The 69,020-nt window shown below is 38.9% G+C and overlaps 3 protein-coding genes and 1 long non-coding RNA gene across 6 annotated transcripts in view; 1 reads left to right on the top strand and 3 right to left on the bottom strand.

Annotated features, from left to right (window-relative positions):
• Positions 1-11,140, top strand: part of LOC141444629 (uncharacterized) — a 26,741-nt gene extending 15,601 nt beyond the window's left edge. For both annotated transcript variants that reach the window (XM_074110196.1, XM_074110195.1), the window contains 2 exons: positions 9,924-10,041; positions 11,003-11,140. In XM_074110196.1, the coding sequence (XP_073966297.1) occupies positions 9,924-10,041; positions 11,003-11,125 (241 nt within the window). In that variant the 3' untranslated portion in view covers positions 11,126-11,140. The remainder of the gene's footprint in view (positions 1-9,923; positions 10,042-11,002) is intronic.
• An 8,093-nt stretch (positions 11,141-19,233) lies between these two features.
• LOC141444697 (uncharacterized) lies at positions 19,234-23,889 on the bottom strand. The gene is made up of 4 exons (XM_074110286.1): positions 23,828-23,889; positions 22,481-22,687; positions 20,768-20,902; positions 19,234-20,676 (listed from the first exon to the last, which is right to left on the bottom strand). Exons 1-4 carry the CDS (start codon positions 23,841-23,843, stop codon positions 19,517-19,519), a joined length of 1,518 nt encoding a protein of 505 aa, XP_073966387.1. The 5' UTR covers positions 23,844-23,889; the 3' UTR covers positions 19,234-19,516.
• Positions 23,890-25,266: 1,377 nt separating this feature from the next.
• LOC141444552 (uncharacterized) lies at positions 25,267-31,978 on the bottom strand. Its single transcript, XR_012453179.1, has 2 exons — positions 31,890-31,978; positions 25,267-30,316 (listed from the first exon to the last, which is right to left on the bottom strand). It is a non-coding gene; the product is annotated as an uncharacterized lncRNA (long non-coding RNA).
• A 25-nt stretch (positions 31,979-32,003) lies between these two features.
• LOC141444542 (Kv channel-interacting protein 4-like) lies at positions 32,004-63,318 on the bottom strand. Of its 2 annotated transcripts, none has more exons than XM_074110108.1 (8): positions 63,253-63,318; positions 44,725-44,846; positions 42,304-42,373; positions 41,375-41,445; positions 35,185-35,313; positions 33,793-33,876; positions 32,300-32,439; positions 32,004-32,070 (listed from the first exon to the last, which is right to left on the bottom strand). In XM_074110108.1, the coding sequence occupies exons 1-7, from the start codon at positions 63,254-63,256 to the stop codon at positions 32,329-32,331; spliced, it is 591 nt and encodes a 196-aa protein (XP_073966209.1). In that variant the 5' UTR covers positions 63,257-63,318; the 3' UTR covers positions 32,004-32,070; positions 32,300-32,328. The 2 variants fall into 2 exon arrangements, with proteins under 2 accessions (XP_073966209.1, XP_073966208.1); XM_074110107.1 differs by lacking the exon at positions 63,253-63,318 and adding an exon at positions 53,521-53,585.
• Positions 63,319-69,020: the final 5,702 nt, after the last annotated feature.

Raw genomic sequence — 69,020 nt, 5'->3', positions numbered from 1 at the left:
GTGCCCGTATCGCCACCTACACCGAAACAATATGACATTTTGTCTTAATTATAAGAGCTGCGGCGAAATGAGGTGGATAATTTTTGTTTTATAATTCAGACAATGGCGGTTAAAAGGTTAAGGGAAGTATAAACTTAAGATGTAATATCAACTGACGCTCAGTGCCCTTTTAGGTTTTACACAAAAAAAACGGTTATTGCGAGTCGGACTCGCGCGCAGAGGGTTCCGTACAGATTTGTTGAGTATCTATGAATATCCAGTGTTAGCTGAGCCCCTCTCCTAAGCAAAATGTATGCAGTGTGGTGCAACTTTAAATGGTTACTTACATACACAGAGACCTTACAGATACAGAGAGAGCCTTCATACCAAATTTTAGGTTTCTAGGACAACCGTAAGTACGGAACTCTGCTTGTGAGGCCATAGGACTACTTTATTTAACCCTTTACAAGCAGAAGAGGGGTGTTATAACTTTGACGCCAATGTCTGTCTCGGTTCTGTGGCATCGTATCTTTAAACGGATGGACCGATTTCGATGCGATTTTTTTGACATGAAAGTGAGCTTCCACGCGTTTGTTTTTAGATATGTTTCATTAAAATCGGTTCAGCTGTTTTTGAGATATTGAACTTTGAAATGAAAAATACAAAAATTAAAACACTGAGATATTTTATTTACAGGTGGAACATAAACTGATGATACTCTGACACCAAGTAAAAAGGCTAAAAGCAAGAAAAAGAAAAAGGTCAAAGGTTAAATACGACGCGTCTGATGACGAGCCTCTGAAGCCTCGCAAGAAAGAACGGAACGCAAAGAAGGAAGATACGGGTACGGTCTATTTGGAAGTTTTTTTCGAATAATAATAAGTACCAGGGCGACCGAGTTTCGCTAGGGCTAAATGGAAACAATAACGTACAACTCGGAATGTACGCGCAATAATGTACGACGTGATAATCCGAAGCATTATTGCTTCCGATTAATCATGCCGTACATTATCATGGTTGCGCATTATCAAGGCGTACAAAATATTGCGCGCGCTGTAATGTACGTAGTGATAATGTACGACGTTGATAATCTGAATCCAATCGATTCAATGAACAGACATTTTTCGCCGCGGATCGAGCGAGCGCAGCGAGCGAGATCGATATAGTCGGAGCAATCCGACCCGGTCGGGTTAGGTTTTTTTTTTTAATTTCAATCACGGTAATCATAAGGCATGATAATCGGAAGACAATCGTACATTATTGGTTCCCTGCTAGTTCGGTACGGATGATAATGACGGCATGATAATTCCGTGCTCATAAGCACGGATTATCAGGCGTGCATTATTAAGCGTGCATTAACAAGTCGTACATTAACTACACCCGGGCTAAATCTGGAAAATTCGCGTTTTTCCAGACCTATCCACATCGATCGATTGTTCATCTCCGATAACTCTTGAAAGTTGACCAGTTTTTGCCGCATGGTAAATGTTTGTTACTCCGAGGTTGAACCGAAGTGTGAAGTAAATAAAAGAATTTTCTCCAATATGCTTGGAAATGTCCGCCTAACTGTCCGCAAACGTAGTACACGAAGCTCTTCCTTATAGACTGCCACGAAAAAATAAAAAAACCTGCCAAGAGCGTGTCGTACACGCCCAAAATAGGGCTCCGTAGTCATTACGAAAAAAATAGCAGTGATATACTTTACTATCATCCTGATTTTTTTTCAAATTTTTTTTCCATCCACCGGTTTAGATTTTAGAGGGGGGGGGAAGCTCGATTTTAATGAAAATTTGCACTTTTAAGTTAATATTTCGCAAAAAAATCAATGAATCGAAAAATTGTCTTAGCAAACCCCTAATGGTTTTAAAAGACCTATCCAACGATACCCCACACTATAGGGTTGGATGAGAAAAAAAGAACACCCCCACTTTACGTCTATGGAGGTACGTACGTAGGTATGGGAGGTAAAAGCACTATACTTGCCTCAGCGGAAATGATAATTCGTGGATTCGTATTTATTGACTGATTCAGCTACGCTTCGTCGTCCGTCAAACTACTCATCCACGAATTGCTTTTTTCCCGGCCTTGGCAGTAATGTACTATTTTAAACATGGTTACTTCTTGTCTCATCAGGTACAGATGGAAGCTTAGTAAAGAAACGTCGCAAGAAAGAGAAGGCTGCAGGCGTCGTCACCAACTCGAGGGTCCACAGGAATCTGGAGCAGCTGAACGTGGCCGAGGGACAGATACAAATGGTGGTGCTGAGCTGGGAGGAGGTGACCTTTGATAACTGTTTATGTGGTTGCAAGGACACGGAAAGGGAGCGGAAGAGAGGAGTGGGTGGGGGAGGGACAGGGAGGAGTGAGGGAGGGAGAAGAACATGGAGCAGCGGGATGTGGCCAGGGACATACATACAGATGGTGGTGTTTGAGTTGGGAGGTGACGTTTTTAGGTTTTTGTTAAACATGTATGATAGAGCAGTGCTGGGCTAGTGATAGGCGGTGCTAGTGTTACCCAAATTGCGGTGCTAGTGTTACCTTTCATGGCGGCGCTAGTGCTACCCTAATGGCGGTGCTAGTGTAACCCTAATAGATGCGCTAGTGTTACCCTAATGGAGGCGCTAGTTTTACCCTAATGACGGCGCTAGTCTTACCCTAATTGCGGTTCTAGTGTTACCCTAATGGCGGCGCTAGTCTTACCCTAATGGCGGCGCTAGTGTTACCCTAATTGCGGTGCTAGTGTTACCCTAATGGAGGTGCTAGATTTACCCTAATGGCGGCGCTAGTGTTACCCTAATGCTGGCGCTAGTGTAACCCTAGTAGATGCGCTAGTGTTACCCTAATGGTGGTGCTAGTGTTTACCCTAATGGCGGTGCTAGTGTTACCCTAAAGGCGGTGCTAGTGTCACCCTAATGGCAGCGCTAGGTTTACCCTAATGGCAGCGCTAGGGTTACCCTAATGGCGGCGCTAGTCTTACCTAGTGGCTCTAGTGTTACCCAATAGCAGCGTTACTGTATATTAGTTTTTATTTAATAATCTTTTTTTTTTCTAACAGGTAGAAGCAGAGCGGCAAAAGGCGCTGTCCAGCGTTGTGTTCACACGCCATGAGTACAGATGTTACGATTGCGTTCTCGGGTTCAATCACCGGTTCAAGCTGGAAAATCACATGAACAAACATTCACCGGTATATATTTAACAGTTTACTTAAATATTCTGTTACTAGAACACATACATACCCCTTTCGAACGTATGTGCGGGTTAATTATATTTGAATTTGAATTTGACATGGATTGTACACAACAAATTCCACTGTCGTAATCGTAACTCTTTTTCATACTCGGGCTGGGTTCGAAAGGGATACAAAAAAAGCTGGAGCTGAGAATCGAACCTGGGTCTTCCCGGCAGTCCGGGATATATAGTATAGTGCATAATGGTATACAGATGGCCATTGGGGCCGTAAAGTTCTCGAATGGAGACCGCGCGGCGAGCGCAGCGTAGGACGTCCACCAACGAGATAGATGACCTGGTTAAAGCCGCGTTCACGGTGGATGCAGGCCGCTGCCAACCGAAGCGACTGGAGGTCCACGGGGGAGGCCTATGTCCAACAGTGGACGTCCTACGGCTGATGTGATGCTGAGAGACAAAATTACAAATATCTGTTACATAAAATATTTATACTTAATAAAAGAAACAAGTGTTTTTTTTCTTTTAGTTATTTACTTTTTAAATGGTCTTTTTAGTGGCCAGTACCGCTAACACATATGCAACCTCAAAGTACCTTAGGTTGAGAACTTTTCACCTGCCCCTCGTTATTATTTCACATCGACTGTGCGTGCGGGTTAATCAACTTTTAAGTGTAGCTGGTTGCCATGGTAACGTCTCCTGGGTCACTTATTAAAAGTATGATTTTATGGGGTGCAAATCCACTAAAAGTTTGGAGTTGTGACAGTTTTAAGGCAATCCCTTCGTGCTCATCTCATATGCATGCTAGTAGTATACATTACAAACATTTTTCTAAGCAAGTGTATCACTGATGTCTCCTGGGCTACGGAACAGAATGACAACACCAAAAAGTTGATTGACCATGGGCAAGCAACTTATGAGATGGTTATGGACCTGAATGTCGTTAAACAGTCCGCAGGCCCGGCGGAGTGTCCCGTATGCCACGTGCGATGTCGCGACGAACACGCACTCGTCGCGCACAAGCGGCGACATCGAGTCAGGTAAGCGACATGCTTCGTTAATCTCCAAGACATCCTCCTGGATCTCTATAAAAAAATGTAAGATGACATAAAAACCGAATGTACTTTATAGAGAAGTACCTGGGCGACCGCGCTTCGCTCGAACTAAAACTCGATGACAAGCGTTTCTCCCAGAGATAAGACCGAGCTGAATCTTCTGTCGTTTGTGTTCTTTTACAAGCTTTTATTTAACTTGCAATATGTTGTGCGGGTCAAATCTTGCAACCGATTTTAACTTTTTAGTGTTGTTATTCTGTCCCCGTGACTCAGGAGACACTTGCTTAAAAAAATTTATGCAATGTATATTAAAAGCATGCTTAGGAGGTGAGCCATGAAGGAATGAGGGCTATCGCGTATGAATTCGCCGCTAGAGGCGCTAGTGTAGCGTGAGGTCTCCGAAATGTCAAATCTCATAGATTTTGGGTGAGCTACGCGGGTTTATTTATAATTAGAATAATTTTGTGAATATTTTGCAATATCTGAAATTAATTATGGCAAATATGCGTTGCGGGGCAATGAATGTCTGTGTTTTGAGACAGTTTTGTCTTTCGGAAACCTTTGTCCTCCCTTTTTTCCGAACAAAACGGGGACTATGCAACACTGTGGCATGCTCGATATTTTTATGGTACGGTTTTAAGGTGTATTAAATATGATTTTAATCTAAACTTTGTTTTCACGCCCGTAATAACAGACTTTGAAAGCCATACTTGAAAACCTCACGCAACAGTGCGCCATCTAGTGAGACAAAAAACGATAGCCCTCATTGTCTTAAAACTATCGCAAATCCTAACTTTCAGTAGATTTGTACCCGGGCCACTTTGGATGTTACTATGATAGCAGCCAGATACATTAAAAAAATGATTGAGTCTTATATAAATAAATGCTGGCTGCGATAGGGTTCTACCGAATGCGCGCTCGTCAAGGTATATACTTAGTTTTTTTAAGCATTAGAAGTAAGGTAAACAATGTTGACGAGTCTTTTTATTGAAAAACGTTTAAAAAAACAGTGAAACAAATAAAAAAAAAGATATATTATTGTTATTAGTAACTATTACTTATGAAACCAAAAGAATGTAAATGATCATATGTCCTTGCTAATTGTTACATATTTGCTGTGACTTATTTTTAAAACAGTGTTTTCATCACTTAAACTCTCAAAGTAGGTTGCATTTAACTTTAAATCCGTGTTGTAAATTCGATTTACATATTTAGGGATGTAAGTAAATTTACAAATCGAATGGTGCTCCTTTGTATTCACGAACTGTTAAACAAGGAGATTGTAATGCGTAATACTTACCTCCAAACCTCCATGCTGGCATAATGCTGCCGGCCAGGGCTGGCTGAATGTGTCAAAGCCAAAGAGCGCGAGGCCATTAAAAAAAAACGAAAGATGTTTTGGCGCGATAAATTTTCTTCCGCTCTGTTACAAATTGCGTATACATTTATAACGGTTTTTCTTTATTTCCTCGCATTTGTGATGAAAAGTAGTGTTCAACTCGAGTGTAAATGACCAATTACACCCGCGAACTATTAGCACCCTCGCTCGCTTTGCTCGCTCGTGCGTCTAAATATCTTGGGTGTAATTGATCACTTACAACCCATGTTATCAATCTACTATTTTCAACAAAAAGACACATCAAGATCGCTTACCTTCGTTCTAATGTTAAAAAACGAAATATAGTTGAAGTGTCTGTCGTGTGTTGCGACAGATGGCGGCTGCGCGGAGTGTGGGGAGGCGTCGTCCCGCGCGGCGGTGGCGGCCGACCACGCGGCGCGCGCGCACGGCGCCGCGCCCACGCACGTCTGCAAGCAGTGCGGCCTCACGCACCAGTCAGTACGGGATCTCTATACTGTAGTGTGTTGGTTGTGGCGCGCCACAGATGGCGCATACGAGGCTGGCTAATTATTTATCTACACCCATATCATAAGTCCTCTATAATGCGTTTGAAAACCGTTGGACTTTCTTGTCTGTGGTAGTAGGTAACAACAGTAACGTAATGTTCATTACAGTATCAACTATAATGAGTTTCAAATTTGGAACAGCTGTCAAAATCAACACAATTTAAATGAGCCTCCACATATCCTAGTATAAATAAATAAATAAATATCACGGGACAATTCACACCAATTGACCTAGTCCCAAAGTAAGCTGAGCAAAGCTTGTGTTATGGGTACTAAGCAACGGATAAATATAATTATATAGATAGGTATACTTAAATACATAGTAAACACCCAACACCCGAGAACAAACATTCGTATTTTTCATACAAATATCTGCCCGTCACGGGAATCGAAGCCGGACCTCAAGCTTCGTAGTCAGGTTCTCTAACCACTAGGCCATCTGGTCGTCTAAAATGTATGCATAGATAGAACATTTTCTCGATTGAAAATGTCACTATGGTATGTTTTTAAAAACATAAGTCGCACGACAATTTGATCTCGACATTAGAATAAGAACTTTACTGGTTTTTATGTCTTGAAACAAAAAAAAATTCGTGACAGAGATTTGGCTTGCCGCCATTACTTTCGTCATTTTGTTTGTTGTTTTTTTTTGCTACATGTATGTGTATTTCATTGGTTCTCTCTTCAACCTAAACGGCTGGACGGATTTTAACATATGAGGTATCTAATTCATCATAACTGTCAAAGTGACAGTATGTAATATTTCAATATGGCGTCCGTGAAATTAAATATGGCGGAGGCAATTTTGATTTGCTTAAGGCTGTGTTACCGCCAGTGATGTGCGAGGATGCATCTAACAATCTTATTTTACATGGCAGGTCTTTGGCAAAACTTCGGAATCATATGAAAAATCACGCGGAAAGGCAGAAATGTGAACTTTGCGGCAAAACATTCAGGGACAGGACCTCACTGCGCACACACTTGTTGTAAGTATATCAACCCTCGCTTTATCTTTACAATTCTTCACAACTTAAGAGTCACCCTATATAGGGATTCTCTGACCATGGGGTTTTAAACCCAAGGTTCGATTCTACACACATAACTGAGCTATTATGGTTCTGCAACTTTTTTTAAATTTGTCACTGTTAATCAACTTTTTAGTGTAGCTGGTTTCCATGGTAACGTCTCCTGGGTCACTTCTTAAAAGTATGATTTTATGGAGTACAAATACACCAAAAGTTAGGAGTTGTGACAGTTTTAAGGCAATTCCTTCATGGCTCATCTCCTAAGCATGCTAATAATATGCATTGCAAACATTTTTGTAATCAAGTGTATCACTGATGTCTCCTGGGTCACGGGGACAGAATAAGAACACAAAAAAATTGATTGACCTAATTTCAGTTTTTTTCATTCAGATTAAATGTAATTTTCAATGTATGCGATACAATACAAAATTGACAGCACATTTATAAGTTTATCTAAGAGATGTGAAATAAATGAATGAAAAATATCTAAATTCAAATTTTTTGGTAATGTTACAAAACAAAAGTAGCTCAGTTACGCGAGTAGAATCGAATCTTGAATTTAAAGCCATGGTCGGAGACACTGTATGTATATTTATAACTTTTTCGGCTGCATCCTTTGAGACACGGTGTATATTTTGTCTTCAGTATACATCGGGGCGAGAAGGAGTACTCGTGCCCGCACTGCGCCAAAAAGTTTCTCTTCAAGAAGGCTATGGAGGTGCATTTGATCACGCACTCGGCGCCGGCGCAGCTTTATTGCCTAGAAGTGAGATGGAGGGCAAACCTTGGCTTATTCTTTACCCGTTTATTTTTTATTTAGTAGTCAGTTTCAAATTTCGAAGTCTACAAAAAGTTATAATTTATAATTCAACGTAGTAAGTGTACATTTATACGAAGAATGGGGAATGTCTCAAACATTTAGAAACGCTTGTATCAATAGGAATAACCTTTCTAATTAACAGAAAAAAATATCATATTTTTAAGTAGCATCAAATAATTAAAAAAATTAAAGATTTTTCTTAACCACCAAATTACGACAGTCCGTTCGGTTACGGATTGTTCCATAGTCCAGAATAAAAAACATTCAAAAAGAATTTATGTGTCTTTGACTCGATCGTTTTGACAGGTGACACTCTTTACCGGGCCGAATAATACTGACATGGAAATACCGACCCTGTTTTTCATGTACACGCCCATAGAAACTGACATGAGCTTAATTATAGCATCAATTACCTACTGTGTTAAAAATAAAGTTGTGTTAAATACTTGTGATGTATAGATATCATTTCATAATAATGTAAATCTGTTCAAAAAAATATACCTCGTTGAGTTTCTTGCCACAGACAGAGGTTTTTCCGAACCGGTGGTAGTTTTTTTTTGACATTCATAAGTGCTTGTTTTGGCCTAAATTGAATAAAGATATTTTGACTTTGACTGAAAAATCTGTTATTTTTTTCTGTTAATTAGAAAGGTTATTCCTATCGATAAATAAAGTTTCAACCGTTTCTAAAATTTTCACCCATTCCCCATTAGGCGCTTTTGATCCGAGTCTTGGTATTTGAAACTTTTAAAAAGACAACTAGGGAAATCTTAAATTAGGTGTTAACCACTCTATTAATATAATGGGAATGGTTTACACACTGCATCTGTATTTTGATTGCAGTGCGACATGACGTTCAAAAACCGGATGTCTTACTACCAACACAAGAAGTATAACCTCAAGCACATCGACCCAGCCAAGTTGAAGTAAGTACTTAACTAAAAATATTTTTAGAAGCTTTTAAATAATTGATAGAATCAGGGGTGCCTGTCGTATCGCATAACTTTTTTGTCCTAAATATGTTTGGCATAATGTTGAATGGCATACTACTCGTTTGTCCTAATATTTTTTGCGCATAGTCATTTAAAGTCCTAAAGCAAGTTTGTCCTAATATTGATAACTCTAAAATCGAATTACCTAAAGCATAATATTCCTAACATAAAATCTTCTAAAACCCATATGTTGAAGCGAGCGAGCAAGACCTTCCGGGGCACTCCGACTCGGATAGGTTAGGTTAGAAGGCTAAGGCGGGAGCGAAGATTTTTTTTTGTCATCCCTAAACGATCCCTATTATAATATAACAATTACAATAATACACCTCAATCATTCGACAGTTGAATCTTAGCCACATCAAACGATAGGACAAATAATATTTAGGACAAACGATAATAGGAGCAACAATTTCGGACAATCAAAAATATGCGGAACCAAGTGTATGCCATACGTCATTAGGACAAAAGACGTTATGCGACACAACGATAGTACTTATAATTGCATGCCATCCGATATAGACCTATTGAATCTGGCGTTACTTTGCGGAGGTCCATATCAATGTAATTAAAAGAATTTCTTTGCTCACCCGCGACCTTACGATAGCTAAGTTTATGCAAAATATGCGTGTTCATGCAGTTCCTCCACCTCCGCACTGTGGGGGTGATTTTTTTTCTCGACCAACCCTGTAGGGTGAGGTATCGTTGGATAGGTCTTTTAACCATTAGGGGGTTGCTAAGACAAATTTTCTATTCAGTGATCTGTTTGCGAAATATTGAACTTTGAAACATACCTAAACTTGGAAGATTCCGTCCGATATTACTGCTTAACTGCTTATTACGATATTACTTGATTTTTTCGTAATGGCTACGGAACCCTATCCTGGGCGCGTCTGACACGCTCTTGACCGGTTTTTTGCTTGTAGACACTAGTTAGACATAATTTTGACAGTGACAAAACTTGTCAGGTACGAGTGTCCTCTGTGCGACAAGAAGTTCCTGAAAGCAGTTCGCTTGGAGGAGCACAATTTCGCGGTGCACCTTAAGGTCACGCCGATACGTTGCACCATGCAGGACTGCGATTTCGTGAGTACAAAGAGGCCTACATCACCATCCTAACATCCCTACCTTACCATCCTAACAGCCTTACATCACTATCCTGACTGCCCTACCTCACCTTACTAACAGCCCTACCTCACCATAGTTACAACCCTACCTCACCTTACTAACAGCCCTACCTCACCATACTTACAACCCTACCTCACCTTACTAACAGCCCTACCTCACCATACTTACAACCCTACCTCACCTTACTAACAGCCCTACCTCACCATACTTACAACCCTACCTCACCCTTGTAACAGCTCTAAGTCATCATTCTAACAGTCCTACCTTACCATTATAACAGCCCTACCTCACCATATTAACAGCCCTAACTCACCATGCTTAAAACCCTACCCACCATCCTAACTTCTTTTTTACAATGTTAGCTTGATTAAAAGTATCAATCTTCTTAAAAAGAAATATGATTCAGCAAAAAAGAAAAAAAACCCAGCCCAGCTACTGTTTGTTATATAGATAGATAGATTATTTACTGTCATCCATCACTGTTACATATTAAACACTGTTTGAAACGCCTATTAAAATACGTAGAATCACGAGAGTTGCGGGCAACCAGTGGATGCAAATGGCGAGTCGCACTGTGGCGTTCTAACGGCTTTTGCTAGGCAGTGGACGTCTTCCGGCTGATGATGAGGAATAGTAAAATTTACGGCCTAATGGCCAAGTGGTCAGAGAACCTGACTACGAAGCTTGAGGTCCCGGGTTCGATTCCCGGCCGAGGCAGATATTTGTATGAATAATACGAATGTTTGTTCTCGGGTCTTGGATGTTTAATATTTATTTAAGTATGTATTTATCTATATAAGTATGTTTATCCGTTTCCTAGTATCCATAGTACAAGCTTTGCTTAGTTTGGGACTAGCGCAATTGGTGTCAAGTGTCCCACGGTTAAAAAAAAAATAGTATGCGTGTATGTGTGTGTCAGGCGTGTTCGTCGCGGCCCGTCCTGCGCACGCACATCCGTATGATCCACCGCAACGTGCGCGCCGTCAGGAACCACGTGTGCGACACCTGCGGGAAAGCCTACACGGTAAGTATTGTGAACTAGTAGTTAATTTAGTAGTACTGGTTTGGTAGTAGTCTAGTAGTAGTAGTGTTAATTTAGAACTTGGTTATCTATTGATTTCCCGACATTCATTTGCTCGAATTTAATTTGACCGAATTTCATTTGCCCGAATGTTTCGTTTACTACAAAAGTTATTTGACATACTCTTGTTTACCCGAACATTAGATGCCATATTGATACGATTGCTATACATATTGTTTTCCATATTTTTAAGTGCAAAAATATTATTTAATGGAATATTTACGACCAGATGGCTTAGTGGTTAGAGAACCTGACTACGAAGCTCGGGTTCGATTCCCGTGTCGGGGCAGATATTTGTATGAAAATACGAATGTTTGTTCTCGGGTCTTGGGTGTTTACTATGTATTTAAGTATGTATCTATCTATATAATTATATTTATCCGTTGCTTAGTACCCATAACACAAGCTTTGCTAAGCTTACTTTGGGACTAGGTCAATTGGTGTGAATTGTCCCGTGATATTTATTTATTAAGTATTTATTTATTTTATTTACTTAAACGCCATAATGAATAGTATTTCGTTCCGAATCCATCCTTATGTATATTCAACCTTACCTAGCCTATTTGCTTCCATTCTTTTTATATTTAAGTCTGATAGGGACCTGAACGACCGTAATTAATATAGACGGAGTTCCGCGCTCCGCTGCGCGAACTATAGACAAAAACCTAACCTAACTTATGTGAGTAAAATCGGACCCTATCGCGGGCCAGACCGTGGGCTCTCCCGCTTTCTTTCCGCTGGCCGGATTAGAGGGGCTCGCGGGCCGGACTTGGCCCGCGGGCCGTAGTTTGGCGACCCCTGCTCTAAACCGACGTGCATGCATGAAACGATTAATGAATGTAGAGGAAGCGAGAGTTGTATGCCAAAATCGTAGCAAGTGGAAGGATGTAGTCTCTGCCTACCCCGTTGGGAAAGAGGCGTGATTTTATGTATGTATGTATGTATGTATGTGAACACTTAATTTTGAGTCTTAATCCGCGTTTTCACTTAGTGTTCTGAACAGCAGGGCTACTACGAAACTAGAAACTCGAAGTTCGTGTCGTGCGGTCTCTCTCTCTCTCGTATTAAATAGCGTAAGTGTCAGAGAGACCGCACGACACGAACTTCGAGTTTCGTAGTAGCCCTGCAGTTCTGAGCGAGCAATCGTTATGTTCATTCGCTAAATGGAAACAGGTGTTTGCTTTTGTGCGCGTACATCGGGAGATCAGCAAATGCTTGCTCAAAACAAATTGTTAGTTCAGACACAGTATATATACAGCGACTGCAGTACCGCGAGACCCCCTTAGAGGCCGTGTAGAGCGCGCGTCTGTGTGAGTGTGTTCGTTTCGATCTATTTGTTCGTAGCTTCCCTACTGCTTTAGCTTATATATGTCGGCGGCCGATCGTAAAATCCGCCAGATCACGAAATTCCTAGGCATATCGTAAAACGCCGCCATTTCATGATATGCCTAAACGTTGGCCAGGCATATCACGATGTGCCTGAGAAATAATACGGCAGATCGATTAGAGCAACGCATTCGTCGATATTCCTAGCTCTATACCGGGCACAATCGTAAAATAGTCGCTTTGGGCCACTGGTGGCGCTGCGTATGCAATGGCGGCCGTGACCAGCTGACCGGCCGTGTTTGTTAGCGCGTGAAAAATGTCGGCGTCGCAACAAATTGATCTTTAAACCGAAAATAGTGATTGAACACAATAGAAGTGCAAAAGAAGCTTTTGAACATCAGCTCCGTTTTTTATGTGAATCAAACGGATTCTGTGCACAATGTGAACTATATTTTGCCAGTTGCCCGTAGTTTTAAATGATAGTATTTGAGTATTACACAAGTTGACTATTTTTAATTATAAAGTGCCATTTGTTCGAAAGCGAATAGTGGTTAGTATATATTTATTTTTTTACGACGCACGAGCGAGCGAGCGCGGTAGTTACAATTGAAATTGCGGGATTTTACAAAATTCCCCTGGGATTTTACAAAATTCCCCTGAGAATTCCCAAAATTTATATCGTGGTCTTCATTAAGGTTGGGTTAAGAACAACTGCCAAGAATGGCAAGACTCTAAACCCAGTAGTTAAAATTACAAGATTTTATCCCGTGAGAATATCGGGATAAAAAGTATCCTATGTTTTAATATGGCAAATGAGCAAGTGGGTCTCCTGATGGTAAGAGATCACCACCTCCCATAAACACCTGCAACACCATGGGTATTGCAGATGCGTTGCCAACCTAGAAAAAAAAAACATCCAAATTCGTCCAGCCGTTTCAGCGTGAAGGAGTAACAAACATACTCACAAACTTTCGCAGTTATAATATTAGTAGGAAGGATTTATTATAATGTTAGCGAATGTCTTAATAGTTCTGTTTGGTTACAGGTGGGGCGGCGAGGCGGGCCCACTGCTGGGGCCAGCTGGCCCACTCTGGATGCGCCCGCGCAGCAAACCGCCTGAGCTCAGAAACACAGTATTTTCAAATACCAGAACCGTCTAGCCCTAGATTGTAACTATTTAAGAATAATTTTACTATGTAATGTATTTTTATATTAAAACTTAAAAATGGTATGTGTCTTTTTTTTTAGGGTTCCGGAGCCAAAATGGCAAAAACGGAACCCTTATAGTTTCGCCATGTCTGTCTGTCTGTCTGTCCGTCCGTCCGTCCGCGGCTTTGCTCAGGGACTATCAATGCTAGAAAGCTGTAATTTTGCACGGATATATATGTAAACTATTTTCTAATTTTTTTTGGATACCTAGACGTAACCTCCCATAGACGTAAAGTGGGAGTGTTTTTTTTTGTCATCCAACCCTAAAATCCTAAACCGGTGGGTGGAAAAATTAAAAAAAAAACAGGATGGTATTAAGTATATCAAACTTTCAAGGAAAACTATAACGGCTAAGTTTGCTTGAGAATTATTAGTAGTTTTACATTTAAATAGCAGCCTAAGGTACCTAAACTTGGAAGTATGTACCTAAACTTGGAAGATTCCGTACAAAATACGAAATCCTTAAAAATTATTACTTAATTTCTCGACACTTTCCCGGCCGGATAATACCGACCCTGTTGTTCGTGGACACGCCCATAGAAGCTCCTGTCAGTTATCCCGTCAGTCAGCCTATGGGCGTGTACACAAAAAACAGGGCCGGTATTTCCATGTCGGTGTTATTCGGGCCGGGAAAGAGTGTCACCCGGAGCTTCTATGGGTGTGTACACAAAAAACAGGGTCGGTATTTCCATGTCGGTATTATCCGGGCCGGTAAAGAGTGTCACCCCCAATAGCAATGCTGCATTAACCTTACCTCATTCAGCACAGCTCTTGGTGGAAACAGCTGAGCGGAGCGACGACAGATAAATAAAGCGTTTCTTTTGGTTTATGAAAAACAGATTTCTCGCGACACATCCTCGCACATCTCTGATGGAGACGACGCCTTATTATTTCAAAGCTACCCGTAAATTTAAATTAACAAAATAAATGAGAAAATTTAAATCAAAAATTATTTATTGCGTTATTGAGACATTTTTTTGTTATTTTTTTAATTTGCATTATTTATCTTAAATTCAGTTTCCATATTCGATTCCAGGTCATTTAACTTATATCTATTGTTAAAAGAAAACCAAAATTAAACGTAAATAATAGGTACATCTGTTGTATTTGACTTTGTTTATTGAAGTGACATACGTACATCAGATAGAATACAATGTATAGTAAAGAATAAGAAATTTAAACATTTTGATTAGCCAGTTATACAACATACTCCCCCGTAATCAAAACAAGATTATAAACATAAACCTATTCCTTTTATACAATTCTGATGCTTGATACGAGCCAATGGCTTAGTTAGTACATCAGCCCACATCTCCAAAGTATTGATATATACGACATTAACAATATTGTTAGATAATAAATCTCGTATATAATGAAATCTTGTGTCTATATGCTTGGTTCTGTTGTGGTGAACCGGATTCAATGCCAACTTCTGGGGCAGACTGTGAATCATTATAAATAGTAATAACTGTTGACATACCAGTAAGTTCACACATCAATCGCCTGAGAAATTCAGCCTCTCTACCCGCACTGGACAAACTCATATATTCCGCTTCGCTGGACGACAGGGCAATGGTGGTTTGCTTCTTACTTTCCCATGAAATGGCTCCTCCGGCCATAGAAAAATAGAATCCGGTGTATGAACGACGATCCATAGGACAATTGGCCCAATCTGCATCCGCGTAGCCAATTAGACATCCACCGTCTTTCCTGTAAGTAATGCCCAAATCGATAGTGCCTTTCAAATATTGTAATACACGTTTTGCCGCCTTCCAATGACTTTTATCATATTTAGTATTGAATTGACTCAAATATGATGTAGCAAAAGCAATGTCTGGACGAGTATTAACGGCCAGAAAATTGAGTGAGCCTATCAATTGCTGATACGGATAGGATAATGAAGATTCACTTACATTCTTCTCACTCGGCAGAAACTTTTTAGTTTCCAACGGCGTAGGAACGCTCTTACAGTCCATCATGTGAAACTTTTGTAGCAAATCACGAATGTAACTTTCTTGAGATATTTTAATCTCATTAGGTTTGTAATGTATATTTAAACCTAAGTAATAACTAAGTTTGCCAATCACTTTCAAACTAAAATGATTCCGCAAGTCAGATATGACAGTATTTAGCGTTTTATTTTCTTTGTACAAAATGACAATGTCATCGACATGGAAAGCGAGTATTATTAACTCGTTACCAAACTTTTTAGTATAAATACATGCTTCCGAAGGAGTTTGGTTAAAACCTATGCATTGTAAAATTTCGGTCAACTTTTTATACCATGCTCGTGAAGCCTGTTTGAGGCCATAAAGCGATCGTTTCAGTAAACATACTTTATCTTCTTGACCAGGTTTTATAAATCCTTCCGGCTGACTCATATATACTTCTTCCTCCAAAATTCCGTTTAAAAATGCCGTATCAACATCTAAATGGTGCATTTTCATTCCCTCTTCCGCAGCCAATGCGAACAACATGCGTAAAGAAGAATTTCGGACGACTGGAGAGAAAGTTTCCAAGTAGTCAATACCATAAACTTGATTAAATCCTTTCGCGACAAGTCTGGCTTTATATTTAATTACGTCACCATGCGCATTTTTCTTCAGCTTGTAGATCCATTTGCAAGGTATGACTTTCTTATCTGGTCTATCAACGAGAACCCAAGTTTGTTTCTCAAGCAGTGACTGATATTCATCTTGCATAGCTTGATACCATTTATCACTATCTTCTGCGTTCACAGCCTGTGTATAAGTTGTAGGTTCATCCATCAGCTGAGGGGATGAAGTTTGCATGCATACACAATTGGCAGCAGAATTAGGTTTTCTGGGTCTCAAATTGTACCTTGGTTCTACAAAATCAGTATTAGATTCAGTTTCTTCTGATGAAGATGCAATAACAGGTTGAACTGACACATTTGGAGTAACAGCGTTATGCCACTGTTCCACGACATTAATATCAGACTGAACATCTTCTGATATAATATCTACAATATCAGGTTGAATCTGTTCATTTTCGATGACAGCGCTTGTGACAGGTGTTCGACTATCTGAACTATTTGACGAGTTTACTTGCGAACTTAGCAATAGAGGCACAACTGCTGATTCAGTTAAATTATTATCAGACTTACAAGTTGTCTTTACTTTCAAATCTTGAAAATCACATTCAAAAAAAGTAACATCTCTGCTTTTCACAAGTCTTCTGGGATATCTAATATCTCTGAAATAATAACTTCTTGGATCTTCTGAATATCCAACAAAAATATGTTCGGATGCTTTCATGTCCAGTTTCTTCCGATTACATTCAGGGACATGGATGAATGCTCTGCATCCAAAAACACGCAGATGAGAAAGATTTGGTATTTTAGCATACCATTTCTCGTACGCCGTCTTCCCATTGAGAGCACGGTGAGGAGACCTATTTTTAAGATATACAGCCATCTCTGCAGCATCTTGCCAATAAGCCGGAGAAAGGGAACTATCAGAAAGCATTGATCTTACTTTCTCCAAAATTGAGCGATTTGTTCTTTCTGCAATAGAATTTTGCTGAGGACTGTAGGGAACTGTTGTTTGGTGTTGAATTCCTTCATTTTGTAAATATCTCGAAAATTCAGCATTAACATATTCTTTTCCATTATCACTCTTCAATATCTTTATCTTTGCTCCTGTTTCCCGCTCTACTTTGGACTGGAAAATACGAAACTTGTTCTTTACTTCCGCTTTTGAAGGAATAAAGAATACAAAAGTCATACGAGAAAAATCATCTATAAAAAATAAAATATACTTATTGCCTTGAAATGAAGTTTCAGGCAATGGTCCACAAATATCTGAATGAATAAGTTCCAGAACAGAAGTTGATCTTTTATGTGAAACTTTTTTAAAGGGTTTCCTATTCTGCTTACCTTCAATGCAGGGGATACATGGTTCCTTATCGACTTCTGAGTAGTCCACGCCCACTGCGTGTCCCTTCCTCAGTTGATCCATTCCGATGCGACATAAATGACCTAGTCGTCTATGCCAGAGCTTGAAGCTAGAAACATCAGAGTTAGTCTCAAAAGCAGATAATTGAGTCGTTGGGTTGACCGTACAGTCTAAAGAATACAGTCCACCACATAGAGAACCATGTAAAAATTACATCACCTGTACAAGAAAAAGCATCAGAATCATAAAAATTACAACCAGTTCTATCAAAAACTACGTTAAAACCTTTATCTACTGCCTTCTTCACTGAAATAAGATTAGAATTCAAGTTCGGTACATGAACCACATCAGTAATCTTCTTTATATCATTATTCTGACCGCAAGTGGTGATAGAAATATCTCCAATGCCTTTACTGGGCAGTACATCTCCATTTGCAATGGTTACAGTCCCAATAGACGAACTTCTCACATTATTCATCCAATCAGCTCGTGACGTCATGTGTGCTGAAGCTCCAGAATCAATAAACCATTTATCACGCTCTAATCCGTCATTGACATTCAGTGCACATAGAGAATTTTTGTGATTTACGGTTCTCTTCTTCTTGTCCTTTTTATGGGGACAATGTGGACGCTTATGTCCTGGCTCCATGCAGTCGTAACACACAATAGGTTTCTTCGGTTTGGATGTAGAAGGTTTGTTCTGGTTCATTCGTGTACGAAGAGCAGTATCTGGGTTATCTATAGCTGATTTATTCAGTTCATTCAATAATTTGGTCTTAATTAAATCCGCTGTAATGTCTATATTGGAATTTTCCAAAGCCATTACTAAAGGTGCATATTGAGGACTTAAACCTCCAAGAAGAATCGCAGCTATTGAAGCATCTTCCATAATTTTGCCAATGTCGGCTAAATCTTGCACAGTTGACATGACAGCATTTATGTACATCTCTATATTGGAATCAAAATCATCAAGACAGTACCTGTAGAGTTTCCGTTCGAGGCTTATACGTCGCCCTAAACCTTTGTCCTCGTAAGCGGACGAAAGAGAATCCCAAGCTTCCTTGGCTGTTTTGCATGACCTTACGTGAGTTATTGCCATACCATCTAAAGTGAGACATATTTTCGATAACGCCTTCTGATCGTTACGTGATTTTATCTCAGTAGGAATTTTACTATTATCAGAATATCCAATGATCGTCTCCCATAACTCTTCATGCATAAGGTACATACGCATTTTGAATTTCCATACGGAATAACCGTCTCTGTTTATGAGTGGTTTTATGGCAGAAATCGAATTATTTGCCATATTTATACGCACAGCTGTTTGATGTCACAACAAAAATAGTATGAAAATATCTTCGTGAACTATTGAAAATTTTCACAGATTTTCATAATTTATAAACGCACATACTGGAAAAAACTAGTAGATTCACTTTTTATAAAGAATATATAGTTTTTATAAGTAATACTCAGTTAAATATAGAGTTTCGTGCTGATAACGAATGTTGTATTTGACTTTGTTTATTGAAGTGACATACGTACATCAGATAGAATACAATGTATAGTAAAGAATAAGAAATTTAAACATTTTGATTAGCCAGTTATACAACAACATCAATGTCTTTGAGATATTTGTAACAAACATTGTTGTAGTGTTTTTTAATTTTAAAAAGTTTTAACAAATTACTTTTTAAGAAAAAAAGAGAGCGTGTATTGTTTAGTAGGACCATTTTTATTCGCTCGGCGATAGCTCTTTCTGATTCTGTCGTTTTTTCGTGATCTACGTCTTTTAGGAAGACGATGGCTTACAATTTCGATAGAATCATTATGATGATCAACTATAACTTTAACTGCTTCATTAGTTGGATTTTTTGAACTGAGATCATCTTTACTATCATTTTCAGTTTCTTCCCTTACTATCATCATGGCTACGATGACTGATTGTAAAATCATTATCGTCTTCTGATGATAGTTCATCAGAATGTCTTGATGATGTCTTCTGAGCTTGATCTTTTGGGTGCTGATTTTCGTCACTGTCCTCGTTTAGTATATCATAATTTTCAAAACTGTACAATCGACTATTTGAGTCTTGATAATCTTCGAGTTCTTCTGTTTGATCTGATTCATCATCATCATTTTCTTCATCATGGTTTTCCAGGTCAGAAATGTCTTCGTAAGAGTTTTCATTTTGCGAATCTTTATGTATTTTGTTATCTTTTTGCTCGGTTTTAATGTCATTACCATGATCTTGGTGACTTTGATCATCCTCTTGAGCTTTATTTTTTAATATTTTCTCGTTTTCATGGGATATTTCACCATCGATGTTATGTTGTTGATAGCTACTTCTTTCGTAAGTGTGATGTTTGTGATTATTGCCATTTTTAGGTTTTGCTTCTTCTTCACTATCGACACCATGCTCTAATTCTTCTGATTTGTCTCCACTAATACTATCTAAAGATTGCTCCAGCGTGATATTATCAATATTAACGTGGTGATTTTCATCGTCAGTTTCTTTTTCTATAGTTTCTTTTGATACATGACGGTGCTGATTGTGATGGTTGTCTTTGTGTTTGAGATCACCATCGTTATCATGGTGCACAGTATGTTTTTCATCATGGTGATCGTCATGTTTTAAAAGTTCTTCCTTTTTTGGAGCTATTCTTGGTTCGTGACTAATTCTGCTATCAAGATCATCCAAGTCGCTTTCCGTTGACTCTAAATCCTCATCACTTAATTTTAAATCTTCATCCACGTCTATACTGCTGGAACGAAATTCCGTGTCATTAGAATCCTCAATTTTGTCAATGGCGCTATCTACATGATCATCAATTTCGTCATGATTTTCAACGTCATCACTTAGGTTATCTTGAGACGTTTTTAGTTCCTGATGTTCATGTTCAGTACTTATATTTACATCTTCGTGCGGTACTTTTTCATCAGATGCTTTGCTATTGCCTCTATTTATATCGTGATGCTGTTTATGTCTTCTCTTTTCTTCTCTATCTGCCACTTCCTTTAATAGCTGGGCTATGGCTTTCTTTAATTCGATGTCTTCAGGATCTAAAAGTGAAATTAAAGTAAATGTAACATTAAAAGTGTATCTTTATGGTATAGCAAGCGACGATGCTTGCACACTAACGACAACTCATACCTTCGAGAGACACTGGATCCAGGATGCGCTCGAGTTCGGAGTCTTGTGGAGACCATTCGTGACTTTCCAGCAGGTGAGACTCCAGGTCTTTGTGTTGCTCCCGACGTCTGGACACCTTGGCTTTACCATCAGATCCTGTCGAACATTATTTGTAAATATCTCTTCTAATAATCTAAAATCCGAATAAGAGAAGAAAATCTGTTTGATGGATGTATTTTATCTCAAATTGGCAGTCGCCCACGACTCCGTCCGCATAGTCTCCTTTATCGCTATTCGGCTAGAACTATGAAATTTTCCGGGATAAAAACTATCCGTATACCGAATTACATCAAAATCGGTTTAGCAGTTTAGACGTGAAGGGGTAACAAACAATCAATCTAACTGACTTAAAAACTTTCGCATTTATAATAATAATTTTACCTTGTGGGATTGAATAAAAATATTTTGACTCTGGGCTTTAAGATGCAGGTACGAATGTTATCAGGTGACCGGCACACAAACTTTTTCGCTTTTAGGGTTTCGCCATGTCTGTCTGTCTGTCCGTCCGTCCGCGGCTTTGCTCAGGGACTATCAATGCTAGAAAGCTGTAATTTTGCACGGATATATATGTAAACTATGTAGACAATGTGGTCCCATAGACATAAAGCGGGGGTGATTTTTTTTTCTCATCCAACCCTAGTGTGGGGTATCGTTGGATAGGTCTATTAAAACCATTTGGGTTGCTAAGACGATTTTTCGATTCATTGATTTTTTTGCGAAATATTCAACTTTAAAGTGCAAATTTTCATTAAAATCGAGCGTCCCGCCCCCTCTAAAATTTAAACCGGTGGGTGGAAAAATTTGAAAAAATTCAGAATGGTAGTAAGTATATCAAACTTTCAAGGAAAACTATAACGGCTAAGTTTGCTTGAGAGTTATTAGTAGTTTAACTCTTAAATAGCAGCCTAGGGTATAAAATGTACCTAAACTTGGAAAATTCCGTGTAAAATACGAAATCCTTAGAAAAATATTACTTAATTTTTTCGTAATGGCTACGGAACCCTATTTTGGGTGTGTCCAACACGCTCTTGGCCGGGTTTTTAAAACTTATTTATGCCCATAATATCACAGCCCAGTATGAAAAAAAAATAGGACTCTACCTCGAGTCATATACTCGAGTCCTAAATTAGGTGAACTAGATTGACAACTGAAAATGTTACCAGACAGCAAAAAAAAAATACTCATAGGAATATGTCGATACAAATCTGTCAATATAAACTTGTGTAGACGCGGAATGAAAATGTTCGTCACTTTTGAACTTTATTTTTATAGCTTTAGGCCTGAAAACGACAAAAAGGATAACAACAAATAAGTAATAACGTAACGAAAATTTCACAAAACGAATAGTTCCAAGCAAGCCGATGGCAGTTAAGTCGTATGGGTGACAGTCTTTCCCGGCCCGGATAATACCGACATGGAAATACCGAGCCTGTTATGAGATATATGAAATGTCAATAAAACAAAATGGCCGATGCCGTCCTTACCGATGTTCAACATTGTTTTCGAAATCATTCAAATAAAAGATTTCGTATTGAGTTTTTTTCTAACGTCAATATTAAATGTTTTTAATGTTGATATTCATCACTGGTGTAACTGTGGCAACAGTTGTGTGTAATGAACTGTCAGGTTGGTTCGCTCATTCTGGACTCGATTATAGTTTAAATTCAACCATACCTTTCCTCCTCATGACTCTTTTCACATCCTTTCCAATCAGCAGTGCTATAGGCTCGTCTTCGGCGTCACTAACTGCGTCCAGTTTGCGTCCATTTGCTGATGCGTCCGGTACCTCCGCGTCAACTTTTGGTGCGTCCAGTGAGTGACCTGGAGCTGGGGCGGGGAGGGAGGTACTGGTGGCGATTCGGAGCGCCAGCAGAGTTAGTACTGGAAAACACGATGGTTGTGATGATGATAAAATTAGATTTGGTCCCAGTATACATCTCCATTTGTAAAAATCCCCAATGAAAGAGGAAAGTAAAATCCCCATTTCGTAGCTAGCTACCAACTCTGGCTACGAGATGGGAAAATCGCTCCCATTCTCAGCGGCACAAAATTTGGTCCACGCTACATACAAAATTACCTATTACTGCATACATTTGAGGGACACATTTTATACCCTTCAGAATACAAGATATGAAACCACAATTTCCATTTCGTAGCAAATCTGGATACGAGATGAGAAAGCACAATGAGGCTTTCACGGCGGCGAAATATCGCTAGATGGCGTTAGTGTCGTGAGACCAAAAAAGGAAGAACTTTTAAAACATGACGATCACCATGATGAAAAACATACTGTGCACCATGACGATGATGGTGATCTCAAACACAAAGACAACCATCACAATCAGCACCGTCATGTATCAAAAGAAACTATAGAAAAAGATACTGACGATGAAAATCACCACGTTAATATTGATAATATCACGCTGGAGCAATCTTTAGATAGTATTAGTGGAGACAAATCAGAAGAATTAGAGCATGGTGTCCGTTTGTCCGTTTGTCCGTTTGAAGTTAGATAGAGGTTTGCTCGTGATTGGTTAATATAACTAAATGAGCCAATCGCGAGCAAACGTCAAACGGATCTCACGATACTAACGCCATCTAGCGATATTTCACCGCAGTGAAAACCCTCATTCCCATTTGGTAGCTAGCTCAGCTACATAATCTGGATACAAGATAGGAAAACCGTTCTCGTTTGGTAATTCGTAGCTAGCTACGGTACCAAATCTGGCTACGAGATATGAGTGAAAAATTGAGCAATCACTTAAATTAAAAAAAAACATAAATCGATATCCATACTAATAATATTATAGATGCGAAAGTGTGTTTATATGTTTGTCCGTCTTTCACGTCGAAACGGAGTGACGGTTCGACGTGATTTTTGGCATAGAGATAGTTTATGGGGCAGAGAGTGACACAGGCTACTTTTTCGCGAAGGAACAGCGCGTGATAACCGAATTCCACGCGGGCGAAGCCGCGGGCAAAAGCTACCGTCTGGTACTACCTAGTGTCGGTAGATCTTACCTAGTCGCAACGCCATCTTTGAACCCAAGAACTATGGTCTCATGCGCTTATATAGCATCGTGTCAAATAAGTACTCAACGCCATGATTGAATTAGTGACGCGTTTTTAATCTTCGCTTTGATTAATTAATCAGTACGCGTATTAACATGTGATTAGTTTTGAAAAATACAATACGAATATTGAATAATTTAAAATTGGATTTTATTATTTCACGAGAATGTAGATATTAATTACATAACAATATAATTAAATACAGAATTTAATTATTTTTTATTCATTTAAAAAAAAACAGTTTAATAAGTTTTATCGAACGGAAAGAATTTCAAACTCAAAGATTAAGGGGCGGTTTCATCACCAATTGATTATGATTTTATTTGACGGAAAAATGTGATGCCGTCTCCTTCTATTCGAACAAAACAAACAGAGACAGCATCACATTTATCCGTCAAATAAATTTAATCAATGAATGGTGTAACTGGGGGCAAATATAAAGACAGAACTAAAAGAATTTCCTTGCTCACCCGCGACCTTATGATAGCTAAGCTTATGCTAAATATGCGTGTTCATGCAGTTCCTCCACCTCCACACTGTAAGAACACACTCAAATCACACAAACCCATTTATCACATCACCACCACAATACACTGACGCGTTTCGAACTCAACCGGAGCTCATCTTCAGAGCAACACAACGTACACCATACTATCAGATGTTAGACTAATAAAGAGACAGATGTTTAAGTAAAGATTTTTCAAATTCAATATCTAGCTGCCGACGGAGGAAATTGGAAATCCAAGGGCCTTAACCCAGCCGTGGAACACAGAAATTGGCTAAATAAAAATTCCCCCGGGTTTGGAATAAATCCCAACCGCTTTAGAGGCATGATATTTGACACGGGTTGTTTTTTTATATTCGACTGGATGGCAAACGAGCAAGTGGGTCTCCTGATGGTAAGAGATCACCACCGCCCATAGACACCAGCAACACCAGGGGGATTGTAGATGCGTTGCCAACCTAGAGGCCTAAGATGGGATACCTCAAGTGCCAGTAATTTCACCGGCTGTCTTACTCTCCACGCCGAAACAACAGTGCAAGCACTGCTGCTTCACGGCAGGATTAGCGAGCAAGATGGTGGTAGCAATCCGGGCGGACCTTGCACAAGGTCCTACCACCTGCAACCTGCAACCACCCACCTGCCTGCACCTGTCTGCTGATGTTCATGCAACACATTGAAGACCACGATGCAATTTTGAGAACTTTCGCGGGATTTTCGCATCAGATATTACGGAGCGACCAAGGTGATCAAAAATATCGATACATCAACTCTAATAAGTAACCTTAATAATAGAGTGTATGTGGCAATATTTTTGGCCATCTGGTGGCGACTGTACCTAAATCTAAAAGTGAATTATTAATGGGTAAAAATGAAACAACACGTATTGTCGTCTCAGAAGACAAAAATGTAATCTGGTAGTTGGAAAATTATTACACAGTAATGATATATAATAATTAACAGTATATTTCAAAATATGTAAAATAAAGCTTTAATATAGCACAGTCTTAAAAATTATATTAGCACTAAGGGGCTGTTTCACTATCCATTGATTAGTCTTAACTGACGGTTAAATGTGATGCCGTCTCTATTTGTTTTGTTCGAATAGACGGAGACGGCATCACATTTAACCGTCAGTTAACACTAATCAATGGATGGTGAAACAGCCCCTAAAAATAATATATTAATATACTCAGTACTTAGTCAAAAGAAAATTAGGGCCATTTTGAGTTACATCGGTAAAATCAAGTCAAAAATGAATTTACGTTTTTACCTAAATACATTTAATTGAATGAAAAGTATTCGTATTCTGTTATGTTGTAGTACTCATTAATTAATTTTTAGACAAAGGAATGTTTTAAAGGGGAGCGCCAAAGTTCGCATACTCTTCGCTAGACCGTAATTTTTGTCCGACTCATCGTTTGTCATAATGCTTTTTCCACTGAAACCTTAAATTTTTCTGAAAACTTTAAATGGTCATCCAATAGTAAAGTATAGGTTAGGTTTATTTTAAAACAATTCTGAGCAATTATTGGTTTCAGAGAAAAAAGAGTTATGACAAACGATTATTCTGACAAACATTACATTCGGACTTTCAATAAGCCATATGGACCCGTTTTAAAGAACTATATCAAGTACCTATAGTATTTTCGTTTTACTGATGAAATCCAAAAGGTCTCTATTTTCTTTTGAGTGGTATACGCCAAACTAACTAAAGTAGTTTACAAAATGATTAAAAAAATTATAATCTAATGATAGTATTTACTTGACTTATGATAACTACCAGTTTTACCTTCACTCATACATTGTACGTGTAACACAAACATAATTCGTATTAACACAATTTTTATGATTACAGAACTTGAAGTCCTAAACCGGATCGTGGTCATACAGGTGTGTGCTACACGTACCCTCACTCACACAAGCGTAGTCGATAGGCGATTGGTCGAACGCTTTGACATAATAGAGGTAGGGGCTCGCTCCGGTACAAGCTCGTAAATATAACCCAACAAACTTTTTATGTGTGGTTATATCTTTAATATTGTGAATTCTACAGATTAATTAGTTATTATTTATTAACGTTAAAGTTATTACGTGAAGATTATAATTCAAGCTTGACCGGGCGACTTATTCTAAATGCGACTCTTTGGCAAATATATCATTTTTTAAATTAAAAAATGACTGTGCTGTTTAATTTTAGGTGAACAAACTGACTTGTTTCTTAATGCTCAAGTTTATCAGCATCTTAATTATAGATTTGCCAATAGAGACACATTTTACAATATAATATTATAGGAATAATTTTAAGGCATTCGAAGAAAAATGTACCCTAATTGGAAGAGAAAAGGTTCAATAGATCAACGAGGAGGTAAATATTATGTAACGAGTTATATATAAGTAGTAAATAGAATTTATTAAATAGTATTGCCTTTAATGTTCCGCGCAAAGTTTTATAGACTAGTTAAATTTATATTTATCAATTTAATTAAACTAAATGAAATAACATTTAAAAAAGTACGACTTAAGCGTTGCAACTACAACTCAACCATATTTTTTAAAGGATTTAATTTATCATACCCAAAATAATTTATAACTTTTAAAGGGATGAGTTAAATTGCAATTAACAAGCATGAAAGTTGGTTTTTTTTGTATGTTTTCACCTTTTTTAACCCCCTTTGACCACTATGTGTGTCTGTCTGTGGCACCGTAGCTCTTAAACGGGTGGACTGATTTGAATGCGGTTTTTTTTCTTTGAAATCGGGTTTTTTAGCAATGGTTCTTATACATGTTTCATCAAAATCCGTTTTTGAGATATTGAACTTTGAAGTGGCAAAGTTTTCCAACTCTTTGTTGGTTAGGTTATGTCTAACACAATTCCCGGAATTGAAATTCAACTGTACCTACTTATGGTATCAAGATATTTTCGCTTACTTACTGTGATCATGGGATATGTGATCAGTAAAACATTGTGTAAATATAATTATGTATATCTATTTAGTGCTAAAGTGCAAATATCATTAACCCTTAATAAGGTAAGGTGATTTAGCGACCACTTGCATTGAGTTGGAAACTGAACCTTATTTATTTCATAATACGTCACAATTTCCGTTGTAATTATTGAAAATACGACTAGCTTTAAAATATATTTGTTGTTTGTTTTTTTTCTTATATTTTTGGTGCTTTTGATTATATGGTATAGTATACTCAAATAAATGGGGCCTTATTAAGGGCTAATTTGTGTCATTTCATTTTCAATCGGGTTTTGGCAAGAAATGGTCGTAATAGATAAATAGTTTAAAAGAATTTGATATTTGTGTCAAACGCCAATCTGGTCAAAATGGTCCAAAATTTAACGCGTCTGAGCTGTACCTACGTAAATGGGCACTGACAAAGATCATTAAATTTACCAAGGGACTACTAAAGTGCTTCATCAACTTTCACACATTACTACATGAATTTTGATGCACTTTAAAGAGTCTAGTGTATGATTTAATATCTGGAAAATTTAAATAATGTCTAAGTATCAACATCGTTTAATCAGTGTACAGCAAGTGTTGTCAGCCTCATTTTTTAAAAATTTACCGTTGTTTCTCGTGGACAGCTTTCGTTGGCCAGAGTCTATGATACCGTCTGGGAATAGTAAATGTCGCTATATTACCGCAAACTGTATGACGGGCGTGGCTTTTCACGCACGCACAGAGTTTCGTAGTATCAGGTATCCAGTTCTTGTCAAACGTGGCCCGTCGAGCAACCGTTTTATCATTAAGTAAGTATTCCCTAATCTGGAATGTGCCTCGAGGGTGTAGTTTGGGTATTCGCGTGTTGTTGTGTTTGTACAGTTAATAATTGTTTAAAATATTGTTTTATAGGTAAAGTAAAAGTACTCGCATTTGTAAAGAATGAGTTAAGAAACCTAGATTTTGTATTTTTTTTAACTGTTGGCGAACAGACCACAAAAAAATGTTAGACATAAAAAAAGTAGATTGATTGGGAGTTCGGAGTTATCGTGTCTACAACGCCATCAAAATTTTATTTTATTTTAAAACGTTTTTTACTGTTTTGTGTCCTAATCTAAAAAAACAAAGTGTTTTAACAAATGTAAAGTTATAACTATATGTATTATACATAGTAGTATTGCTTTTTGTTTATGTTCAGGTAGTTATAAACATTTTAAAATGACGTTTTAAAAACACACGAATTGTAAGTAAAATTCATACTTGGTAAGTACTCGTATGTCATAAGAAATCTATACAAAATTTCCTGCAAAGTATCGCTTATAAATTATTATGTTAAAACTTAAACATATCTATAATAATATAAATATAATAAAATATAAATATTATATTTAGTTTTATAGTATCTAACGATAATTTGTTTTAACATTTTTAAAACGTTAATTTTTTTCGACCGTCTTTGTTTCGACGAATAAATATTTTTTGATTTCTCAATGACTTTGAATATCATTATTAAATTGCTTATATTTACTAGATTAAGGGAGGAATCTAGCGTGTTAACGAGAGAAAGGTTAAATATTAACTACTGTTAAAATTTGATAAAATATGTCGAAGATATTTACAAGATTGATTTACACAAATCAAAATAGGATTGCTTGGTAACCCAGTTACGAACAAGGACTTTTCAGATTTTGTAACTAATTACTAAATATTAACTAAAAAGTATATCGCTTTTTGGTGTCAAATTAAGTAACACGGATGATAAATTTGATGTTATAAAATGCTAAGATTCATTTTAAAATGTGAATTTATTGAATTTTGGAACCATAATTTTAAGTAAATAGAAATAATTGTTACCATGCGAGCCAAATAACATTACTAATGTTATTTTGAAATTAATAACAATTTCACTATAATTTCACTAAGTTGATCATGAAAAACACAATAAGACCTCAGTTCGTAATTTAACTTTATATTAAACTTTGACCGTTTTTAGGAAAAATAATAAATGCGGCATGTATATAATTATAGTTGTCAGCAATTTCAATAGTTATGTTATTTGGCAGACGTGATAATGATATCTACTTAATCATTTCATAATTTTTGACACTACTTTCTAAGGTAAAGCCTATAGTTTTGAATAACAGTTTCGAGAAAGGGCTCAGAGTAAGTACCCTATAGCAACAATTTATCCTACAAATGCGAAAGCTTGTAAATATATTTGGGATTCAATCATATGAATGAATAACTGCACAGATTTGAATGTTTTTTTAGATCTAGACCGTAGCCGTTTTGCTTTTAGGATGTAAAATTAAATAAATGAGTGCTTATTCAATGAAAATCAGGGTTGCACGGGATCAAATAATAATCAAATAATTATTGTGATAATTATAAAGATAACTATATTGATAAAATATTGTGATAATGATCAAGATAATTATAGTGTTAAAAACCTTTATACAGATGTCTGAAAGTGCTGATAATCTGATTTGAAGTAATTTAATGTTGCTTAAATTTAGTTTAGCACACTTAGATTAAGTATTTGTGAGTTTGTGCTGGTTTGGTTTTAGCTGTTAAGATTCAAAGTGTGTGGGGTAATATTTTTATCACTATTCGGCATCACATCAACTGTGTTTCTTACCGAACACGGGCAATATGACAATTGAAATAACATTCTATTAAATATCATAATAATAACAGATTAATTATTCGACAATTATCTGATAATTATCGGATAACTATCAAAAATAATTATCCTGATAATTTCCAACCCTGTTATAAATATGATTAAGTACTAAATTTAATGACAAGGGATAGAATGACAGTTGGCTTCATTCACACAGTCATATAGCACTGATGGAGACGATGCATTTTGAACTTTGACAAGCACGTATTGAAGTCGCTTTTCACTCATCGCGACTGCGGGGTCGATTTTCTGCGTATTATCTGCCTAGCTCTGCGAGGCGCTGCTTCTGTTACCTGCTGATTAAAGAAAAATGGTAAATTTACAATAATTTACAAGATTTTATTTGACTTTCAATGTATATATCAATTAAGATTGTTTTTTTGGAATCTTTTTGTATTTTTTATTTCAATTCCAAATTTTTACTTTTACGGTCATCCCGTAAAACCGAAATTGAAAATACAAACTGAAATATAGATGCACAGAAAAAACAGAAAAATAAGACCATCACTGGGAATCGAACCCAGGTCCTCGGTAATTCGTACCGCGTGCTATACCGCTACACCACTGATGTCAACGTACCGACACGAATTTCCCTATGCACCTCATATCTCAGCTTGTGTCCCTTACTTAGTCACTTAAGCAGCGACGCTAGCGACATCTATGCCGTAAGCCCTCAAACTTTTTCGGCATTCCTTCGGAACTAACCGCTCACCCGGACAAGAGATATCGTATATATCTATGTACGGGTAGGTACAGGTCAAATCTTAGAAGTTAAATTTGACGCACTTCCAGTCGTCGAATTGACTTGCTTGCCATACATATGTAAACCTGGTGACAGTACAAATAATTTGGTCGTGACATGCTGGTGGTCCGGCCAGGATAGTCTCCGCAGGACGAAACTCCTCAACGGTTTTTTTTTATTCGACTGGATGCCAAACGAGCAAGTGGGTCTCCTGATGGTAAGAGATCACCACCGCCCATAAACATCTGCATCACCAGGGGTATTGCAGATGCGTTGCCAACCTAGAGGCCTATGAAGATGGGATACCTCAAGTGCCAGTAATTTCACCGGCTGTCTTACTCTCAACGCCGAAACACAACAGTGCAAGCAGTGCTGCTTCACGGCAGGATTAGCGAGCAAGATGGTGGCAGCAATCCGGGCGGACCTTGCACAAGGTCCTACCACCTGCACAACGACAATCAACAACAATGACATCAACTTGAAATTCGGTACGGAAATGTAGTTTGGATGACAATGCAAGTTTGTACAATGAACAAAGAGTACAATCAGCAAAAAAGCTTGTATTAATAATAATAATATTAACAAAAACTTATTTATCTACCACATATCAAATCGTGAACCTATATATGCGTCCAAAAATCGGAAATTATAACCAGTATACTGTTTCTTTAGAACAATTTTTTTTGTCTGTGACAAAGTATTATTGTTTAATAACAGTTTAAAAAATGTCGTTCGTTCATATGAAACAGTTGGAAAATGAATCGATTAGGACAAATGTTTTCTGGGGAAAGATAAGCTATTTATTTAACGTTTGGGCTCCACAGAAAACCAGCGTTACTGCACATAATGTGCGGCAACACATGCTGAGTGGAGACCCTTTTTGGTATCCAGCCGTGTCACCAAGTAACATAGTTCTAGTGCTAGTTTTAGTCAGTTTTAGGTGGTCATGCTGAGTTGGGACCATTTCGTGACAAAATTTATTTCCTTTTTTTCTTTTTCTTTTATTTGTAAAAATGTCACGAATAAATGTTTTTCTTTCTTTCTTTCTTTCTTTCTTTCTTTACTTATGGAGCCAAAATAAACCTTTCTTTCTTTCTTTCTATTTATTTACGTTGTGGAGCTCTTACAGTGGCAATGACTCGGGCGGGCACAGGCGGCGGCGCTCGCCGGGGTGCCGTGGGGGCGGCGGGGTCACTGGAGTGGCTGGGGTCGCGGGGGTCGCGGGGGTCGCGGGGTCGCGGGGTCGCTGGAGTGGCGGGGGTCGCAGGGGCGGGCGGCGGGGCGGTGGAGCATCCTGCGCGCTGTGGACTGTAGACAATCTCTTATTAAAACAGTAATAATTTATTTTTTGTTTAAATGTACGTCGTTCAAGCTACGCGAAATCTCTGCTATAAGAAATGAACTTTTAGGGTCATATTAGGATTTTCATCAGGACATTTAATTTTTCCCGGTGCGCTTGCTCGATGATACGGCCCGAATATTCACCCTGGAACCAATTTTTCCACATGGCAACACTGATCTACTGTCCCTTTCGCACCTGCCGTCCTCGTCCCGCGCGCGACCTGGTCACAGCACGGTGTCCAGCGTGTTCAGAGACCGCCGCAGCGCGGGGTCGCGCGCGCACCACCGCGCCAGCTCGTCGGGGGTCACGACCCCGTCGGCGTTCGTGTCGATCAGCTGGAATACGAATGTGACAGATGAGCGAGCGCGACGCATGGACTATTTCACCACTGACAGCAGGGCTACTACGAAACTCGAAGTTCGTATCGTGCCGTCCCTCTCGCTCTCGTATTAAATAGTATAAGTGTCAGAGGGACCGCACGACACGAACTTTGAGTTTCGAGTTTCGGAGTAGCCCTGCAGGTGCGACTACTACTTTCATAGACAGCTGTAGGGACACAGAATTGCTTAGCTTTCGATATATTTAGCTATGCGGTCTGTACTTAGTAGTTTCTCGTCCACAACCACAAACTAACATGTATCTGTTAGTAAAAAAAAAAAATTGTACCCACTACAAAAAACCACGAAAATAATTTTCTACCAGTCTGAAGTTCAAGAGTGATTGAAACCCAGTATATTATAGAATGTAGGTGAGGTAGAGGACTATAGTTCCACCTTCCACTCCTGCTGGCTCGTGCTGAGGCACCGACTTCAGACTGGTAGAAAATTTTTTTCATGGTTTTTTGTAATCGGTTCAATTTCTTTGTTATAAATGTTTTTTTCACTCTTTTTAGTGTAGAAGATACAATAGTTTAACGCCAACTGCTCGTCACTTTGTACGAAAAATTGCTTTTTGCGATGCAGAGACGTTCAGTATTGAGGAGTCCTGGTGCTTCATCACCAGTTTAATTTCAACATATGCATTACGATGAGCTTAAATTGCTTAGCGACTGTGTTAAAGTAATTGAAGTACTTGTTATTGAGTAGTCGCTCCGTTGGTCAAATGTGGTCTTCATCATCAGTTCCACTTCACCAAATGATGATTTTTCAAGAGCAAATGCGCGAGTTACTACTAAATATACCTATCAAAATTACCATAGGTGCCCCTACAATATTTGAAGAGTTCCCTCGATTTCCTTAGGATCCAATCATCAGATCCTGATTTGTGCTTATGGGACCTAATAAACGCGTATGTCAATCACGAAACACTGCAATTGTAATACAAGCCTGACACAGCTTTAATCTCATGTCAAGGTTTTTGTATGTCCCCTTAAAATTAACGGAAATCAAAAATAACACGTAGGTATACTAGCACTTCTACAGAACCATCTTAAGGTTGAAAAACCCAAGTTCAGGGTACGAAACCCTAGAATATATACGTATATGCAACACACAAATAAAACAAAAAATTACAAAAATGAAAACACAAAAAATGAAAATGCCAAATTGAAACGGCCGCTGACTCAGCATTATTTGACTCAGCCTTGATTTTTATCTACTGTTGCTTGCTCTATACCCATCCCAGCCCATGCATGGGTCCTGGCCCAGGAGGGGGGGGGTCATTAGGATTTAGGATGAGGATTGACTCACGTGGAAAATCCGATCGACGTGGTCCTGCGCAGCGGCTGGGTGCGGTGGGGGGAGGGCGCCTCCCCCCACCAGCTCGTATATCGCCTGGAATTAATAAAATCCTGAAGAAACAAGGCCTCGAATGACATAACATTGGTTTTGCAGGTGGTAGGACCTTGTGCAAGGTCCGCCCGGATTGCTACCACCATCTTGTTCGCTAATCCTGCCGTGAAGCAGAATGCTTGCACTGTTGTGTTTCGGCGTGGAGAGTAAGACAGCCGGTGAAATTATTCGCACGTGAGGTATCCCATCTTAGGCCTCTAGGTTGGCAACGCATCTGCAATACCCCTGGTGTTGCAGATGTTTATGAGCGGTGGTGATCAGGAGACCCACTTGCTCGTTTGCCATCGAGTCGAATAAAAAAAAAACACACTTTGTCCATCTTATAGTAAGTATTATGTTATTCAAAATGCATTGTCGATTAGGTACGTCGAATACATTTTTTTTTCATCAGTCCGTGAAAATTACACGATAATTCTTTCGTGATTCATACAGAATAATTGACTGAACTGACGCCCAGAACTAGCGAGTATATTCCTAGTGTATATACTTTTGGCCAACTCTTGCCAGCCTAACGGCACAAAAAACAGTTCAGAAGTCAATCTCCATACAAGTGCGCTCGAGCAACGCACACAGACACTGCTCACGGACACGATATCTTGGACCGGTTGGGACCAGTGCGAGCGCGAGTGCCATCCGCTTGAGACACGACGATTCTTGGTTGGCTTAAGCCGATTCCGCGTGGATAGATGTAGAGAGACCCTTAAGATGTACATAACTCATATCAAATGATATTGTAACGGATAACTCACGTCTTAAACCGAGTTTAGCTCGACATGTTTCGGGCTATTTCGCTGCTGTGGCCGAGCATTCAATGGACTCGGATTTGACGCATTACATCAGGTTTGATAAGGTGTCTGTACTTGCGAGAGAAAAGTTTTTCATTCCGCGGAAAGTGCGTGAAGCCATTGAGATTAGTCGTCATCCGAATTTTAACCGGGATTGCGGTTGGTCGGTAGGTACTCGTGCTGCGTCATCGGTTGGTGTGAACGTGCCTTTACGGAGCGATGTTGTTAGTGTTGTGCGCTACCCTACATTAAACATTGACAATAAAAATGACGATAAAAATGGTGGTAGTTGTGCGCCGGTGTTAGTTTCGTCGGGCAGTCGCGCGAGCAGAGCGGTGGCGCGTATGTAGTGTGCGTGTTGCGGCAGCCGCCGAGTCGCGTGCTCCTGAGAAGAAGGGCTACGAAATAGCCCGAAACATGTCGAGCTTAACTCGGTTTAAGACGTGAGTTATCCGTTACAATATCATTTAATATGAGTGAGTCGTAGTAAAGGACGATGGCCTACCTGTACGACCTTGATCATCTCCTGTCGCGTGACCCGGCCGTCTCCGTCCGCGTCGTACAGCCGGAACACCCAGGCCAGCTTCTCCTGCTCCGACCCTCGCGCCACGCGGGACAGGATCTCCAGGAACTCCTGGAATGCGAGTTCAACCTTTTTGTTAGGCATGGAGTGGCAAGCGTGATAGCGATGAATGTGAGTTTTTTGGAGACAAAAGGGTGATAAATCTACCGCTCGGTTGAACCCCATTACCATTCGATATGTGTATTCGTCGTAAAAACAAACTCCAAACTCTTCAACATACAAAAAGATAGGTATGTTACTTTAAAACTGGGCTGTAGAATTTGATGACATTTTCGTTTATGTAGGTAAACGCCCTGTTCCTCTACCCGCACAGCAGTTCTAGCTACAAAGTGGAAAACCGTTGCTACTGGGGTGCTACTACGAAATTTGAAAATCGAAGTTCGTATCGTACCATCCCTCTCACTCTCGTGTAAAATAATATAAGCGTAAAAAAACCTCGTTTTCACTAGGGGAGATGTCGCGGAGACAAATCGCCCGACATTCACGTAGAAGTCTCGGCGACTTTGTCGGTTGTCCCTCGACATATCGCGTGTCGACGCTCGCAGAGCATCTACTAGCGACAAATCCCGGAACCCGTGAATGTCGCAAGCAGCGGCGTCTTTAGCCCATGTAGCGCCCGTGTGCAATTATTACTTTAGCGGCATTTTGGAAGAGCGCGGTCAAAAAGGAATTGGTACAAAGTGCCGCGGCCGGCGCCCCTAACCCGCTGCGCCCGTGTGCAACGCACACCCTGCACTATAGGTAAAGACGCCTCTGGTCGCAAGCACAGTTTATATATATAAGCTAAAGCAGTATGGAAGCTAGGCATATTTTTTGAGATAAATATCTACGCTACAATGGACCGTTAGGGTTGGCCACTTATTTTTTGTAAAATTGAAAAAAAAAATGTTTAGTTCGCGCTGTATCTCAGCTTATTAGAACTTTTATTACAAGCTTTAATTTAACTTGCAATTGTATGTATTGTGTGTATATTTGTATATTCGGTTCAAATATTGCAAGTTAAATTTGACTCACTTCCTGATTATCACCTACCTATCTACCTACCTACCTATCACCAAAACAACCAAACTTTATTTAAAAGAAAAATTATTTTATTTAGTAAATCATTCTTACCTTTCAACATCAGCGGGGAGATGTTCAAGCAGCTATAGTACTGCACAATATTTCCTAGGCATAGTTTTTAATATCGCGGATTGTCTGGGGCGCACACAATGAGGGCTATCGCGTATGAATTCGCCGCTAGAGGCGCTAGTGTAGCGTGAGGTCTCCGAAATGTCAAATCTCATAGTTTTTGGGTGAGCTACGCGGGTTTATTTATAATTAGAATAATTTTGTGAATATTTTGCAAATATGCGTTGCGGGGCAATGAATGTCTGTGTTTTGAGACAGTTTTGTCTTTCGGAAACCTTTGTCCTCCCTTTTTTCCGAACAAAACGGGGACTATGCAACACTGTGGCATGCTCGATTATTTTATGGTACGGTTTTAAGTTGTATTAAATATGATTTTAATCTAAACTTTGTTTTCACGCCCGTAATAACAGACTTTGAAAGCCATACTTAAAAACCTCACGCAACAGTGCGCCATCTAGTGAGACAAAAAACGATAGCCCTCATTGAAATAACGAAACGCGGCAACTACTCGTTGCAGTACCGCGAGACCCCCTTAGAGGCCATATAGAGCGCGCGTCTGTGTGAGTGTGTTGTTTTGATCGATGTTTTCGTAGCTTCCCTACTGCTTTAGCATTATCTATATTAATAATTTCGTACTGCAAGGCTACTACGAAACTCGTAACTCGAAGTTCGTGTCGTGCGGTCCCTCTCGCTCTCGTATCAAACAGTGTAAGTGTCAGAAGGACCGCACGACACGAACTTCGAGTTTCGTGTTTCGGAGTAGCCCAGCTGGTCTACGGGAGACTCGAACGAAATGCACATCAAATTGAAGAGCGTAAAAAAATTAGTCAATCCGAGGCGACAACTTGTACATATATAATGTGTCGCAAGCGACCGTCGGGGGACATCGCGGGACAAGTATATTTCGTGTTGGACGACAGGGTCTCGGGACAAATGCCCTTTAGTGAAAACGCGGCTTAATTTTAGTATGTAAATATAAACGAGTATGAAATTCAGATGTATTTGCATTTCGCGGTTAACGATGAAATATAGAACCGTATATTTTACAGAAATGCAAACAAAGGCGGAGAAAAGCACCAGTCCGCAGAATTCTTTGTAAGGGCGTGAATAAGTGCCGAACGCGATAGAACCTTTGCCAATTGAGTTGGCAGAACGCCCGGGGAAAAGGTGTAAATCTATGAATGGAATTGTAACGGTCCTTGGCGTGGTCTTTTGTAAAGACGTATGTTGTTTTCCCTTATATCTTTCTTTTTTTTATGACCCAAAAAGGTAAAGGAGATATGGCCTGTACCTATTTGGGTAAATTTTATAATGTTAGTGTGATTTTACGGAAAATTTTGTCGGTTTCACTTTATTTTAATATTTATTTTTACAATATCGAAAATAAAAACTGAAACATTGATGAACAGAAACACCAGAAAAATAGAGCAGCGCTGGGAACCGGACCCAGGACCTCGGCATTCCGTGCCGCGTGCTATACCGCTACACCACCACTGGACAGGAGTACATACACGAATTTCTCCTATGCACCACATATCTCAGCTTGTTTGTTTCTTTTAGTAACTTTAGCAGCGACACTAGCAACATCTATGTTAAAAGTAACAAAATTTGGAGTTGAAATAAAAAATACAAAAAGCCTCCCAAAACCAATCTTAATTTTTTATACAATTTATGGGACTACTTTGGTACGGTCATTGCCAAAGGACTAATTCATAAGGTAACATGGAACCATTTCTCAGTAAACGTCATAGTGACATCGCATGAACTAACAAGGAAAATCGTAATGACTTTTCCTTTGAAAAGGTTCCATGGTGGCCCATGAATTAAAGTTTTTGACCGTGCATGCGCATTATTATTTTATTTATTTTCCCATGTTGTCACGAATGTTTTCTCTCTTTCCTGCAGCCATCCTGTGGAACTCTATTTGTGTTATCAAGAAAAAGAGTTTTGGCAAACGTTACATTACATTATGACTTAGTAGGGCTATCATCATAGTGGTTCTCTATTGGATGGCATAAAATTATTTGTAATATTATTGTTACGCATAATTGCTTTTAGCCGAATTAGCGATGTGCATACTCATCATTACGCATATTTTTTACGCATAAAATTAAAAAGCATAAATACAGAAAGCATCATCTTCATGAAGACTAACGTCAAATAGCATAAATACAAAAAGTCATAATAATAAATTTGCATCATTACAAAGTGCATAACCACAATCACGAGCCTGATGCACTACGAGAAAAGGTTAGTTTTGTGTTAATATATATTTAGGAACTAAAGCGAGGTCGACTCCTATTTCTGCGTTGCTTGGGCGCTTCGCGTCTGGGTATCATACTAACCTAACCTAACCTAATGTACCTAACGTGACCTAACCTAACCTTATATTCTGCTGTTCATTTATAACAAATAATGAATAGCCCAAACAATAATATGCATAATGTGTATTAGTCTAATACAAATTAGTCCATTATGATTGATTGTTGGAGTCTTTTTTGTATTTTTTTTATAACTAGTGCTGCTGCTTAAGTAGCATAGAAGAAATAAGCAACCTGAAATATGTATGCATAGGAAAAAATCGTGTCTAGGTTCCTGTACAGCAGTGGTGTAGCGGTTTATAGCACGCAGCACGGATTGCTGAGGACCTGGGTTCGATTCCCAGTGCTGGTCTCTTTTTCTGGTTTTTCTGTGCATCCATGTCTCAGTTTGTAATTTACGACACATTAGTCCAACTGAAATTATTCTAATAGCTTAATATGCCAAAAAAGTAGTAGGCTAAAGTATACTATGCGACAGTACTAATTATGCCAATACAAATTATGCCAAATCAATTATGCGAAACAATAATGGTCGAAAAAAATATGCGATTGAAGGCCCCATCATAGTATACATCGAACAAATTGAATCATGAGCCAGGTTAGAACCTTTTAATAATCAATTTCACCATGATGTCCTTGACAAAAGTATGAGATGCCAACATGACATAAGTAGCACAAAGGTTCCACCCTGGATCATGATTCAATTTGTTCGACTGTACATATCAACAGTAGTAATACCCCCTCCGGCGTCTTACGTCAAAGTCGTAAAATGTCCAGGTGTCCAGGTTGTAGAATGACCAGGTAGTACAATGTCAAGATCGTAAAATAACCAGGTAGTAGAATGTCAAGGTCGTAAAATAACCAGGTAGTAGAATGTCAAGGTCGTAAAATAACCAGGTAGTAGAATGTCAAGGTCGTAAAATAACCAGGTAGTAGAATGTCAAGGTCGTAAAATAACCAGGTAGTAGAACGTCAAGGTCGTAAAATAACCAGGTAGTAGAATGTCAAGGTCGTAAAATAACCAAGTAGTAGAATGTCAAGGTCGTAAAATAACCAGGTAGTAGAACGTCAAGGTCGTAAAATAACCAAGTAGTAGAATGTCAAGGTCGTAAAATAACCAAGTAGTAGAATGTCAAGGTCGTAAAATAACCAAGTAGTAGAATGTCAAGATCGTAACATAACCAAGTAGTAGAATGTCAAGGTCGTAAAATAACCAGGTAGTAGAATGTCAAGATCGTAAAATAACCAAGTAGTAGAATGTCAAGGTCGTAAAATAACCAAGTAGTAGAATGTCAAGGTCGTAAAATAACCAAGTAGTAGAATGTCAAGATCGTAACATAACCAGGTAGTTAAATGCCAGGTTGTAAATTGATATTAATAGTACACAGTACACATCAGCCGGAATACGTATCTAACGAAATGATAGAATGAGTTGACTGCGAGTTTGTCTCGTCACAAGTGTCAAAACACTGATTTTATCAAATCACTAAGCAAATACGGTGAAATGATATAATGGAGTTGCCTTTTTTGCCTCGTCAGTTTACAAAAGCGGATTCAGGGATTTGATCAAATGACTGATGTAGGCAAATCATAAAAACGATTCTCCATTTTAACATCCTGCGTGGTTTGGTCATATCTCATTGAGATTTGTTCAAATCTCTGTTTTGCCCATTGCCCTGTGATTTATATACATAACACTCGAAATAATAATCATAATCCCAACAGTGCTACGGCCTCTAAATGACAAACATAAGCTACTCGTATCGTATGTCGGTTAAATTGAACGGTCGCCAAATATTTACCACCGAAACACATCAGCTGTGTTTGTCTTTAAATCCGATATACAGCCGGTGTAATTAAAAACAGAAATTTTCCACGGTGGAATTAATCACTTGTGAATAACAAATATACACAATATGATATGAGGTTCAAATTTCTTTATTTGACTATGAAATGAAAATGAAAATTTTTATCCATGACACACAAATAAAAGGTATGATAACAAAATAATAAAAAAGGTAAAATAAAAATTTCTAGTTTAGTTACAAGATAAATTGAATTTTCAGAAATTTCAAGAGAAAAAATAAGTTCGGTATCGCTCTGAAGCGATAAGGCCGCCTATTGCTTACCTCAGAAAATCTCTATGTATGTAGGTATATATACTTGTGTTTTCTGTACTGCTTACTATGTGTTGATGTGCAATAATGATTTATTGTATTGTATTGTATATGTTGAGAGGAGACCTGTGCCCAGCAGTGGGAAGTATACTCCTATAGGGGACCATCCATAAAGTACGTCACACCTATGAAATTTGCTATTATTTTGCTCAAGTGTCACGAACCGCTTGACCCCCCCCCCCTTAATGTGTGACGTACTTAATGGCTGCAACGATGATAATGATGTGAATGTGACTCAAGTACAAAACTTCCATATTCCTCACACAAATATCGAGCTAGATATAGACCTGTTTCTTATTTCCGTTAACTTCGACAAACAGCTCAATTCATTTATAGAAAGAAAGTAATTTAACCTAACATCAGATCGAAAAAAAATCGAACCCAAGACCCCAAGCTTCGTAGTCAGGTTCTCTAACTCTCTCCATCCGGTCGCTATTGAATGTAAGTGATGATGATGATGATAATTTTGATGATGACACTGACCTCAAAGTTGATCTTGCCACTCTGTTTATCCTTGACTGTGTTGAACACCAACTGTGCGTACTGTGAAGCATCTGCAACCAAAACTTAACTGTGTATTTAACATTTGACATTTAGTGAAGGACATCCTAACAACATATGATGTCCTCCGTGTCGTGTCCGACACAGGCGAACCTTTAGGCTTGTTTATATATTAAGTATATGCCCGAATATGACTGGCAATATTCAATATGGCTGGCAAAGCCAAACTTAGTCTTAAAGGTCCTATTACAGGGCGCGCAATATAATTGACATACATACATATACATAAAAATCACGCCTGTATTCCCAAATGGGGTAGGCAGAGCACACGAAACGTTACCGCTTCGGAGCCACTTTTAGCAATTTTAGGTTTTAAGTTTGACAAAAACGGTACAATAGTGACAGGTTGCTAGCCTGTCGCCTACGGTGTACCTTAACCTATGTCCTCAGTCGCCTCTTACGACATCCATGGAAGAAATGGAGAGGTGTTATTCTAACCCGACACCACACGGGCATAATTGACCATTATGTTATCATTATACTTGGAACACCTGGATGCCACACGTCTTATTAAGTATAAAGACCCGCCCGTGACCTTCCTACACTTACACGTATAGTTAAGTTCAAAAGTGGCATTCTGTCCCTTTTGGATTAATAGCATTCATTTTACAATTTTGCAGTTTCACCGTCAAAAAGTTAATTTAATTTTGTTAAATTAACTGCTAACCTATTTGTGTTTAGCCAACAAACCTGTTTACAGTTTTGTTTCCCGTTCATTTTACTTTTAGTTAAATGAATCAGTAAGTGGTGGCAGCTTTATGGGTTTATGTAAATTGTAATTTGTTTAGTTTTAAGAACCATGTACCGTTTGTGCCCAAATAAACATTAAAACATAACAACATATAACTAACCTCCAAGTGGAAAGAATTGAGAAAATATGTGTTTAAATGCCTCCTCGTCCACTACTCCTGATGGGCATTCCTGTAAAGGAAAATATATATTTTAATGAAACTGATTTTGGAAAAAATATTTTGCAAACGGCTTCGTATTTTTAGGTCAATCTTAAAAACAGAAACAACTGCAAAGCAAGCGCGAGCCCAAAATTCGCTTATCTCTAAATAGTGTCTCTGTTTTTAAACCCCGACTCAAAAAGATTAGTGTTATAAGTTGGACCGCTATGTGTGTCTGTGTGTCTGTTGTGGCACCGTAGCTCTTAATCTCTTTGGGCTCCACAGAAAACCAGCGTTACTGCACATAATGTGCGGCAACACATGCTGAGTGGAGACCCTTTTTGGTATCCTGCCGTGTTACCAAGTAACATAGTTTTAGTGCTAGTTTTAGTCTTAGTTTTAGGTGGTACTTATGGAGCCAAACTTTCTTTCATCTTTCTTTTCTTTCTAAGCGGGTGGACCAATTTGAATGCGGTTTTTTTTATTTGAAAACAGGAGCAATGGTTCTTAGACAAGTTTTATCAAAATAGGTTCAGCCGTTTTTGAGATATTAAACTTTGAAGTGACAAAGTCGGGGGTTTTCGAACTTTTTGTAGGTTAGGTAATCATATCATGATATCAGCCGTGGGACGTCCATTTTTGGACATAGGCCTCCCCCATAGACCTCCAGTTGCTTCGGGACGCGGCCCGCATCCACCAAACCGCAGCTTTAACTAGCGGCCGTATTGTCTAAAGCCAGGTTTACACTAGCAACAAAAATCGTTCAAGTTGCATTGTAATGTATTGCGGCGCTCGGTTGACCACTACAAACTCGTTGGCTTCACGGCCTCGCAATGTAATGCAACTTGCACGATTTTTCTTGCATTTCTAAACCCGGCTTAACGCTCTCACCATCTCTTTCTACTCTACCATGTAAGGGAAAGAAAGAAAGAAAAAAATATTGTCACAAAAAAAAATAACATTATCGAAAATACAAACTGAGACATGGATGCACAGAAAAACCAGAAAAATAGACCAGCGCTGGAATTCCGTGCTGCGTGCCCAGCGTGCCATACCGCTACACTACCACTGGAAAGGAGTACAGACACGAATTTCTCCTATGCACCCATATATCTCAGGTTGCTTATTTCCACTACGCTACTTAAGCAGCAGCACTAGCGACATCTAAAGTATTCAATAGAATCTGTCAATTTTCTACATATTTAAGACACCCTATCGTGGGGGGCACACTTGATTATATATGTCCCTGTTGTTGCAATTATCATCTAAAAGGAATCAAAAAAGAATAATAGTCACATCACAAAGCCTTAGGCAGCCCGGTGTTTATATTAGTAGGCTGGAAGTGTCTACAGGATTGTCAGATTCTATTGAATTGGAGTTTATGTTTCGCTCTCATCGAGAGACGTAACTTTCGGAACTAACCGCTCAACCTCGCTTTATTATTATTATTTTTTGTATTTTTTTTCTTTAATTGTATAATATAGTTTTTAAGTATTTTATTTGTAATTATATTTTTATGAAAAAATGACTTTCTGCCAAGTTTCTTGCGGCGCATTCTTCTTGGCAATGATGGTCTTTCCGAAAGCGCTGGTAGTTTAAAAAAATGACGTGTAAAAGTGCCCATTGCGGCCTATTTACTGAATAAATCATTTGAATTTTTTTTTTAACCCCGACAAGAGATGGCGCTACTAAGCAATCAAATTATCATTGGTTATTTGGGGTCTTTTTGTATTTTTTATTTCAATTCCAAATTTGTTACTTTGTTACGGGATGATCATAAAAGTAACAAATTTGGAGTTGAAATGAAAAATACAAAAATACTCCAAATAACCAATCATAATATAAAATATTTATTGCTTGTGGCAAAAGGGATCGACTCAGCATAAGCCGAGAGCCACGAGGCCTCGGCGCTGGTTTTCAGCCTGCAGGGCTATACTACGAAACTCGAAACTCGAAGTTCGTATCGTACCGTCCCTCTCGCTCTCGTATTAAATAGCATAAGTGTCAGAGGGACGGCACGACACGAACTTCGAGTTTCGTAGTAGCCCCGCTGGCCCTTCAGTCTCTGAGCGTACATAAAACTATGCTAGGGTGAGCTGCTGATAACAAATATAAATAAATAAATATCACGGGACAATTCACACCAATTGACCTAGTCCCAAAATAAGCATAACAAAGCTTGTGTTATGGGTACTAAGCAACGGATAAATATAATTATGTAAATATAGATACATACTTAAATACATATTAAACACCCAATTTTTCATAGCTTCGTAGTCAGTCTCTAACCACTAGGCCATCTGGTCGTCTAAACCTACCTAATGTCTATAATTTTTGAAGGAAAAGTTAAATCTATAGTATACAAATAAAACACAAATTCACCTGTTTAAACCCGCGGTACATAAGCTGTATTTCTCTAGCGGTGAATCTGGACCCTCGCGCGAGCTCCCTCAGACCCTCTGGTCGGTGACGCGCTGGCAACGGGGCCTCCTCGCAATCCTCCTCTGAAATGGAGCTTAAGGTTAGAAGCAGAAGGTTGGAGTTGCGTACTGTTCCTGTTGTGTTGGTTAGATTGTGACTGTCCATTTGCCGAGCTGCCCCACTTTTCCGATTGCTATTTTAATGTTGCTAATTTGGCTTGGTTTCGATTTCTCTTTGGTGGCAAATATAAGCTAGTCAAGTCCCAGTCCACTGAAAAGGGACGGAGGTTTTATGCAATTCTATTGGTATTTTTATCTCGCTCATCCTTCCGCTGCCTCCCCCTCCCCCGTGGACAGGCACTCTAAAACTAACAACACTCTGTACATGAAAAGACCCATTCAACTCTTAAAAAAATACCACTCAAACAAAAACCGACTTTATACCGTGCTGGTCAAAATACAAATTTAAATAGAAATGTTTCCCAAAAAGCTTCAAACTGAATGTAACTCTTTCGTGCTATAAATAGAATTCAATTCCGCTTCTGCATATTACATCAAAAGATCACTCTGAAAGACAAACACAGAATAAATTGGACTATATTTTCTAAAGTGTACGGGTCATTTTAGTATGAATGGTGTTTTTTATAGATACAGGTTGCTTCTAAAAGCTTACGACGACAAAAGTGTTTGAAATGTAAATAGAATTAGTATAATATTTTTGTTGGTGAAATGTTTATTTTACTAATGTTGTTACAGGTTTTATAAAAGTTTATATGCTTATATTTTTAAAATAGTTCTTTGGGGACGTGTCAAAATATACAAAGCTTTTTTTTCTTTTTATATTAAGCACCTAGACCGTTTGCCTGGGATATTCCTGTGCATAATAAATCTTTATTACACTAATAATATTATAAATGCGAAAGTTTGTATGTCTGTTTGTTACCTTATCACGTCTAAACCGCTGAACCGATTTAGATGAGGTCGGTGTGCAGATAGTTTGAGTCTCGGAGAAAGACAGGATAGTTTTTATACCGGAAAATTGCATAGCTCTTGCGAGATGGCGATAAATAAATTCGCGGGAAACGACCAGTTCCTAACAAGGGGTCTAAACTAGCTAACGTAGTTAAAAGAAGACAATTTATAAAGTCAAATTAAAGTTATTATTTATTTTATATTACACTTCCACTTTGTAAGTGCATAAGCAAAGCAAAGTAAATAAAAAAACGGCCAAGTGCGAGTCGGACTCGCGCGCGAAGGGTTCCGCACCATTATTTATGTAACATTAGACATTAGCAAAAAAAAACAAGTTTGTTGTATGGGAGGCCCCCTTAGAAATTTATTTTGTTTTAATTTAATTATTTATTTTTAAACTGATTATACAACGAAATGTTCTGTGAATATTTCAAGCGTCGAACTGTTGCCGTTATTAATATCAAGCGGCAAAACAATCACGTTTGTTGTATGGGAGCTTATCTGAATGAGAATTTTTAGCCGTAACAGTCCGTAGTAGTAGTCCGTATTTTTTTTAATCTTTATTTATTATGGAACTTTGATCAAACGATAATGAACATGTCAGTTCCCAAAGGCCTTAACTATAAAAACACCACAACAGCTATAAGATTTAAATGAGTAACAACTCGTGCCAAGAGGGACTGACATTTCCTCCAAACCATACCACCGGATCAGTCCGTATTTTAATGTAATGTATATGGGTCTATATTGACTGGTAGAAAATTGTTAGTCAGAATGTTTTGTTATAGTCATAATGTAATGTTTGACATAACTCTTTTTTTATTTTTCATCACACTTGCTCGTAAACAGTGTCGTAACATGCAGGCTACCTTAGTTGCAACCCCCCAAATAAAACCCTCGACCTTAATGTGCTTGTCATGAAACCCGTGGTCGGTCGCATGAGTCATTGCGCTTACACATTGTCTTGTCATGAAGCCCAAGGACGGTCAATGAGTCGGTGCCCGTACTGATGGCTCCTGCTACATGGACCACATGCACACGCACGTTGCGGCGCATGCCGAGGGAGGGGGAGGGGGAGGGCGACGCTGCCAAGAGCACAGCCTAAGGTATCGCCAATATTTGGAACAATTATATTTTTTCTTTTACAAATATAAAATTTTACTTGCAAATGTGATGAAAAACATTGTATGTCGCACGGGCGGTACAGAATTATGAACATCGACTCATTAAAGCCCTCAGTCTTCGACTTCGGGCTTCTAATAGACTCTCGTTCGTAATTCCTTATTTACCGCCCTTAAGACACAATGTACTATTAAACCATTTATATTTCAGAACTGTTATAAAACAAACCTAACCTAACCTATAGAGTTCTACAGGATGATTAGTTAAAAAAATATGAAAAATTTACGGTTCCAGCGGGAAAAAAAATTATGACTAACAATAATTATGACAAACATTACATTATGACTTATAAGATTATGGCAGTCGAAAGGATCCCATTTTGTATGCCTTATGGCGAAGCATAGCGATACCACCCAATTTTATGTAACACCTGTAATACTAATGACCTATGTTCGCAAATAAATGATATTGATTGATTGATTGACGGAGCCCCCTTATATATTTGTTTTATTCTGTTTTAAGTGTTTGTTGTTATACATAATCTGTGAAAATTTAAAGTGTAACCATTACGACTCAAGAGATAGAGCCCTGTGGCAGACGGACGAACACACAGACAGACAGATAGAAAAACAGCGCTCTTAGTAATAACACCATTTGAGTACGGAACCCGAAAAAGCAAAAAAGCAAGTTTTTGCAAAAGTTTTTGCCTTGCCCGCCATGGCAGTCGGGTAAAACAGTGCTTGTTAGGGTCTACGAGTTTCGTAGCAGCGCTACGGGCTACGGCGTAGAGGCATCTACGAAAGTTTGCTAAACTTTGAACATTGTGGTTTTCAGGCACTTATAAGTTTATTAAAGAATTTAGTTGAGAACTATGTAAAATATTTAAATTTAAAGTATTTAGAGGAACGCTTGAAGTTTAAGCATGCTATGGAATATATTTTTTACTTTTCTGCGCCCACCCGCATCACGAGGGGTATCACAGGTGCATTGCCGCCATTGCCGGCCCTTTGAAAGACTGACAGACTCGTTTTTTAAAGATCTCCAAGCGGTACCGTTCCGAAAATGCTGTCCCAGGAAGGTGGTGCCATATTTATGTCGTGCGTGGAAATTTTTGGCGCGCAGATATTTTAGAACCTGGGGGCCTACTACGCTCTCTTAATACGATCCAGTTTAGGCTCTAAACTGAACTGCATCGCTATTTCGTACCACGACGTTACTTTTGCGATTCAGTTCAAGCACGGTTCAGCGACAGCGATACAGACATTTTCATTCACTCACTTCAATGGCTTTTCGTACCATGACGCTTAACTTGAGTGGGAATTGAATCGCTTCAGTGTCAAATTTAGCGATTCAGTATAAGTTACACATTTCGTCAATTCTTTTGGAATTTTAAGTGTTTTACTTGGAATATTTTTAAATTTAAGAACTTTTAAACTTTTATTCAAGTTTTATAACTTTTCATAGACATTGTGCTTCTTAACTCCTCATTGATAAAACTAATTTTTCAGTGAGAAAAGAGACTCGTGGATTAGTGACAGCGTAAACATTTTATTTGGAATCAACACAACGGTTGCTAAGAACACGGAATGACATAGAGTTATGGTTTTCCAAAATAAAGAGGTTTTAGTATACAATATTTGGTTTGCATATAGCGGCATCCCTTTCACGACTTAGCGTTTCAGTTTCGGACCAGAGACAATATCGGTCTTTCATTCACTTGTAAACCATTGAGACTCAGCTCTGCGAAATAAACGTCGTGGTACTAATTTCAACGATTCAGTTTAGGTGCCTAAATTGAACTGCTCTGCGTTTGGATCGTTTATGTAAAGATCATGGTAGGCCTCCTGGATTCATTACTGTATTTGACAACTCCAGAATTTGCATCCTAAATATTATTATGAAAATACTAGCTTTTACCCGCCCTTCGTCCGCGTCGAATTAGGTTATTGCGCGCTGTTCTCTCGGGAACTGTGCATTTTGCGGGATAAAAAGTAGCCTATGTCACTTTCTGTCCCATAAATCACGCCGCATCTCTACGCCAAAAATCACGTCAATCCGTCGCTCCGTTTCGACGTGAAAGACTGACAAACACACACACTTTCACATTTATAATATTAGTATGGATAGATGCAACATTTATCACCAGAAATAAGGAGATACGCAGAACAAGGGTCACCGACATAGCCAAGCGAATTAGCTCGTTGAAGTGGCAATGGGCAGGCCATATAGCACGGAGAATTGATGGCCGTCGGGGCCGAAAGTTCTCGGATGGAGAGCGCGTGGCAAGCGCATAGGACGTCCACCAACGAGATTACCCGCTTCACGTCCACGCATAAACGTTACAAGGAGTTTCGTCCTACAGAAACGATCCTGGCCGAACCACCAAAATGTCACTTCTAGATCATTGTACTGACACCAGATTTACATAATTAAGTAGGCTAAATTTCCAATCAATCTGACCACTGAAAGTAGTTCAAATTCAACTTAGTCGAATAAAAAAAAACACATTCATATTCATTTACCTTTAAACGAGCAACTATTGTATATATATTTTCGGGGATGACAAATCATCTACCTTGGTCTTATCTCTGGGAGAAACGCTTAACGAGTTTTAGCCCGAGCAAAGCTCGGTCGCCCAGATACTTGCAAGTTAAATAAAAGCTTGTAATAATATAAATGTACAAACAGACATTACGGTGAGGTAATCAGTGCCCCCTGATCCCTAATAAGGCCACGTCTGCTGCTGCAGCGGGCGCTGCATACGTAATGTGCATCGACTTACACTCGGCAGTCGGAACGCGCGGTTTGAACGCCCACGATAATGCTTGTAATATTCTTATTCGTTTATTCATTCTAATTCATGTTCATTTATATTAATAGATGTTAGTTATATAGATGGTCGGTGCATGAAACCCTGTTTGGTTATATAATTGCAGCCTATACTTGGTTTCCGGATTTTGTACATTCAAGGATTTTAATACAAACTAGACTAGTGTATTTCAATACAGAAATGTAAATGTTTAGAAAGTTTAATGGGGGAATTTCATTATTTAAGACACCACTTGACGTTGTTTTGTTTACATTTAATTAAATACCTATGCAAATCAAGTATAATATAATACTTATAATTATTTATACTATAATACATTACTTTAACTTGATGAATTAATTCAATTTTGAACATGAAACTACCGTGAGACTCACTCATATTAAATATAATGACCCGGATAACTCACGTCTTAAATCGAGTTTAGCTCGACATGTTTCGGGCTAATCCGTAGCCCTTCGTCTTCGGAGCAACGCGACTCAGCGGCTGCTGCAACACGCGCACTGCGCGCCGCCGCTCTGCTCGCGCGACTACCCGACGAAACTGACACCGGCACACAACTACCCGCGTTTTCATCATCATTACAACTGTCAAATGTAGGGTAGCACACAACACTAACAATATCGCTCTGTAAAGGTACGTTCACACACACCGATGACGCAGCACGAGTATTTAACACCGTTTTCCAACTCGGAGGTACCGTCCAACCACTATCCCGGTTGAAATTCGGCCGACGACTAATCTCGATGGCTTCACGCACTTTCCGCGGAATGAAAAATTTCTCTCTCGCAAGTACAGATACCTTATCAAATCTGATATAGTGCGTCGAATCCGAGTTCATTGAGTGCTCGGCCACAGCAGACCCCTTGTCGTCCTGTTTCCTCATACTGCGTATGTGCTCCGATACCCTTGTGGAAACGTTTCGTCCAGTCTCTCCAATATAGCTCTTGCCACAGGCACAGGGAATCATATATACCCACACACACCCACACACACACTACACACACACACTTGTTACGCCGAAGATATAGCATCAAGTCGATTTTCCGTCCTCATATGCAGCTCAGACAGTTGGTACGTTCGCCGAAGGATAAGGAGCCCCTGAGTGGCCCCGGGGTATATATGATTCCCTGTGCCTGTGGCAAGAGCTATATTGGAGAGACTGGACGAAACGTTTCCACAAGGGTATCGGAGCACATACGCAGTATGAGGAAACAGGACGACAAGGGGTCTGCTGTGGCCGAGTTGATAAGGTATCTGTACTTGCGAGAGAGAAATTTTTCATTCCGCGGAAAGTGCGTGAAGCCATCGAGATTAGTCGTCGGCCGAATTTCAACCGGGATAGTGGTTGGACGGTACCTCCGAGTTGGAAAACGGTGTTAAATACTCGTGCTGCGTCATCGGTGTGTGTGAACGTACCTTTACAGAGCGATATTGTTAGTGTTGTGTGCTACCCTACATTTGACAGTTGTAATGATGATGAAAACGCGGGTAGTTGTGTGCCGGTGTCAGTTTCGTCGGGTAGTCGCGCGAGCAGAGCGGCGGCGCGCAGTGCGCGTGTTGCAGCAGCCGCTGAGTCGCGTTGCTCCGAAGACGAAGGGCTACGGATTAGCCCGAAACATGTCGAGCTAAACTCGATTTAAGACGTGAGTTATCCGGGTCATTATATTTAATATGAATTAATTCAAAACAATAATAATAAATCCTTGGTTTATTGACTTTATATCCAAGTCGAAGTCAAAGTTTCAAGCGTCTAAAAAACGCCGCGTCTCAACCGCTCAGTGTATCTCTGCCACTCCATTGACAGTCACCTCACGTACAGTCGCGCGTCACACAACCCAACATATTATATCTTACATTATTACATGAGATGTATCAGTATTTTCTGGTTTAGATACATTTTTGCTCTCCCTGGAGATACTATAACTGTCACTTTAACGGGAGCTGACTTTAGCTTATTTTGCGCTACATTTTTCTCAATATCATCATCATCAGATATGCAATAATAAGGGTTCTTTAATTAATTTATTGAATCAGGCTTTACTTTGCGGAGGTCCATAATCAATGAACTAAAAGAATCAACAAATAAAATAAAATAAAGAATAGAAGAAGAAGAGTATGAAGAAGAAGGGGATGAGCAAAGAAATTCTTTTAGTTCATTGGTTCTCTTATTTTTCACATAAAAAGCTACCCACTTATAGGGATAACCTACAGGATAGTCTAAAATATTTCCTGAATAGTTCATGTCAACGTCTGTCAAAACCGCCTTGGTTTCAAAAGTTCTCGAGGAAGAACGACCGAGCGTAGGTCTAAGCTCTTTGAATGATGATGATATGTTTTTCAGTAAACTGCTTACTTATAGGGTTATAACCCAGGATTGTCCAAGAACCAATAGTCTCAACCTTGTGCCAAATGTGTTGTACCGAAAAGAGTGGCGATTACTCCACCGACAAGAGCTAAGCTCTTAAATTAATGATGATGATATGTTTTTCAGTAAACCTAAGCTAACCCACTTATAGGGTTATAACCTACAGGATAGTCCTAAAATATATCCTGAATAGTTTCATGTCAACCTCTGTCCAAACTTGTGTTGGTAATGAAAAGTTCTCGAGTGAAGACCGTGGCGTAGCGTAGGCCGTCCACCAACGCGATGTATGAAAAACCTGGTTAAAGTCGCGGATTTACGGTAGATGTAGGCCACTTCCAACCGAAGCAACTGGAGGTCTATGGAAAGAAGAAGAAGAAAGAAGAAAGAAAGGTTTATTTTGGCTCCATAAGTATCACCTAAAACTAAGACTAGAACTAGCACTAAAACTATGTATGGGGGACTATGTATGGTACTATCTATGGGGGAATTCTATGTCCAACGGTGGACATCCTACAGCTTAACTACAGCGTGTATTTTTGTTACTACCTCAATCTTTAAGGGGCTGTTTCACCATCAATTGATTAGCGTTAACCGACGGTTAAATGTGATGCCGTCTCCGTCTATTCGAACAAAACAAATAGAGACGGCATCACACCTAACCCCCAGTTACCACTAATCAGTTCCACTCAGTGATTATTAGGGTCTCCACTAGTTAGTGAAGACCCTAATAATCACATTTTATTATGTTTTAGTAAAAAAAAATTACTTATTATTTTCCTTACAAAATTAATAAGCACGCAATGTATCACTACGTGATACTGCTTTGTTTTTATTCAAAACGTCGCACTTGTTGACGTGACAGTTGTCACAGAACGTTTCTCTCTCGTATCAAATGATTGTACGCATTACATTGCTGCTCGAAAATATTTCAAAAATTAATTACGCTCTGGTAGTTAATTTTAAATTAATATTTGTTTTGATATCGGTTCACAGCACTTTAATCTTCGTCTGGTTACAGTTTCAGGTAGTATCAAAAATGCACATTTTATATCTCCAAACATTCTATATGTCAACAAATCAATATACTCCATACAAAACTGTGACAGCAGAACGCCTTAATGAAACGATATTGGTGCACCAACTTGAACTATATCTCCTTATGAAACGGCCGTCCTTGGCTTAAGCGTACAGTCCATTAGGGCAAATCATTAGTATTACTGAATAATGTATCAGTCCTGAAATATGTACGACGGAGCAAAGATACTCTGTATCTTAATGGCGTGGATAGTATTTTGTCAACTGGACGGAAATAGTACCAGAGTGGAACCTTTTCATAATATACAAAGTGTCTCTGACCATAGGGCTTTAAATTCAAGGTTCGATTCTACTCCCATAACTAAACTACTTTTGTTTTGTAATATTTTCAAATAACTTGAATTTGGATAGTTTATTGATCCTCAATTACTTACTTGGTGGGTGCCGGAGAACAGCCAGCGACATCGAGGCAGACCGAGAAGGAGATGGTGGGACGATCTGGACACGTACGCAAAGGACTGGCTTGACATTGCGTCAGAACGAGAGTTGTGGAGGTCAAGAGGGGAGGCATTTGCCCAGCAGTGGGACACTATACAGGCTTATTGATCCTCAAAGTTTAATCGTTAAATCAGTGTATCAGTCATGGCGGTGTTATTGCTGTCTCTAGGTACGGGTATCTTTAAAAAAATGACATTTATTTGACATATCTAAGTTAAACTTTAATCAATGTGCTACTTAGTATTGTATTTCATACATAGAAAATAGAGCCTAATAGAACCTTTAATCTGTATGTTAAAAATTACATTAACAGTGACCTTTTAGCGAGTAGAATCGAACCTTGGATTTACAGCCCTGTAGACGATGCGTACACACGCACACACACACACATACAAACATATATGTTATTTCTTAGATTTAAGGTTGTGGGTAGGTTAAGGTTTTTTGGATTTAATAAATAAAAACTTGAGGGTAACGTTAAAACCGCGAGCTGTTATGTGCTAGTCGCCACTGTCACGCGATGCGAACAGCGCGTGCGCACGCTACCACCACACCACCACTCGATTATTTATTCGTGATAGACTTTTATATTCTTTAAAAACGAATTAGTTTAATAAGCGTTTTAAAGGAAATAAAAGTCTATCACGCAAAAATAAATAAATAAATAAATATCATGGGACACTTGATACCAATTGACCTAGTCCCAAACTAAGCAAAGCTTGTACTATGGATAATAGGCAACGGATAAACATACTTATATAGATAAATACATACTTAAATACATATTAAACATCCAAGACCCGAGAACAAACATTCGTATTATTCATACAAATATCTGCACCGGCCGGGATTCGAACCCGGGACCTCGAGCTTTGTAGTCAGGTTCACTAACCACCTAGCCATCCGGTCGTCCGGAATAATTGGAGTAGACACATTAACTTATATTATTATATTAAGAAGAGTTCTATCAGACCACATTTTTAATTTTCATTCCATTTTTATGAAACTAACAAAAATGCGACGTTGCCAGCTCTTAAATCGAGTTTAGCTAGACATGTTTCGAAAAAGTCACGGAACTAAATGTTGTTCAGTTTCACGAGTACGATCTATGATTTAATTATTTCTAAATTATATGCTCCTATTAAAGGGCCCACTCTGTATAATCATCTTGCGAACTATGTCAAAAGTCCAATGACATTTAGTTAATTTCTTTTCAAAGAAACTGAATACATCTAGACAATTAAAACCCGCTCTACCCCCCCGATAAGCCAACCCTTATCAACGGAACTCTTTTGAGGAAAAAAATACAGAATATTTGTGAAAGAAATCAAAAGAAAGGGTATGCCTTTGGTTACTTCTGTCCGAGAAATTGAAGATTTATATAAAACAAGCGCGTATCTACAAACACATAAGAGCGTTTACTATATACAACAATACAACAAACATTTCTTTGTATCGCTAAGCAACCACAAACCGTTACAAAAGGTAAATTGTTGGTATCTGCTGGACATGTCCGAGATGTATAGGAATTAAGAACAAAACAGGGACAGTGTTCAATAATTCAAGCTCGCATCATAATACATACATCTAAGTATTACTAAAATTAGGTAGTGAAGACAAATTGCTTTGTTACTGACAGATATGATAGATGACAGAGCCTACATTATTTCTACTTTTGGCCACTATGAGCACTGCGATATAGATTTCATTACCCCCACCTACATAATATACAAGATGTTAATTAAATAACTGAAAACCTCTGACACCCCAAATTTTTTTTTATTTTATGTTAGTTGGTTGTATTTATTTTCGAATATCTTCATTATTCAAAAAAATATTTATGTGTTTTGCTAAGTCAGTAATTCTACTTTATTTCTAACTCTACATCCATATTTTTTATTTGTCAGTTGCTCTTTGACGTTTTTAGAAGAAAATCAAATTGACAGCAAAACGGCCGGCATCTGGGGGCACGGCAGTGCCCCCGCCAAGTCGAGCAAAACAAAAACAAAGGCACGGCCGTACCATACTTTTCTCGAAGCCATTCAGGCAATTTTCAACATCCTGTAATTTTGTTATGGGTAAAGCTAGAACCCTGAATTTTCAGATACCTATAGGGCCTAATGGGACTTAGATATATTATCAATAACATTCAATTTGAACATATAGATTTAGATTAAATTAACGAAATAGTGTACAACCTCGCTAAAACATTTAATTGGCGCCGGTTGCAGTCGTAACTTTTAGACTGGGCACAGTAAAAAAGGGATTTAAAAACACTACACAACCCGATTTAAAACATAGTGTAATTGATTCCATTTTCGATTCTGGGCAAACTACTTTCTGGTTTTCAGTTATTTAATTAACACCGTGTATACTCGTAGTAGCCGTAGAAGCCGTGGTGGCCTAGTGGTTTGACCTATCGCCTCTCAAACAGAGGGTCGTGGGTTCAAACCCCGGCTCGCACCTCTGAGTTTTTCGAAATTCATGTGCGGAATTACATTTGAAATTTACCACGAGCTTTGCGGTGAAGGAAAACATCGTGAGGAAACCTGCACAAACCTGCGAAGCAATTCAATGGTGCGTGTGAAGTTCCCAATCCGCACTGGGCCCGCGTGGGAACTATGGCCCAAGCCCTCTTGTTCTGAGAGGAGGCCTGTGCCCAGCAGTGGGACGTATATAGGCTGGGATGATACTCGTAGTAGGTTCTTCGCATCCAGCGAATAGTTCATTGATTTTAGTATGATGTGATTGTATGTTTGTGTTAAAGGAATCAGCAGACGTGTTGACGCAACCCAGACTTTGCGCCAACACACTATCTGACATCTGACAGCTAGATGGATCGCACATCAATGACAAAACAAAACATAATGTAACTCATTAAAAATAGATCAGACAGAACCATAGCCATAAATGTCGAGTCGGCGACTGTCGATCCGCCGAAGTCGATCAGACAAAGCAAACTGTTTATTTCACCGAATAATTTCATTACGCAAGCGGTGGGACCCGGCAGGACATGTCTGTCTGACATGTCTGCAGGACCAGAGGTAGACCCAAGAGGAGATAGTGGGTCGAGATGAGTGCTTTTCAGCTCGATTGGTGCATACCCAGGATAGGGAAAGTGGCGGAAGAAAGGCCTTTGCCCACCAGTGCGGGCGCGGGTGCAGGTAACATCCTATGCACGCGACGCGCGCTGTTAGCTCTTCTCGTACTGTTGTTCAACAGGCGGCCACCAGCTCCGCGCAAACCGCGTCAGCTTGCGTCAGCCCTTAGGGCTGCATAATAAAAACATTACGCAACTTAGGCGGTTTTATACGGACTAGAGCTACTCAAGTTATAAGTAGTTAGTTTGTCTAAACGCCCCTGTAAAGGTTTTCCATTGGAGTTTTTGACTCAAAGTGTAATCACGCCTTTGAGATGTAATATGTATCTTTTTACTTCATTCTTGGTTCAGGAAAAATCAGGACGACGAGCAAAGCGAGGAAAATTAAGATTTAAATCTATGCTATTATTTGGTCTGATATAGCTATATTAAACTTCAGGATTATAATCTTCGGGTTTTTGGGCGTTCGGTCAAACGTACATTTCGCATTTTAAACTCTCGGTCAAGCAAATATTCGGCGTTTTAATAATCGTATTTTCAAGACTCACATCCAACAACCCTCTCGATAGATACTATCGACATCTAGCGATAATTCACTTGTAAATAAACCCCTAATTGGTACGCAGCCTAATCTACAATGTGAAACGACCTGTCAAGTTCATTTGATCCTGTCACGCCCTCTTCCGTGGTTGAAGACAGATTAGAGAGGTCCCAGCTACATAATACTCCGAAAGACAACTTGCTTTGGTAGATTAAAACCTTATTCGTACCAATACGCATGTTAGTTTGTATTTTTTTGCTATATTTATTTATTATTAAATAACCGCATAACCCTGTAGCTACAGACATCTGGGGTTCGGAGGCCTGGTGATCTGACATACAGGTTTCCCCTAGTTCAGGCACCAGTCTCCACCGCACAAGTCTTGTATCTTATGCAACTGTAATGTGTAAATTTACCGATTGTATTACTGGAATGTGGTGCTTTTTATTATTGTACTCGTATTATTATTTGCCAGAAAACGGTTACATCTTGGTTGGTTACATCTAACATTCTGAGCGTATTCAACCTGCATGAAGGTGTACAAATATTTAGAGTCAAATTTACATATGTGTAAATATAATGAGATAAAATTTACAGTAGTGTGTAGTGGTGTACTGTCCTAGGGTCTAATTTAATAGACCTTACGTGTAAAAAAATTATGTTAGTTACTGACATCATAACAATTACAAAATAATGTTGTAATAGTTATAATATTAGAAGCCTGTTTTACAGACAACGAACAGAAGAACAACAAACGAAAACTCCATATCAAATTTGATTATATTTTTCTTTTTCTGAAAACAATTTTTTTTTTGTTTCCAATCATTCCCTCTTATTTAGTATTGAATAATAGTGCATGCACGTGGCTCATAAAAATCATTACAGTCGTATTGGGTAGAACAGGACGGTAAACGACTCACTTAGATTAGGCGAACAGTTACGATCCATCATCATCCGTCATTTAGATATTGTCGTAAGAAAATGAAAAAACAGGTCAAGCGTGAGCCGGACCCGCGCGCTCACAAACTATACTTAAAGTCTCTACCTACACCGTATCATATCATGACCGTAATAGGAGCGTGTCAGGAATAGTTATTTGTGTCACAAGGGAGCAAAATGGTGTATTTACGGCGAGGGCGTACATTGAATCCAGAATGTAGCGAAGGGTTCTACAATAGAATCCTGAGCGTAGCGAGGGATTCTAAAGTAGAATCCTGAGCGTAATGAGGGATTCAAGTGTTAACGCCCAAGATGAAAATAATGTGTGGCTCATACAACTTTTCACACCGAGCATCAAGAAACTTGAAAAAAACAAATTCTAAATATTATCAAAGAACAACCAGCATAGAAAATGGCGTGGCTTTACAATTATCAACTTCAAAAAATGGCATTTGCAAAAAAATTCTTAGAAAAGCCTTGAACAGAAAAGTTGCACTTTGCTCCCTCTCGTCAGGGAGGAAGAGCTACTTTTCTGAAGGAGAGATGTGAAAAAAATATATTCTTTGTATTGAAAAGTGAGAATATGCCCACTAGCACGTTGCCTAACCAACCGTCGCTGTCGCGTGCCGTGCTTCTTATGGGTATAACACGACGTTGACATGTCGCGCGTTACATTCCGTGCCTGATACCCTGATACAAAAAACTACTACCTAGTAAAAGAGTAACCTACCTACCTTGTAAAGAGCTCACTACGAACAAAAGTACATCGCGCGGCTTAAATGTGTGCGCGTCGGTCGGCGCCGGTACGCACGCACCCGCCGCACGCACACACTAATAATTTAAGGAGGATTAAGTTTTCTTTAGTCAAGGCTGCGCTGCCGTCGGCGCTGTACGTTTCGATTTTAGCTCGCACGTCTTGCGCTCGCTTCGCGAGATGATCACCTTTTACGTTCGCGTACCTACTCGTACTTACGTATTTTTTGTATTAGTTTATAGTTGTAAATTAGTGGTATATAAGTGTAGTGTAATATTTTTCGTGCAAGGGCACATGAAAAATATATAGACCCCACGTTTAAACCAGATGGTTTCAGTCTAGCACGCAAGCTCTGGTGCGCTTAAAACAGACTGAGAACAGGACTCTGACGCTGTCACTACTTTCGTACAAGTGGGGTTGGCGGGACTCGGCCTCTGCGAGTGCGGCGATTAGGCTCAAACTATGAGCACATTGACAGCGCTGCCCTCTACACTCATACTCGGGCTCCCCTGGAGATCTGTACAATCTGACACCTGACTTAATGTCGTGGCTGGGACCCTGAAATGTGGATTTATAGCTAGTTTGTAGTTTCTTTCTTTAGTGTAATTGTTTAATGTTTTACGCCCATACGATTAAACAATATAGTTATAGTACTCGCATTATGGGTAGGTAAACAATATGAGTAGTATGTATACAGTTGGCATCATCGTTCCGGCGAATTTTTTTTTTATTCGACTGGATGGCAAACGAGCAAGTGGGTCTCTCCTGATGGTAAGAGATCACCACCGCCCATAGACAAATGCAACTCCAGGGTATTGCAGATGCGTTGCCAACCTAGAGGCCTAAGATGGAATACCTCAAGTGCCAGTTATTTCACCGGCTTCCGGCTGCCAGTTATTATACATAACATTTTTAAATTTAGTATAATAATAATAATATAACGGCATAGAATCTGTCTGGTTTCCCTAGATACAGACATTAGACAATTTTAAGTTAACTTTCGTACTAAAATTATTTGCCGGTAGGTAATTAATTTAAAATAGATGTCGACAACCCTAAGCGTCCGCGCCGGAGTAGGCAGTTAAGTCTCCTAAAGGGTCGGAGTGGACCTACTTGTTCTCTTACTATGCTGATACGTTCCTGTTACTGTCATGGGATAATACGGTGTAGTGGGTAGAGACCTTTAAAGGTGCTGATAAACTTGAGCAATCCATTGTAAGAGTGTTTTCATATTAACCGATCCAATATTCGGACCGAGTGACGACATCCGATAGCCGACACATGTGCTGCTTTCACATATTTCTGACAAAATTGTACCGACACGGCTGGCTCAAAATGGCCGCCCACACATAACAAACTTTATCGTCCGACAGCCCACGGGCATCCGATGGTGCGTGAACGTATCGGTGTCGGCTCCGATATATCCGATATCGGCGGGACAATGTAAAAGACAACATATTTCATACATTTTACTTTCCCCGACATCGTATCGTCATCGATGCCGGTATCGATCGGATAATGTGATAACGCTCTAATTGTAACAGAATAACGAACGAACGAACTGAATAACAAACAGAGCCACAGAGCCAAACATTGCTACTGACTACACGATCATTTCTCTAGCGAAATGCTCGGCAAAAAGCAGCAATTTTACCGTCGTTCGCTTGAATGCTCACTAGAACGCTCCTGTTCATTTGAGAGCTTTTCTGTAATGTAACATTCGTAAGAATGCTCATTACAAGTAAATACTCAAGTTTATCAGCACCTTTAATGTATGTAGGTATATGTGGTGACTTCTTAAGTGTACAAATAATGTAAATTGATTAATAATTGATTACATGTGTTACTTACTGTATATCTTAACGTTTATTTAATAGATTTTTAATAAGATACCTAGAAGTTTGTAAGAGCTACCTCTAAATAGATTTAAAAATATATTTAATAAAGATTTATGTTTTAATAATACCCAAATATTTGAATGCTAGTATTATTTAGTACAAATAGCAGAATAAGTGTCACATACCACCTAAGAACACCGATGTACCTACTTATTCTATGCAAATAAACATTCTACTTATTCTATTCTAAAGATGAACTCAACTGCCCTTATTTTCTTGTACTAAGACATCACCGAAAGATTAAATCATTTTTGCAACGCAATACTACTGAATTGCGCTTTAAGTGACCCACTGTGTACACAGCGGCCCGATCCGCTGTTTACCGAAATAATGTTAGCTTGGGACCGCGGTTACTTCGCACAAATAACGTTACCTCGGAATGTACAATATTACAGAAACATTTTACACCCTGTACGCTTCTGTTATTGAAGTCATAACAATAATAACTCTTAGGGAGTATCTGTGAAAGATTTTAAACCGAACATATTGAATCTATTCAAGATCTCTCGAAGATTAGGTTAGCATCTCAAAAAGTTCAGCTTAGTAAGACAGAATATTGGACACGTATGTTTTTATTTGTTAAATTAACAATCAATTAACAAACCTATCACCGCTTATAACTATCACCACCACCACACTACGCTACCGCGTTTCGAAATGAATCTGAGTTCATCATCAAAGCAAAGTAATTGGTTACGATACATTGATATGGTCCTCCGCATAGTAACGTCTAATTCAGTAAATTTGCTAAGTTAGTGTTCTATAAAGAGTGTCCCTGACCAAGAGCTATAAATCCAATTTTCAACTGATTTAAGTTTTCTCTTGTCTAAACACTGTCTGTATATATTTTCATAATAATATTAAGATAATTATGGCAAATTCAGAAGTTGTCATACTGTATTGTGACAGCAGAACGCCTTAATGAAACGATCTTGGTGCACCACCTTGAACAGTCAAGAGACACCCTGTAAATATTCCTCTAACTAACGCTCTGCTCCTTTCCCTCATTCAATACGAACCCTTTTCACATGTACAATTATTAAACGATATTAGTTTTCGCCTAACTTTACCCTAAAACCACAAATGAATGATGGAGCAAATTTTAAAGCTCAGCCAGAGCAGTAAATCTATTTCTATCACACACGAGTGGACATCTTGCATATTGGTATTCAAAATAGAACCCTATCCTCGTACCTACATCCTTCCTTTGGGAAGGACATAAGAAATAATTATAATTGGACACTGATGGCCTTTGTAAAGTACATAGTGAAAAACTAGTAGCAAAAGCTGGAGATTTTTTCCTCAATTTTTCCTAACATCTTAAGCTCTAAGCAATATATCAATAAAATTAAACTGTTACAATACTAGCATGAAGCCGTGGTGGCCTAGTGGTTTGACCTATCGCCTCTCAAACAGAGGGTCGTGGGTTCGAACCCCGGCTCGCACCTCTGACTTTTTCGAAATTCATGTGCGGAATTACATTTGAAATTTACCACGAGCTTTGCGGTGAAGGAAAACATCGTGAGGAAACCTGCACAAAACTGAGAAGCGATTCAATGGTTCGTGCAAAGTTCCCAATCCGCACTGGGCCCGCGTGGGAACTATGGCCCAAGCCCTCTTGTTCTAAGAGGAGTCCTGTGCCCAGCAGTGGGACGTATATAGGCTGGGATGATGATGATGAATACTAGCATATTCTGACATAATAGTGAACTGACATTATAATAGTAATAATTTGCAATGATAATAATCTAATAAAGGAAAATAATAAATTATAATAACAAAGAAGAAGAAATGATAGAGTTATTGTATTGTAAAATGAGAAAATAGCATTAAGATATTACTTAGTATTTCTTATATTGTAAATCATCACATCATCATCCCAGCCTCTATACGTCCCACTGCTGGGCACAGGCCTCCTCTCAGAAACAAGAGTGCTTGGGCCATAGTTCCCACGCGGGCCCAGTGCGGATTGGGAACTTCACACGCACCATTGAATTGCTTCGCAGGTTTGTGCAGGTTTCCTCACGATGTTTTCCTTCACCGCATAGCTCGTGGTAAATTTCAAGCCGTGGTGGCCTAGTGGTTTGACCTATCGCCTCTCAAACAGAGGGTCGTGGGTTCAAACCCAGGCTCGCACCTCTGAGTTTTTCGAAATTCATGTGCGGAATTACATTTGATATTGTAAATGCTGAGGAAAATGATTTTTATATTGCACGCCCAATTAAGGTTGAACGTAAGAACATTTTGTAGCACTAAGACCTTTTGTATTAACTATGTTCTGGCAATAAACATATTTGATATTTGATTTGATATAATTTGTAACTTTCAAAAAATTATTCCAAAAAAGTACCTTTGGTAGGCAGGAGGCTATAGTTACCCTACCAGATTTTATTATTAAGTATCTAAAAAAAAAACTAGAAGACATAAAAAACTTACCCATGTTGTGCTACTGTAGAAGTAATCGTCCAGGAAACCAACTGTTGGTATAACTTCACTGTAAACATTTAAATAACTTTTTGTTACAAGTAAAAGTAAACAATATGTTAACGTCAGCATTGGTGGGAAAATTTGTTGAAAATGGAATGCTTAATCCTTAAAGAAGGTCGCGAAAAATGTACAATCCGCATAGAAAATACGTGTTATATTCATAGTAGAATTTATCCGCTTCGCACTCGTGAACTTTATATTCAATCTGGTAGTTACAATTGAAATTCCGGGATCTTACAAAATTCCCCTGGGAATTCCCAAAATTTGTATCGTGGTCTTCATTGAGGTTGTGTTAAGAACAACTGTCCAAAATTTCAAGACCCTAAGCCCAGCGGTTGAAATTTCTGGATTTTATCCCTGTCCCGTGGGAGTATCGGGATAAAAACTAGCCTATGTGTTATTCCAGACGTCCAGCTATCTATGTACCAAATTTCATTGCAGTACCAAACACACACACACACACACACAAACTTTCGCATTTATAATATAATTAAGAAGTACCTAGGATAGGAAGTAGGATTTAATGACGTTTAAAAATGAATCTTTCCAATATGATCTACGATTGTGTATACCTACTAATTGAGCAAGTTGGATTGGATATTATTGTCCTTCCAATGTGCTCTACTACTTTCAGTGATAAAGCAAATTGGAGAAAAAACGTCCGATTTATCCTGCTATATAAAACTTTTCCTCTCCAATTTGAATCGACACAAACACAAAGACGGCGAAACTCCGCTCATGCGGAGCTCCTACTTCTCTGTGCTCTTGCCCCTTCGGGCCAAACAACTAACATAACCTTAAAGTACCCATGGTTTGTTTGTTTGTTAGGTACCTCATCACGTCTATACTGCACGCACGTATAAAATTCGGTACACAGATCGTTTGAGTCCCGGGATACACATAGGATAGTTATCCCGGAAAATTGCATAGTTCCCGCGGGATAGCGATAAATGAATTCTACGCAGACAGAGGAGCGGGCAACAGGCTAGTAAATAGTAGATTGTACAACAAGAGCATAAAACGAGCCATTTTACCCGAGACGTTCATATAGCCACCCGAGCCGGTACGGCGAGGGTGGATAGACACGTCGAGGGGGAAATGGGTTTAATGCTCGAGTTTTACACTTGCTTTCACTTAGATGGCTAGGAAATGAAATATCAACAGTGGAAACAATTTTTCATTTACTATGCACCTTTTATTGCTCATGCATGATTATATTTTTAGTTTTATTGTATTATTTTGATTGATTTGATTGATATATAGTTTTATAAGGAAAACGATAACGAAGAGCATAAAGAGTCGATTTAAGTCGCCTAGATCCAGCATAAATACGAAATTTACGAGCATGAAAAGTGAAAAATAATGTTCTTTAACTTAAGAAATAAGCCCGAAATTTAAGTGTTTTGTAAGTAGACGGTTTTCGCATTTCTCTTGTTCTTAAACGCCGCCCAAAATATAGAAACAACTCTCAACTGACATAAAATCTTATACAACGTAGTGTTTGAACCAATACGCCTGTAACGATCCGTACTGCATTCGGAGGATAAACGAAATTAATACGTACTCGTATATCAATGAAGTTATTATAACCTTTGAACGATTGACAGGATATCAGAAACAAGACCTATAGACCGAGGTATAAAATATACCTCGTCGTAAATATATACCTCGTTGAGTTTCTTGCCGGATTCTTCTCAGCAGAGGTTTTTCCGAACCGGTGGTAGATTTTTTTTGACATTCATAAGTGCTTGTTACAGCCTAAATTGAATAAAGATATTTTGACTTTGACTTTGACTAAGACCAGACACTACGAGTACAATGAAAAGATAAAGATAAAAAAGATAAGCAGATAAGAAATTTCAAATTAATCAAAACAGATCGATCGTATTGTGCTCTCGTGAGAGTCACTATTTTTAATTTTGGAACCCAGCGCCATCTATGTCACATTCATTTCATTCTAGCTTATATACGTCTCACTGCTGGGTACAGGTCTTCTCTCACAATGAGAGAGCTTGGGCCGCAGTTCCCATGTGGGCCCAGTATGCATCGGGAACATAGACCATTGAATTGTTTCGCAGGTTTGTGTAGCTTTCCTTCACCATAAATCTCGTGATAAATTTCTAATGTAGGTAATTTTACACATGGATTTCGAACTCCGTCTCTCGGAAAACTCTCTTTATATATACCTGTGTTTTCTTTTCTGCTTGCTATGTGTTGGTGTGCAATAGAGAGTTATTGTATTGTATTGTATTGTATGCGAGTCCGGGTTTGAGCTCGTTCTGCTCGAGAGGCCAGTTAAACCAGCAGAGCACCACGGATTTTCTCCTCTGACAGTCACCTGCTAAATATCTGCCACAGCGGAGCCTACAAAAATAGATACCTGACAAGTCCTACCCGCCTTAGGAATAGTCATATCAGATATTTATGCACATGTTGTTGTGTCAGTTGATGGTCGTATATTAAAGGGCACGTATTTGAATATCGAAAATTGAAATATCTTTACTTAAAATATCGACGGTCAAAATATCGAACCTAACCTAACCTACTTTCGATATTTTGACCGCCAACTTTTTAACATTAGATATATTAATTTTCGATATTCAGATACGTTCCCACATTAAAATATTTCAATTTGAGTCCAACAGTCGTATTGGTTGCAACAGGGCCCGAGTATTATTTATTATAATTATGGGTTTCCCTTTTATTCAAGCTATAGGGTTCCTTGGAAGCGAATATTTACGAGCGACCCGCCATTTTGAATTTTATTATCAAGAATTATGTACTATTTTGGAAGGCCACAATACAGGAGGATATTTAGGGATAGGGAGGGGGGGGGGGTAGGTAATAAAATCGGCTTACATTATATTCGTTATTAAAATATAAAACTGTTTTGATCGCAATTTTACTTAGAAAATAAATTAAATTCTATACAAAGTAACGCCTAATTCAATAAATTGTAGTAAATAATTAAAATGCATGTGAAAAAAACACTTAGAAGTAAGTTGCAAGGACGATTTAAGTTGGGAAGCGAGCGAAAGTCACATGTTCCCTCCCTAGGGAGGTAAACTCGTTATTTGGTCTTACGTGCTTATCTGTTTTCTTGTAAACTCATTTCAGGCTTTATTTCCCAAGATGATGAGTTTGAAATGCGAATATGAATATTACATTATAATATATTATACCAATTTCCATAAAAAGGATACTCACGGATATGTGCATTATAATTCCCACCTACGGTGCTCAACGGTGTACGGTGACCTATCGCCTCTCAAGCAGAGGGTCGTGGGTTCAAACCCCGGCTCGCACCTCTGAGTTTAACGAAATTTATGTTCGGAATTACATTTTAAATTTACCACGAGCTTTGCGGCGAAGGAAAACATCGTGAGGAAACCTGCACGAAACTGCGAAGCGATTCAATGGTGCGTGCGAAGTTCCCAATCCGCACTGGGCCCTCAAGCCCTTGCTCTAGCCTAACCAACAGAAAGTTGGAAAACCCCCGACTTTGTCACTTCAAAGTTCAATATCTCAAAAACGGCTTAACCGATTTTGATGAAACATGTCGTAAAACCATTGCTAAAAAACCTGATTTCCAATAAAAAAAACCGCATTCAAATCGGCCCACCCGTTTAAGAGCTACGTTGCCACAGACAGACAGACACACATAACGGTCAAACTTATAACACCCCTCTTTTTGCGTCGGGGGTTAAAAACTCATGGATCGGAACCAGAACACCGCCCTGTCAAAGAATACTAACTATTACGCCCTGCGCTCCATGACTCAAATCACTGATGTAAGTAGGTCGAACGGCCTGTATACTTGGTTTGGATAGGTATTTAACTAAATGTAAACAAACTTCAGCTGCCAGATTTGGTACATTCAAGGATTTAAACATTTTACTTATCTATCATTGTAATACAAACTGGACTAGTGTTTTTCAATACAAAAATGTAAATTTTTAGATAATTGAATAGGGGAATCTTTGATGAATGATTGGTCATCATATATCTAAAGGGGGAATGTCAATATTTACGACACCCAATGAGGGCTATCGTTTTTGTCTCACTAGATGGCGCACTGTTGCGTGAGGTTTTTAGATGTGGCTTTCAAGGTCTTTATTACAGGCGTGAAAACAAAGTTTTAGAATTAAAATATATTCAATACACCTTAAAACCGTAGCATAAAAATATACGAGCATGCCACAGTGTTGCAAAGTCCCCGTTTTGTTCGGAAAAAGGGAGGACAAAGGTTTCCGAAAGACAAAACTGTCTCAAAACACAGACATTCATTGCCCCGGAACGCATATTGCCATATTTAATTCAGATATTGCAAAATATTCACAAAATGATTCTAATTATAAATAAACCCGCGTAGGTCACCCAAAAACTATGAGATTTGACATTTCGGAGACCTCACGCTACACTAGCGCTCTAGCGGCGAATTCATTCGCGATAGCCCTCAATTGACGTTGTTTTGTTTACATTTAGTTAAATTCCTATCCGAACCAAGTATAAGAAGTGGGACTGGGCTGGGCTAGCCATGTTTACCGTATGCCGGACAAATCGTGGGCCAAGGTAACTACCGAGTGGACGCCCACCAACTCGAGAAGGCGACCTGGCAGACCCAGACGTCGATGGCGGAATGAACTGGACTACTTCTTGAAGGACTTGCCCTTGTATAAAGTGAACAGAGGAGCAGAAGTATCGGGGAGGGGGGGAGGTAGGTCTTTGCTCAGCAGAACATTCACTTCCTACCAGACATGTATATTCAAATTAATTTCATTCCATAATAGTTTCCGAGAGAGCCGTGGTGGCTTAGTGGTTTGACCTATCGCCTCTCAAACAGAGGGTCTGGGTTCAAACCCCGGCTCGCACCTCTGAGTTTTTCGAAATTCATGTGGATGATTGCTCAGAGTTAAACACAATAATGTTTTTTTATAAATTTATTCAAAAGAGCTAAACCGTTTCGCCGTGCCAACCGACAGATCCAGACCGATCCGCCATCTTCCTATTCTATCTCCCTATCTCGCTCATCCTTGCCATACATCGCTCACTCTCACACACGCCTACGTTCCGTTTCCCACATTCATGTGCGGAATTACATTTGAAATTTACCACGAGCTTTGCGGTGAAGGAAAACATCGTAAGGAAACCTGCACAAACCTGCGAAGCAATTCAATGGTGCGTGTGAAGTTCCCAATCCGCACTGGGCCCGCGTGGGAACTATGGCCCAAGCCCTCTTGTTCTGAGAGGAGGCCTGTGCCCAGCTGTGGGACGTATATAGGCTGGGATGATGATGAATAGTTTCCTAGTCGGTTCATCGCCGTATTTTTCAAGTTTTAAACTCCTAACGCAATTAGTCAAATGGCGCGATAAACAAAATGGCGCCTATTAGAGCAACATTTCACGAATGTTTTTGTCCAAATTGTTTGCGGCGCCTCTGTGCGTGATATATTGCACGTTCCGGCGTGCTTGTGTTTACGCACAATATTTGAACTCATTGCGCTTTAAAAATACGTTTCTGTTAAAAAAAATCATCACACTAATATCATAAATGCGAAAGTTTGTAAGTCTGTTTATTTGTTACTATAACTTATTTACAATTATAGTAGGTACAATAGTTATTGAATTCTACTATACTTGGTTTGGATAGGTATTTCTGATGTACAATAATAAATAAATATCACGGGACAATTCACACCAATTGACCTAGTCCCAAA

The sequence above is a fragment of the Choristoneura fumiferana genome, chromosome 30 (assembly GCF_025370935.1).
Source record: "Choristoneura fumiferana chromosome 30, NRCan_CFum_1, whole genome shotgun sequence".
In the NCBI taxonomy this organism is placed as follows: domain Eukaryota; kingdom Metazoa; phylum Arthropoda; class Insecta; order Lepidoptera; family Tortricidae; genus Choristoneura; species Choristoneura fumiferana.
The sequence above is the reverse complement of the archived record's forward strand: the minus strand, read 5'-3'. Positions and strand labels throughout refer to the sequence as shown.

Bases quoted from the DNA above. Each gene is read 5' to 3' on its own strand.
- LOC141444697 (XM_074110286.1), bottom strand. The intron at 20,903-22,480 runs GTATGGTTGAAT...AATGTTCGACAG, and splicing joins AAGAGTCATGAGGAGGAAAG to GATCTGATGGTAAAGCCAAG. The intron at 20,677-20,767 runs GTATGAGTTGTC...TTTCACTTTTAG, and splicing joins GGATCCAGTGTCTCTCGAAG to ATCCTGAAGACATCGAATTA.
- LOC141444542 (XM_074110107.1), bottom strand. From the start codon at position 53,551: ATGTCGCTGGCTGTTCTCCGGCACCCACCAA. The intron at 35,314-41,374 runs GTCAGTGTCATC...CTCGCATTCCAG, and splicing joins GTGGCAAGATCAACTTTGAG to GAGTTCCTGGAGATCCTGTC. The intron at 32,440-33,792 runs GTGAGTCAATCC...TTCGTATTCCAG, and splicing joins ACGTCGATCGGATTTTCCAC to CTGATCGACACGAACGCCGA.